This window comes from Cynocephalus volans, chromosome 8 (genome assembly GCF_027409185.1).
Source record: "Cynocephalus volans isolate mCynVol1 chromosome 8, mCynVol1.pri, whole genome shotgun sequence".
Taxonomy (NCBI): domain Eukaryota; kingdom Metazoa; phylum Chordata; class Mammalia; order Dermoptera; family Cynocephalidae; genus Cynocephalus; species Cynocephalus volans.
The window spans coordinates 39,730,487-39,794,345 of NC_084467.1; the positions used below are offsets into that span (position 1 = coordinate 39,730,487).

The window sequence follows — 63,859 nt, forward strand, 5'->3', positions numbered from 1 at the left end:
CCATATGTCATTCAGGAGCATGTTATCTAATTTTCATGTGTTTGTCTAGTTTCCAGAGTTTCACTTGTTTTTGATCTTTTAGTTTTAATCCATTGTGTTCTGAAAAAGGACTTGAAATGCTTTCAATTTTATAAAAATTTTTAAGGCTTGATTTGTGACCTAGCATGTGGTATATCCTGGAGAATGTTCCATGAACTGGTGAGAAGAATGTATATTGTGTAGTTGTTGAATGAAATGTTCTGTAGATATTTGCCAAGTCTAATTAGTTTAAAATGTGGTTTAAATCCTTTGTTTCTCTGTTAATTTTTACCTAGTTTATCTGTCCAAGGCTAAAAGAGGGGTTATTGGGTCTCCTACTATTATTGTATTGGGATCTATCACTTTCCTTAAGTCTAATAGTATTTATTTTATGTATATGGGTGTTCTGATGTTGGGTTTGTATATATTTATGATTGTTATGTCTTCTCGTGTATAGATCCGTTTATCATTACATAGTGGCCTTCTTTGTCTCTTTGCATAGTTTTTCGTTTAAAGACTATTTAGTCCAATATATGAATTCCTAGTCCTGCTCATTTTTGATTTCCATATGCATGGTATATCTTTTTTCCATCCTTTCACTGTTAGTCTCTGTGTGTCTTTACATGTATGTCTCTTGTAAACAGTGTATAGTAGGGTCTAGCTTTTTAATCCAATTCAGCAGTCTGTGACTTTTGAGTGGGGAATTGAATCCATTTACATTTTGGGTTGTTAATGAAATATATTGTCCTACCTCTGGCATTTTGTCAATTTTCTTTTGGATGTTTTAAATATCTTTTGTTTCTTTTTCCCCCCATTTTTGTTTGTCTTCTGTTTTTTGGGATTTTTGAGTTGTCAAGATAGTTTTTTTTTCTTTTTATTTGCATTTTTGTTCTGCAAGTGGATTGTGTTCTTTGTTGTATATTCATGGAAGTGATTATCTTTTTTTGTATTCCAGGTACAAGACTCCTTTGAGGATTCCTTGTAGGGCTGTTCAAGTGATGGTGAACTCTTGTAGTTTTTGTTTGTTTAGGAAACACACTATTCTTCTTCATATCTGTGTGATACCGTTGCTGGATATAGAATTTTTGGCTGACAGTTTTTTCTTTTAGTATTTTGAATATATCATCCCATTCACTTCTGGCTTGTAGAGTTTCTGTTAAGAAGTCTGCTGTTAATCTGATGGGGACTCCTTTATAGGTGACTTAGTGCTTTTCTTTTGCTCTTTTCAGGATTCTCTCTTTGTCTTTGACTTTGGACAATTTGACTACAGTGTGTCTCAGAGAGGAACTTTTTAGATTGAATCTGTTTGGGGATCTTTGAACTTCTTGAACATGAAGGCCATTTCTATCCATATACTTGTGAAATTTTCTTCTATTATTTCACTGGATATGTTCTTAATGACTTTTCCTTTCTCCTCCCCTACAGGAATACTTGTGATTTGGATGTTTGTGTGCTTAAGGTTATCTGCTACCTCCCTTAGATTTTCTTCATTAAAAAAATTGTTTTTCTTTCTTAGTTGTCTGCCTAAATTATTTCAAAGAGATTGTCTACAAGATCAGAAATTCTTTCTTCTGCTTGTTCTGGCTAGCTGCTTATGCTCTTGGTGGTTTTTTTTTTTTTTTTAATTTCATTGATTGACTCCTTCAGTTCCATGGGTTCCACTGCACTGTTTTTTAAAGTATTAATCTCTTTGTAGATTTTTTTTCCCTTCATATCCTGGATAGTTTTGCTCAATTCACTTTGTCATCTAACTGTGTCTTCTTTTATCTCATTGAGTTTCCTTAAGAGTTTTACTTAGAATTCTTTTTCAGTCACTTCAAGTATTTCCTGCTCTATGGAGTCTAGCTCTTGAGAGTTATTGTATTCTTTTGGTGAATTCATATTTTCTTGTTTTTTCCCATATTTTAAATATCTTTACATTGATGTCTAGTCATCTGGAAGAGCAGTTACTTCTTCTGTTACTTTCTTTTACTGGACTTTGCTGGTGGCCTTCTTTGTGTCAATTCAGATGAGTGGTTGGCAGTCTGCCTTCACAACTACAGTGGCTGCTGTGGCTGCTGCTGTGGTAGCAGACCACCATCATGGTGGAAGTTTCTTTGGTGGATTGCCTGCATGGCAGAGGTGGTGGGCTGCTTGCACAACGATGGTGGATGTCTGGCAGTGCTGGTGGTGGCAGCAACTGCAGCAGTAGTGGTTTCAACAGCAACTTTCTTGGCTGTAGTGTCCACTGCAGCATCCTGTATATCTATGATGACTGCAGTGGCAGCTGGGTTAACTCACAGAGGCAGCAGACTCACTGGTGGCTGTAATTGCCTCTCCTGTGTCTACAGCATCCACGGTGGTAGTGGGATTACTTGTAAGGGCAGTTGAAGCTCTGCCAGCTGCAACTGCCTCCCTTGAGTTTGCTGTGTCTACAAAGACAGCAGGATTACCTTGTTGGGGCAGCAGTGGTGCCAGAGGCTGCACCTGCCTCCCTCCTATCTCTGCTGTCCACAGCAGAAGCAGGGTTAGCTGGGGGTGGCAGCAGGATCAGAAGCTGCAACTGCCTCCCTCATGTCTGCAGTGTCCACTGTGGTAGTGTGGTTACCTTATGGGGTGGCAATCATGCTGGTAGCTGCAATAGCCTCTGATGCTTCTGCAGTGTCTACTAGTTACCTTGTAACCTTGTAACAGGGGGCAGAAGTGGCACTGTTGCAGGAACTGCCTCACTGTAATTTGTGGTATCTTTTGTGGTGTCCTAGGTGGCAGCAGAGTTACCTCATAGTGACAGTAGTGGTAGTGATGGCTGCAAATGCCTCGCTCCCATCTGTAGTGGCCTTAGCAGCTGCAGGGTTAATTCACAGCAGCAGCAGTGTTACGAGTGGCTGCAGCTGCCTAGCTCACGTCTGCAGCATCTCTGGCAGCTGTGGTGTTAATTTGAATGTTAATTTGTGGTTGCAGCAGTGGAATGGGCAGCTGCATTTGCCTAGCTCACCTCCACTATGTCCTTGGCAGCTGCAGGGTTAATTCATGGCAGTGGCAATGGCAATGGTAGTTGTAGCAACTTCTCTTGCATCTGTGGAGTCTGTTGCAGAGATGGATCACCTGAAGGATTGCTGCTCTGTGAGGAGCTGCTCTGCAATGGATGATGGTTCTGGGACCAGACAATGGCTCTGGAGATTGCAACAGCAGTGGCAGTGGGCCTGTGTTAATCTTCTTATGTGGGAGAAACATGTCCTGGGTATCTCTAAGCCACTGTCTTCACAGAACTCTTATTGCTCGTGTTTTTGAAGTCTTATTTAAAAATTCCCTGCCCAGTCCCATGTCATGGATCATTCTCCCTATGCTTTCTTCTAGTAGTTTCATAGTTTTGGGTTTTACATTTAAATCCTTAATCCATTTTGAGTTTATTTCTGTATGTGGTGAGAGGTAGGGGTCTAGTCTTATTCTTCTGCATGTAGAAATCCAGCTTTCCCAGTACCACTTACTATCTTTTCCTTAATATGTATTCTTGGCAACTTTGTCAAAGTCAGTTGGCTGTAGGTGTGTGAATTTACTTCTGGGCTCTTTATTCCATTCCATTGGTCTATGTGTCTCTTTTAATGACAGTATTATGCAGTTTGGGTTATTATAGCTTTGTAATCCAACTTGAAGCCTGCTAGTGTGATCCCTCCAGGTTTGTTCATTTTTCTTAGGATTTTGTTGACTATTCAGGATCTTTTTTAGAACCATATGAATTTTAAAATTGTTTTTCCTATTTCTGTGAAGAATGTCATTGGTATTTTTATTGAATTACATTAAATTTGTAGATTGCTTTGGATAGAATGGCCATTTTAACAATATGAATTCCTCAATCCATGAACACGGATGTGTGCTCTTCAATTTCTATCTTCAAAGTATTATAGTTTTCTAGTTTTCATTATAGAGGTCTTTCACCTCCTTGTTAAGTTTATTCCAAAGCTTTTTTTGTTTGTTTGTTTTTGGTTAATATAAAAGGAATTGTTTTCTTGATTTCTTTTTCAGATAGTCTGCTATTAGTATATAGTAATTCTACTTACTTTTGTATGTTGATTTTTATACTGAAACATTACTGAATTCACTAATTAGTTCTAACTTTTTTTTGGTGGAGCCTTTAGGGGTTTCTGTATATAAGATCATGTCATCTGCAAACAGGGACAATTTGGCTTCTTATTTTCCAATTTGGATGCCCTTTATTTCTTTCTCTTGCTTAACTGCTCTGGCTACAACTTCCACTAATACATTAAATAGGAATGGTGAAAGTGGGCATCCTTGTCTTGTTCCTGTTCTTAGAGGAAAAGCTTCCAGCTTTCTCCCATTCAGGATGATGTTACCTGTGGGTTGTCACATATGGCTTTTATTGTGTTGAGGTCATTTCTATTTATAACTAATTGGTTGAGAGGCTTTATCATGAAGGTATGTTGAATTTTGTCAAATATTATTACTGAATCAATAGAAATGATCATATGGTTTTTGTCATTCTGTTAATGTGATGTATCACACTTATTGATTTGTGTATGTTGAGCTATCCTTGCATCTCTGGGATAAATCCCACTCGATCATTATGAATGGTCTTATTAATGCTATTAGAATTAGTTTGCTTGTATCTTGTTGAAAATTTTCACATCTGTGTTTATCAGAGATATTGGCCTATAATTCTCTCCTTTGTCCAGTTTTGGAATCAGAGTAATGCTGGCCTCATAAAGTGAGTTGGTAAGTATTCCCTTCTCTTCAATTTTCTGGAATAATCTGAAGAGAATTGGTATCAGTTCTTCTTTAAATGTTTGGTAGAATTCAGCAGTAAAACTGTCAGTTCTTGAGCTTTTCTTTAATAGAAAACTTTGTATTACTAATTCACTTTCCCCACTTGTTATTGGGCTGTTCAGATTTTCTACTTATTTATATTTTAATCTTGGTAGATTTTATTTGTCCAGGAAATTATCCATTTCTTTTGTGTTATCAAATTTGTTGTCTATAGTTGTTCATAATACTCTCTTATGATCCTTTGTATTCCTGTAACATCAGTTGTAATGCTTACTTTTTTCATTTCTGATTTTGTTTGAGTCTTCTCTCTTATATTGGTTAGTCTGGCTAAAGTTTTATCAATTTTGTTTATATTTTTTTAAAAAACAACTTTTTTTTCATCAACCTTTTCAATTGTTTGGTTTTTTTTGTTTGTTTCTATTTCATTTATTTCTGCTCTGGGCTTTATTATTTCCTTCCTTCTGCCTATTTTGGGTTTGGTTTGTTACTGTTTTTCTAGTTCCTTTAGGTGCAACTGTAGATTTTTTATTAGAAATCTTTCTTCTTTTTTGATATAGGTATTTATTGTTATAAACTTTTCTCTTAGAACTGTTTTTGCCACGTCTCATAGGTTTTGGTATAATGTATCTCCATTCTCATTTGTCTCAGGAATTTTTAAATTTTTCTTTTAATTTCTTTACTAACCCATTGTTTGTTTAGGAACATGTTGTTTAAAATCTAATTATTTGTAAGGTTTCTGAGAGTTTTTCTCTTGTTGTTGACTTCTAATTGTATACCATTGTGGTCAGAAAAGATACTTGATATGATCTCTACCTTTTAAAATTTGTGTAGACTTTTTTGGTTACCTAATATATGATCTATCCTGGAGAATGTTCCATATGTAGCTGTGAAAAATGTGTATTCTGTACCTGTTGGATGGAATGTTCTGTAAATATCTGTAAGATGCATTTGGTCCATGGTACAGTTTATGTCAGATGTTTCTGTGTTTACTTTCTGTCTAGATCATCTGTCTATTGCTGAAAGTGGGGTATTAAAGCCTCCTATTATTATTGAATTGCACTCTATCCCTCCCCTTAGGTTTAATAATGTTTGCTTTATAAATCTAGGTGTTCTGGTGTTCAACGCATATATTTTAAAAATTGTTATATCCTCTGTTGAATTGATCCCTTTATCATTATGTAATGACCTTCTTTGTCACTTTTTACAGTTTTTGACTTAAAATCTGTTTTATCTGATATAATTATGGCTATTCCTCCTCACTTTTGTTTTTTATTTCTATGAATTATCTTTTTACAGCTCTTCACTTTCTGTCTATTTTTATCTTTAACAGTTAAGTGAGCAGCATATTGCTGGCTCTTCTCTTTTTAATCCCTTCAGCCACTCTATGTCTTTTAGTTGGAGAATTTAATCCATTTATATTCAAGGTTGATACTGATATGTGGGAATATGTTCCTTCCATTTTCTTAATTGCTTTCCACTTGTTTTATAGATCCTTAGTTTCTTTCATTTTCTCTTATTACCTACTTGTGCAGATTGGTGGCTTTGTTTGGTGCTAGTTTTGTCTTCTTTCTCTTTCTCATTTGTGTATCTGTCGTAACTTTTTTTTTTTTTTTTGGTTACCTTGAGGATAACATAAACAGTGTTGTAGTTATAAGTGTTTTAAGCTGATAGCAACTTAACTTTGGTCACATGAAAATTTTTGTTGCCTTAATTTACATCTTTATCTCTTGTGTGTTCCTTAGCCGCTAGTTGTAGCTGCTGCTGTTTTTTGACCATTTTTACTTTGAACCTTCATATTAGTAGATTGAAGAATTTACATAGCACTTTTACCTCATGGGGGTATTCTGAATTTAAATTATGAATTTATGGCTGAGATTGAATTTGCCGTATTTGGTGAGTTTTTTTTACTTTTTTGTTTTAATGATATCAATTATTGACTTTTCTTTTCCAGTTGTAGCACTACTTCCAGAATTTCATTTCTTGTAAGGCTGGTCTAGTAGTAAAGAATTCCCTAAGCTTCCACTTATCTAGGAAGATCATTATTTCTCCCTAATTTCTGATGGAAAGCTCTGCTGGATAAAGAATTCTTGGCTGATGGCTTTTTTTCTTTCAACATTTTTAATGTATCATTCTGTTCTCCCCTGCCTGCAAGGTTTCTGTTGCAAAATCTGATGATAGTCTAATAGGGATTACCTCATATGTGACTTGACACTTTTCTTTTGCAGCTTTCAGAATTTTCTCTTTGTTTTGTCTTTTGACAGTTTGATTATGAAATGCCTTGGAGGAGATCGTTTTGGGTTGAGTCTAACTGAGGACCTTTGAACTTCCAAAATCTGAATGAACATGGGTGTGCGGTGGGAGGGTAAAATGTCTCTGTAAAGGCTTGTCAATGGAGTGGATGCCAGTGCCTGATCAGAGACTGGCTTGTGTGAGTGCAGCAGGACCTGGCAGCTCTATGAAGGACTGCTGGAGGAGGTGAAGCCACCACCTAATCTGCTGTAAAGGGGGAGTAGGCAGGCACCAGTGTAGTAAGACATGACAGCTCTGTGGAGGGCTGCTGTATTAGCGTTTGATCCCATAGTAGGTCTATAAGTGTGCACCCAGGCCCTGTAGTTCTTTGTAGGACTGCTAAGTGGCAGCAGAGCACTGTCTAGAACATTCCACTGTCCAGCAGGGAGCAGGTATGTACCATTGCAGCAGGGTCTGCTAGCTTTGTGGAAGGGTGATGGATCAGCTGCTGAACCTGAAGCAAGACTGCAAGAGTGCACCAGAGTGTAAGACTCCATCAAGCCCCACTGTGGGGAAGCTAAGCCACTGACCAGTTTGCTTTTGGGCAAGGAGTAGGTGTACACCAGTGCATTTTGACCTGGCAGCTCTGTGGAGGGCCACTGGCTCAGCTCTTGAGCCTGGAACAAGCCTACAAGATTTCAACAGGGCCAAGCATGTGGGAAGGTAAGCTGCTGCTTATTCCACTGTTGGTCAGGGAGCAGGTGTCCACTAGTTGATAATGGCCCAGAGATCTGCAGAAGGCCACTGGATCATCTGTTGAGTCCGAAACAGACCTGAAAGGGGGCAACCAGGCATGGCAGCTCTGTAGAGGCCTGGTGAGGGAAGGCAAATCTGCTGCCCAATCCACTGTTGGTCATGGAGCAGGAGTACACTGGTGCAGCAGGACCTGGCAGCTCTGTAGAGGTCTGTCAAGGGAAGGCAAGCAGCTGCCTGCTCCACTGTCTGTCAGGGAGCAGGTTTACACCGGTGCACCAGGCCTGGAAGCTCTGTAGAGGGTCATTGGGGGAGAGAGTTCTACCTGAAGGAGTGGCTGTCAGGCTGATGTGGGCATCTGTGGGCTGAGGGGCCCATGGGTTGGGCAGGAAAGGTGCTAGTAAGTGTTGTGGACCACCACTTTTTGGTGGCTTCCCTCCTAAGCAGATCTGCCTGCTCATCTGAGAGGGGTATAGGGAGCGGCAGGGGTTCAGATCCCTGGGTCTTGGTCTTTCTGTCTGGCCTAGGTGCCAGGCAGCTGGGACTGTGGACCTGCCAGCACTCATGTGAATGTGTTAGAAAGAAGGTGGGACCTCGAGATTGAGTGAGCCAGTTTTCACCAGCCCTCCAGGCAGGATACACTAGAGTTCTGGGATTGGTTTCAAGATGGCACCACACCACAGCAACTTAGGTTGGGAGGGTGGGGGTTTCTCTGTCTGGGCTTCTAGTATGAAGCCATGTAGATGCACAAACTCCCAGCTACTCTCCAAAGTGAGTTTGGCCCTGTGAGGACAGGGGAACTGTCCTTTGGCAGGGATTTCTGGCATTTGTGCCATCAGTGGAAACATCTGGGGTTTTTCCAGCTTACTTTATCTCTGCATGACTCTGAACCAGTTCAATCCCTATGGAGAGACAGTGAGGCAGAGGCAAGATGCCTTGCTCTGCTCTCTATGGTGCTATCCCAGTCTTCTGTGCTCCACAAGAATTTTGTCACTCCCTTGGTATTCTTCAGTGTATTTCTTCAGTCTTTCCAGTAAAAATATAGTTATTTGTTGTTTGGTCTGTATCTTGTGGGAGGGACAAGTGCCGGAAAACTCTAGTTGGTTACCTTGCCCTTCTGTCTTTGTTATGTATCTCTAATCATTCTATTTTTACTTTTATAATTTTAATCATTCGTCTGTTTTCAGTCTAAATTTGGTTAATACCTTAAACACTCTCAAAAGATATAAAGACTGTGAAATAGTTGTAAAACATTTGTATCCTGCAACATTACTGAAATAGCTAATCAGTTCTAATAGTTTTTTGGGAGAGTCTTTAGGTCTTCCTATATATAAGATCTTGTCATCTGCAAACAGGGACAATTTGACTTCATCTTTTCTAATCTGGATGGCCTTTATTTCTTTCTGATGCCTGATTGCTCTGGTGAGTACTTCCAATACTGTGTTAAATAGGAGTGGTGAGAGTGGGCATCCTTGTCTTGTTCCTGTTCTTAAGGCAAAACCCTTCAGTTTTTCCCCATTCAGGATGATATTGGGGATGGGCTTGTCATAGATGGCTTTTATTGTGTTAAGATACTTTCCTTCCTGGGCCGAGCCCGTGGCGCACTCGGTAGAGTGCTGCGCTGGGAGTGTGGCGACGCTCCCGCCATGGGTTCGGATCCTATATAGGAATGACCGGTGCACTCACTGGCTGAGTGCCGGTCACAAAAAAACGACAAAAAAAAAAAAAAAAAGATACTTTCCTTCTATACCTAATTTCCTGAGAGCCTTTATCATGAATGGATATTGAAATTTGTTAAATATATTTTCTGTGTCTATTGAGATAATCATATGGTTTTTGTCCTTGGTTTTGTTGATGTGATGTATCATGTTTATTGACTTATGTATGTTGAACCTTCCTTGCATCTCTTGGATGAATTTCACTTGATAATGGTGTGTTGTTTTTTTATGTGTTGATGTATTCTGATTGCTAGTATTTTGTTGATGATTTTTGAGTCTATTCTCACCAAAGATATTGATAGTAGTTTTCTTTCTGTTGTTGTATCTTTGTCTGGTTTAGGTTTAGGTGATGCTGGCTTTGTAGAATGATTTTGGGAGAGTGGCCTGCATTTCAACCTTTTGGAATAGTTTGAAGAGAATTGGTATTAATTTCTCTTTAAAGGTTTGGTAGAATTCAGCAGTAAATCCATCCTATGCAGGGCTTTTCTTTGTTGGGAGACTGCTGATTACTCATTCAATCTTGCACCTTGTTCTTGGTCTGCTCAGGTTTTCTATTTCATCTTAGTTAAGTCTTGGTAGTGTATGAGTGTCCAGAAATTTATCCATTTCCTCCAGGTTTTCAAATTTGTTGGCATACAGTTGTTTAGAATAGTCTCTAATGATTCTGTGTATTTCTGTGTTATCATTTGCAATGTCTCCTTTTTCATTTTTTTGTTAACCTTGCTAATGGTTTGGCTATTTTTTTTAATCTTCTCAAAAAACCATCATTTTCTTTCATTTATCTTTTGTATCATTTTGGGGGTTTCTATATCATTTAGTTCTGCTCTTATCTTAATTATTCTTTCCATTTACTAACATAGGGATTGGATTGTTCTCATTTTTCCAGTTCTTTGATGTGTAGTATTAGGTCATTTATTTGAAATATTTCTGTTTTTTGATGTAAGCATTTATTGCAATAAACTTCCCTCTTAGTACTGCTTTTGCAGTATCCCATAGGTTTTGGTATGACATATCTTCATTTTCATTTATTTCAATACATTTTTTGATTTTTTGTTTAATTTCTTCTTGGACTCATAGGTCATTCAGGAGTTGTTGAATTTCCATGTATTTGTGTAGTATCCCGAGTTTTGTTTTTTATTAATTTCTAGTTAAAATCAATGCCCCCAAATCAGTAGAATTTACATTCTCCAATAACAAGCTAGCACAAAAAGAAATCAAGGAAGTAAGACCTTTGCAAAAGTCATCCAAAAATTAAAATACCTGGGAATCAATTTAACCAAGGAAGAGAAAGATCTCTACAAAAAGAATTACATGTCACTACTTAAAGAAACTAAAGACACAAAAAGGCGGAAAGACATTTCATGCCCTTGGATTGGAAGAATCAACATTGTGAAAATGTTCATACTATCCAATGTGATCTATAGATTCAATGCTGTCCCCATCAAAATACCAATGACGTTATTCACAGAAATGGAAGAAAGCAATCCTAACATTCACATGGAACAACAAAAGACCCCAAGATGCCAAAACATTCCTGAGCAAAAAAATAAATAAAATGAAATGAAAATAAAGCTGGAAGCATAACATTATCTGTCTTCAAACTACAATAAAAAGCTATAGTAACCAAAACAACAAGATACTGGCATAAAAATAGGCACTTGGACCAATGGAACAGAATAGAGATCCCAGAAATAAACCAACAGACTTAAAACCAACTGTTTTTTGACAAAGACATCACAAACATATATTAGGAAAAGGACTGCTTCTTCAATAAATGGTGCTGGAAAAATTGGACAACCATATGCAGAAGAAGAAATTAGACCTGCAACTCTCACCACGATATACCAAAATAAAGTCAAAAGGGATTAAAAACTTAAGTATAAGACCTGAAACTATAAAATTACTAAAAGAAAACATAGTGGTAACACTTCAGGTAGTAGGACTGGGCAAAGACTTTATGAATATGGCCCAAAAGCAAAAGCTACTAAAGAAAAACTTAAGTAAATGAGATTATATCAAACTAAAAAGCTCCTGCATAACAAAGGAAACAACAGAGTGAAAAGACAACCCACAGGGTGGAAAAAAGTATTTGCAAGCTATACATCCAACAGGGATTAATATCCAGAATGTACAAGAAACTCAAACAACTACACAGTTAAAAAAAAAAAAGACCGAATTAAAAATTGGCAAATTAGCTGAATAGACATTTTCAAAGGAAGGCATGCAACTGGCCATCAAATACTTGAAATGCTCAATATCACTAATAATCAGGGAAATGCAACTTAAAACCACATTGAGATATCATCTCACCCCAGCTCAACTGGCTATAATCAAATGGATTGAGAATAACAAATGCTGGTGAGGATGTAGAAAGAGGGAGCTCTCCTACACTGTTGGTGAGACTGTACATTAGTACAGCCACTGTGGAAAACAGTATGGAGACAAACAACTACAGACAGATCTACTATACAACACAGCAATTGTACTTCTGAATATATACCCACAGGAAGGGAAATCATCATGTTGAAGGGATACATGCACTCCCATATTCATTACAGCTCTATCAACAACAGCCAAGATATGGAACCAACTTAAATGTCCACTGATGGATGACTGGATAAGGAAAATGGAATGGAATACTAGTACAACGGAATACTGCTCAGCCATAAAAAAGAATGAAATCCTGTCATTTGCAGCAACATGGATGAGCCTGGAAAAAATTATAAGTGAAAAAAACCAGGCACAGAGGGAAAAACACCGCATGTCCTCACTTGTAAGTGGGAACTAAGAGAGAAAGAAGAAAGGAAAGAACGACCACAGCATGCGTTGGACTTGCAGAGGGAGAGAACAGAACTAAGTTTGCTGAGGGTGGGTAGGGTGAGGGGTGTTGGGGAGAGGTTGGGTGGGGGACAAGGGGAATAATTGCAGTTTGAGATGGGAGACTGCTGGCAGTATTGATCCAGTCATCCCATCTTGTGCACAGGTGCTGATGGTCAGCTCAGTGCTCCATGAATACATATAATAAATTTTTAAAATAGCCCATTAAGATATATACTATGGTTGTTGGAAATTTTAAATCAATGTTTGTTAAACCTCATAGGAGGTTATTGTAATTACTGTTTCATATGGCATTACCTATTTATATTTACCCATATATTTACACCTTTTTTGACCTTTAATCTTTCTTGTGTGTCAGACTTTATAAATATGATCACATTAACTTGTGGCTTTTATTTCACCTTTGTTTTAACGGCCACAGAATTTTAGGTTGTAGATATTTTCCTCCAGTGCATTGAACATATTATTTTACTAATTCGGCTTTCACTGTTTATTTTCTAATGAGAATTCTGCTTTTAGTCTAATTGCCACTTTTGATTGTGAACTGTGTTTTTTTTCTGGCTGCTCAAAAGAGTTCTTATTTGCTGTGTGTGTGTGTGTGTGTGTGTGTGTGTGTGTGTGTGTGTGTGTGTGTGTGTGTGTGTGTTATTCTTTTCATTTGTAATAATAGGGATTTGTGCTCCCTAATTTTGTACATTACTGTCTTTCATTAGACCTTAAAAATTCTCAGCTACCATTGTTTCAAATACTTACTTTTCTCCATTCTTTAAATCCTCTTCTTTTATAACATTAGATAGCCATCAATTAGAACTTTCAACTCCATCCTGTATGCCTCTTACCCTCTCTTCTTTATTTTCCACTTTTTCTCTCCATTCTAATGTCTTCTAATTTATTATCAAGTTTATTAATGAACTCCTAATATATGACTAATTTGTTGTGGAACCTACACTTTGAATTCTTAATTTCAGAAGTTGTGTTTTAGTACTGCCATTTCTATTTACAACTTTGTCAAATGTGCCCTGTTCCATGTTACTTTTTATTATTTTCTGCCCTTCAGGTGTTTCCTAGCTTGTCTTGTTTAATTTTTCAAATATAATATGTATAGGTGTTTTATGGAATCTGTCTTATAATTGAAATATCTAAAATTGTTTTGTATCTGTTTTCTGATTTCTTCTGAATATTGTCTTTGTAGCTCTAAATCATTTTACAGATATATTTAATAAGGGCCTACTGTGTGTCAGGCACATTTCCAAGTACTGAGGACTCAATGCTTTGCATTAATAACATCAAAATTACCATCTATAACTTCACTATTAGTTCTTTTAGAGCGTCAGCACTATGACATCCTTTTAAAGATTTGAGTTCAGGAATCATGGTTTCTTTATCAGTCTTTGTCCATTTGTTATATAAATGGATTGACTTTGAGCTCCTCCAATATTTTGATTATATCTAGTGTACACTGGATATTAAAATTTTCTCTTATATCACTGAGCTGCAATTATAAACAATTTTATTTTACCCTTCTGCTCAGAGGCCCAATGTATACTATCTATGACATTTCCAAAACATTTTCCCTCTACAGCTCCTAAACAAGTGCATAAAAATAAATATGAATGTGTTCTTAGTTATCTGTGGGTAAATGAGTAGAGATGACATTTCACAATTTGCATTCATGGCTCAGCTCAGATTGCATGCACTCTCAGGCTTAACTAAAATACCAAGTCTTATCATGTTATCAAACCTAGGTTTACAGTCCCAAACTAGGTCCAGAAAAACCAAGTAAGGAGGACCAGCCAACAACTCCTCTTCTCTTTGTTAAGTGTACTCCTACACATCTGGTTTCTTAATTAGTGCATCTTTTCCAGTCTTCATTTCATTTCTACTTTTTAAGTACCATTTTTTCTTTTTTTTTCCAGTCTCTATTTCAGATGACCTGTTCCAATTGTATAGTACTTGGATGAGTGATGTATACGTGATCGCATGTGTACTAATGTTATTTTTCACCACACTGATTCTTTTTCTATTTTATACCTTGAAAGGTAAGTGAGGTAGCAAGGGTGGCAACTCCCAGGATGTATCTCCTGTACCTCTACCTGAACCCCTTGAATGGTTAGCCCTTACTCTATGAAACTTCTGTTATGGGGTCAAATAAGCTATAGAAAAAAATGGTGGCTTGGGTTATCCACATGTTTTCCTCTACTTCAGCAAGCAGACCAGGGGCATTTTAGGATTTACCTGTGTCTTACTAAGTGCTCATTTCACTCAATTGCAAAGTACTCTTTTACTTATGAAAGAACATGTTAAGTGTGAAAATAGGGGTTTTACCACTTTCATCTAAGACTCAGTGGCACCAGAGAAAGACCCCAGCCCAGCCACACTTGAACATTTGCTGCAAATCCACAGGGAAGGCTCTCTCTGTTATCTCCATTGAACTCTTCCTTCAACTAAAATTTATGACATGGTAAATTAGGCATATGTACAGGGAGGGATAGCATATCATTCAAATCATAAGCAATTCCCAGCTTAGAGTCACACATCAGCAACAAGAAAGAGCAGGTGTAATAGCATAAGAGCCAGAGCAAGTTTGCACTCAAACCGGTGCAGGTTTATTTTATACCTTCTTGCTGTGGCTCCAAATGGTAACTAATTCTGGGACTTATAAATAAATGTAGTCTCTTTAAAAATCTGGGGGTTTTATAATGAGAAAGAACGTAGAACACCTCTGAACTTCGTGGTATCTGCCCTTCAGAGTTTGTGGGGAAAAAAAAAGTCAAAAGGAATATTCCAAATTACTGGAACTTTTCTTGTTTTGCTTGAAGTTTGACATTTACTTTTGGAGTCCTTTCCCCCTACATTAGGGTGTTAGATACCTAAATTTTGGTCTCTTTTATAAGCATTTCTTCCAATTCTAGATATTGAAAGTAGAAAGAGATGGAGATATTGGGCAGATTTATGGGATCTGAATCCTTGAATCTTGTTTACCATTCACTTATTACAAAAACCGTATTTGCACAGGAAATAATGAATACAGACAAGGCTAGGAAAATTGCCATTCCCTAATATAAGAACTTTCTTCAAAACTGAACTAAACTTTAGTAAGTCAAGATTGGGCCTACTGGTATTTAAATTTGAGTTAGGCCTATGACCATGAACTAAAAACGGCATCATACTACTTAGATCCATAAGCCCAAAAACGACTTAGCCCTTTGACTTTACCATTCCCATTGCGAAGAAAGTCTAGTCCAAAGCAGGCACAGTGGTTAAGAATAAAATAAGGAAAAGGGAAAGAAAAGCAAGACTAAAGTGTGTTTGTACCAATAGAGGTTTATATGTAGGCGCTGCCTCCTGCCAGAGGTGGTAATGTACAGAGTAGTCACATGTCCAGGGAGGGGTAGCATATCATCCAAATACTGAGCAATTTTCATGTAAGAATTGCATGCCAACAAAATGAAAGAGCATAAGTTACAGCCTAAGAGACAGAGCAAGGCTGTGCTCAACCTAATACAGGTTCATTTCATCCTCTTCTTACCTTGGCTCAGCAGTTTTCCTTTCTTTCTGAAAGAGAATCAGGTAAATTCCAAATCTGTACTAACTTGAGAGTGTCCAAAATACCCACCAACACCTTAATCCTGTGAAACAGGGGTTTCCCTTTCTGAGGAGGGCCAAAGTGTGTCTTGTCCCTGTCATGTTTCTCTATATAAGTCAAGCAATTGCAGAGGTATAGGTTCTTTTACCTGGACTGCAACGGACAAAGGAATGAGTCATAGCTGTGATATTGGGGTTAACATTCTCCTTCCAAAGGATATCATTTAACTTCTCTCTTGACAAATATATTCCAAATATTCCAGTATGCAATTGCAACTACATCTGTCTTGCAAGACACTCCACTCCCTTTGCTAAATGATATACTCCAAGTTTATAGCAGAGCTCCCAAATTTTGTGCCTTGCATGATACCTAGACTAATATCTTTCTTTGTCTATATGTATCTTTCCATCCTTTCAAAGTTTTTTGAATGACACATATAATTTACACAAAAATGATTGTCACTACTGGTTTCTGCTGTACAATTTAACTCTACAAAATGTACAATCGAAGAGGTTCTTTTCTTTCTCCAATTTTGTTCTGTCTAGGAAATATAGACTTTGATCCTGATCTTTGTTGACCTATGGATGCCAGAAAATACCCCAATGGCCTCGATGTGCATTCGTGCCCATATCCTAAATTTAATTGGGTTTAAATCAACATGCCATCCATAATCAATAACACCCACTGCTTCCTTAACAGATTTTCTACAATTCTCTGTGGAATCAGACTTCTCATCTGAACACAGGAGAATGGAAGACAGCACACCAATGACATAAAACTTTTAGGAAAAAGCATTCTGGACCAACAGCCTGCACTTTTGTGAAAATCCAAGAAATTATCAACATGTGAGAGCAAAATAAAAGTTTTTCTAGATATTCAAAGATTCCTAGAATATGTTACCTATGTTTCTTCTTTGCAAATATATGTGAGAAATTACCTAAGTCAAATGTGATTGCATCATAATTAATATCTCAAGCTAGGGGAATATCCAATAGGTTGAAATAGTAAACTAAGAAACAAATAAATGTATCATAAATGTAAATATTTCCCTGAAGTACTCTAAATATATGATAATCAGAAATGCAAATGAACAAAAATCTGTGGTTTTCAAACTGAGACTCAAATTGGATGAAATTACAAAATGGAAGATTGCTTTTCAGGGTATATAATTAAAACTTAATGGTAAAAGCAGTTTAGTCTGAAGAGATAAGAAATAAATACCTGGAAAATAATACTTGTATATCTATATTAATGTTAGCAATTATACAGAAAACAGAAATAAAGAAGATTTCTAAACTCTAATAAAAGGAGACGGTATTTTAAATTTTAGCCATTCTGGTTAGCATGTAGTGCTATCTTAATGTGGTTCTTAATTTGTATTTTTGTAATGAATACATATATAATGCAGTGTAAAGTATAGGGAAAAGCAATACATCTAAGCATGATGCCTTCTGTAAAAAGGTGCAAAATCAATTTAAAGCAATGTGCAAGTGAATTTAATCTAAAACATCAGAGAGGAAAAAGTTTGGTGTGGAGCTAACACCTTAGAGAGGGATTTCTGGAAAAGGTGGGGTTTGAATTGGACTTTTAAGATACTTAATGCTTCATTCAGGTTTACAAAGTAAGAGAAAATAAACCAGGGGAGATATCTGATGATTCTAAGCATAGAGTTTTTGTAATAATGGGTTGTTTTTAAGCAGTCTTGCTTCTCTATGTTCTTGGTGTTTTGAAAAGTTCCTCTGTGAGTTCTGCATGATTGGATCATAAGTAGGGACGTGCTGATATAGCTCTCTGAATGACATTGTTAAATGAGTTGTGTAGCCTGAAGTGCTGAGGTCAGCAGATTTCCTTGGTTTCTGGAAGTCACAGAAATAGGGACTCTTGGGTGTATTGTTTCTGGAAATGCTTGGCTTTCATGTAGGACTAAATTTTTATTGAAATAAGAAAGTTTTACTCAATATAATAAGTTTTCAAAGTTGAAAAGAATGTTTTCATAGGGCTTTAAAGGTACACAATTTATTCCTTTTTTTTCTGTAGGCTTGAAGCAATTAAAGTCTATACAGTAATTTACATATTGATTTAAAAATATATGAGCATAATAACACTAATATATTTCAGTTATTATACATAAATTTCTAGAATAACATATAATATATCAAGATAAATCATATTTAAAAGCACTTGGAAATATAGTTTGCAAATATTTTCTCCTATTCCATAGGTTGCCTTTTCATTTTGTTGATTGCTTCTTTTGCTGTGTGGAAATGTTTTAGTTTGAGGTAGTCTCACTTGTTTGGTTTTGCTTTTGTTACCAGTGCTTTTGGTGTCAAATTCAAGAAATCATTTTCAAAACTAATGTCAAGGAGGTTTTTATCTACTTTCCTTCTAGGACTTTTACAGTTTCAGGTCTTACATTTAAGTCTTTAATCCATTTTAAATTGATTAAGTGTATGGTGTAAGACAAGGGTACAATTTCATTTTCTTGCATGTGAACATCCAGTTTCCCAAGAGCATTTATTAAAGAGTTTATCTTGGGCTGGCCCCGTGGCTCACTCAGGAGAGTGCACTGAGGCCGTGGGTTTGGATCGTATATAGGGATGGCTGGTGTGCTCACTGGAGGGTTGCGATCCCTTTACTGGTCAAAAAAAAAAAAAAAAAAAAGGAGTTTATCTTTTCCCCATTATGTATTATTGGCACCTATGTCAAAAATTAGTTGACCATATATGTGTGGGTATATTTCTGGGCTCTGTATTCTGTTCCATTAGTCTCTTTTCTGCTTTTATGGCAATACCATCCTGTTTTGATTTCTATAGCTTTGCACTACAGTTTGAAATCAGGAAGTGTGATTCCTCCAGCTTTGTTCTTGTTTAACATTGTTTTAGCTATTCAGAGCCTTTTTTTATTCCATACTTATTTGAGGATTGCTTTCCTATCTCTGTGAGAAATGCCATTGAGATTTTGATAGGGATTGTATTGAATCTATAAGTCACTTTGGGCAGTATGGACATTGTAATAATATTAATTCTTCCAATTCATGAACACAGGATATCTTTCCATTCATTTGTGTCTTCACTTTCTTTCACTAGTGTTTATGCTTTTCAGCGTACAGATCTTCCATCTCTTTGGTTACATTTACTCCTATTTTATTCTTTTTAGTGCTATTATGTATGAGATTGTTTTCTTGATATCTTTGTCAGATAGTTTGTTCTTAGTGCATAGAAATACAACTGATTTTTGGTAGTTGATTTTATATCCTGCAATATTCCTGAATTTGTTTATTAGTAAAAACAACCACAGAATGGGAGAAAATAGTTGCAAAGTGTATATTCAATAAGTGTTAATAACAAAAGGGTATAAGAAACTCATACAACTCAATAGCCAAAAAACAACTGATTTAAAAATGGGCAAAGGACCTAAACAGACATTTTTCCACAGAAGCCATACAAATGGCCAACAGACATATGAAAAGATGCTCAGCATTGCTAATCATCAGGAATGTGCAAATCAAAACCCCAATGAGATATCACCTCATATCTGTTAAGATGGCTATTGTCAAAAAGTCAAAAGATAACAAATGTTGGCAAGGACGTGGAGAAAAGCGAACCCTTCTACACTTGATAGGAATGTAAATTGGTACAGCCCTCATAGAAAACAGTATGGAGGTTCTTCAAAAACCAAAAACAGAACTATTACATAATCCAACAATTTCACTCTGGGTATACATCCAAAGGAAATAAATTACTATCTCTAAGAGATATCTGCACTCCCAAGTTCATTTCAGCATTATTCCCAATAACAAAGATATTAAAACAACCTAAATGTTCATTGACAGATGACTGGATAAATAAATTTATATATTTCTTGCCTTCCTGTTCCACATCTGTGGATTCAACAACCATGGATCAATAATATTCAAAATAGAAGCAATAAAAAATAACCATAGAACAATAAAAATAATAAAAATTAAAAAACAATATAGTAGAACAACTATTTACATAGTGTTTACATTGTATTAAGTATTAAAAGTAATTTAGAGATGATTTGAAGTACATTAGACTGTGTGCATAGATTGTATGCAAATAATATGGCATTTTACATAAGGTACTTGAGTATCCATGGATTTTGGTATGAGGTGGGGACGGGGCTTGAACTAATAATCCCCTGCATATACTGAGGGATGACTCTGTGTGTGTGTATACATGTATACGGAATACTATTAATTCTTAAAAAAGAAAAAGAAATCTTGTCATTTGCAACAACATGCATGAAACTTGAGAAGATTATGCTAAGTGAAATAAGCCAGACACAGAAAGACAAATACTGCATGATCTTGCTTATATGTAGACTGATAAAAAACAAAAAACAAAAAACCCTCAAACTCATAGAAGCAAAGATTAAAATGGTGGTTACCAGGAACTAGGGGGTAGGAAAAAAGAGGAGATATTGGTCAAAGGATACATAACTTTAGCCGTAAGATGAATAAATACTGAGACCTAATGTGCAGCTGATAAATATAGCAAATAATAATGTATTCTATACTTGGAATTTGATAAATGGGTAGATTTCAAGTGTTCTCACCACACAAAAAGGCAACTGTGAGGTGATGGATATGTTAATTAACTTAATTGTGGTAATTATTTCACATTGTATACATATTCAAAACATCACGTTGTACACCATGAATATATGCAATTTTTGCCAATTATACCTCCGTAAAGGGGGAAAAAACACTTAGGAAAAATATTTGTGTTTATGTATTTGTGTCCTCTCTTTGGTCAGATCCACAAATATTTACAATTTTTACTTAAACGTCTATGTTTCTTCTTGGAGAAAAAAAACTGCACTTAATTTAGGTGCGCTACTGTTTTTCATGCACAAGATGGGCAACAAGATAGTGAATGGGGGACTTTAAAGTTGCCTTGCTTTGGGCTTTATTTCCTTATTGGTCATATTGAGTTCTGATAAGTTAATTTTTAAAATTTTATTCAATATATTTTAACATTTACTTGTACATATTTGTGGGGTACAGTGTGTTGTTTCAATACATGCATATATTGCACAATGATTAACTTAGGGTAGATAAACTAATTTTTACTGCAGTACCAATAATTTTATTTGTCATCCCTGCAACATGACATCCTACTACAATGTTATAATGCATTCTATCAGTGCTCTCAGGCTGAATAAAGCAGTGATGTAAAAATTCAGGGGATGGGATTTTAAGAATCATGGCCAGTGCACCAATCACAATGCAAAGATTTTTTTTTTTGATCAGTGACTCCTTAGCAGTTATCAATTTGTACCAAAGGTGGAACATAATATTTAGTAGAACTCTTTTATACTTACTACCCTATAATTTTATTTTCTCGTGCAATACCATCTAATTTTTTGCTTTAACATATTGTTTTAAGCACATGATTTCATTATCTCACCTGTCATGACCTAAGATCAGATCCCTATCCAATTGCCTACTGCACATCTAAGGAGATAGACACATCAAAATTAATGTCCATAGGGCCGAGCCCGTGGCGCACTTGGGAGAGTGCGGCGCTGGGAGCGCGGCGACGCTCCCGCTGCGGGTTCGGATCCTATATGGGAATGGCCGCTGCACTCACTGGCTGAGTGCCGGTCACGAAAAAGACAAAAAAACAAACAAACAAAAAAATTAATGTCCAGAAATGAAACAACTTTCCCTATATTTGGTTTAAAAAATCATTCTTTTAGGTTAATACACAAAAGACTTGTTAACCATTTTTTCATGATTACCATGAATTCTCATGCTAATAGTTCCCTGATACATTTCTCTAATTAATGTCTTAGATTTCCTCTGATACTATGTAATTCTTGAGCTCCAAAACTATCAATAAAACTTGGCTGAATTATGTGGGGAACTGTCTTTTGGATGAGGTCTCTGCTCAGAAATTTTTGACTGGTTTTCTTCTCCAAAGTGATTATACACCGTAAGTTGTCTAAAGTTTAATCACATAACCTTTTACATGAATGTAGTAGAGTTTCACGCATCTCGGAAAGAAAATTCTGTCATTCAGAGTTTTCCAACCAGGGAACAGTATGACTAAGGCAATGGTGAGTTCATCATGCTTGGAAGTATTTAAACATATATTTGACAGCCAAATTAAGTGATAAAAGAAATTAAAGGAATATGTGCTCTAAGCTATTTGATTTTAAGTCCTTGCTTTTTTTATTACAAAACTTCAGTGGCTTTCTGTTCCTTTAGTATCCTCAGAAATTCTTAAAGCCACAGCTGGGATTATCCGCACGACTTTCAGTATGTTGGCAGGGAGTGATTCCTAACTACAGTCATATGTGAGGTCTACTCAAAATCATTCAAAACTCCAAGCTATGCCATATTTCTGTGTTTTTCTTCTCCTCCTAACTGATCCTAACTTCTAAATAATGCTGTATAAAACCAAAGGTAAAAAAGAACTTAAAGTCATGGGGGCCAATCCTACCTTCTCAACCTGCTCCCTTTAGGAATCCTGGTTTCCTAGTTGTTAACTCTCCTTTCTTTTTCTTCTACATTCCAGTTCCTAATAAAGATTTGTTAGATGGAAAGTATGCCAGAAAGGCTATTTATGCTCATGTTTAGGATAACCACGTTAATTTTAATACTATATTCTTCTGTACTGATAATTGTGCATGGCAGATAGTGTGGGTGCTTTGAGGTATCCTTTCTCAGCCTCGTTTTATTTATTTATTTATTGGTGGCTGGCTGGAACAGGGATCCAAAACCTTGACCTATTTTATTTTTTAAATTTATTTTTTAAAATAAATTTTATTGTATATATTTGAGGTTTACAACATGATGTTATGGTATATATATACATATATATGTATATATAGATGCATAGATGCATAGTATGATGATTACTACAATGAAGTAGATTAACATCTGTCATCTCACATATTTTTCTTTTTGTGACAAGACGAGCAGAAATCTAGTCATCTAACAAAAATCTCTAATACAATACGATTTTATTATCTTTAGTGCTCATGTTGTACATTAGATCTCTAGACTTGTGCATCTTATATATCTGCTATTTTGTATCCTTTGACCTACCTCTCCCCCGTTTATAACCCACCCCCTTTCGGCCCCGTGGAGATCACTGTTTCATTCTCTATATCTGTGTATTTAAACTCTTTATATATATATTCTACATACGAGTGCAATCATGCAATATTTTTCTCTCTGTGAATTGTGGAGGATATTGACATTAATAAAACATGTATTTCAAAGGGCCATAACCTATAGCGTATACATTTTTTGAAGGAACACATGCAAATGTCCAGCAAGCACTTAAAAAATGCTAAAATCACTAATCATCAGTGATATGTACATTACAGCCACAAGGAGATATCATCTTACCCAAGTTAGACTGGCTGTAATCACAAAGACTGAAAATAACAAATGCTGGTGAGGATATGGAGAGAAGCTACACTGTTGGTGAGACTGTAAATTAGTATGACCAGTGTTTAAAACAGTATGCAGTTTTATACAACAACCTCAGATAGATCTACCATATGATCCAGCAATCCCACTTCAAGGTATATACCCAAAGAAATGGAAATCATCATATCAAAGGGATACGTTCACTCCCATGTTCATTGCAGCTCTATCTACAATACCCAAGATATGGAGCCAACCTAAGTGTTCATCGATGGATAATTGGATAAGGAAAATGTGGTATATATACACCAGGGAATACTACTCTGCCATAAAAAAGAATGAAATTTGCCATTTTCAGCAAGATGGATGAGCTTTGAGAAAATTATGTTGAGTGAAATAAGCCAGGCACAGAGGGAAAAATACCACATGTATTCACTCACAAGTGGGAGCTAAGAGAGAAAGAAGGGAGGAAAGAAAGACCACAGTGGCACCTTGTACTGGAACAGAGAGAGAACATACCTAGGGTTGCTGGATGAGTGGGAGAGGGATGGGGCAGGGAGGTCAGAGATTAACTGGGTGGGAGATGGGGAATAATCACAATCACAATTTGTGGTAAAGGGCATGCTGATAGTACTGATCTGGCCATTACTTCTTGGTCACAGGTAGTGATGGTCAGCTTTGTTCCCCGTGAATATGCATAATCAATTTAAAATGTATATATAAATGCTATTGTTCATTAAAAAAGAAACTCTAATTCAAGAAAACTTTTATGAAATAAAAAAATAAACAGATTTGATCTGCATATTGACCAAGCACCCCATATGCATAAGAATGCAGACCCAAACAACCAGGTGGAAAACACATTCTATTAAAATTTCTGGACATTAAATTAAAAGGAAAAAAACAACCCATCTGGGTATCTAGGCAAAACAATACCTCACATAAAAGGAAAATATGCAGCATATTTAAGGTACCCAAGGAAAATAAATGTGAACCAAAGGTTTATAAATTGAGAAATGACTTTGTACTGTAAAGGTAAGGCCAAAATATATAAATGTGCATTAACACAGGGAATATTCTTTCCAAGAGTCTGTCCTGGGGAATCTACCAAAGAACAAGCTTTGGAAAACCAGAAAGACTAAAAAGAGAGTCATGTAATTACTGGTAATAACCATTAAATTTAGTAGTTATTTTTAGAACTAAAATTAATGAGGCATAAATATGTGATAAATGTCTAATATTATTAGCTCTTATGGAAAGGCAAATTAAAACCACAGTGAGATATCAGTATGTATGCACTACAAAGGCTAAAATTACACAGATTGGCATAACAAGTGTTGACCAGAATGTGAAACAATGAGAACTTTCATGCACTGCTGGTGGGACTTTCAAATGGTATGACCACTTTATAAAAACAATTTAGCAGTTTTATAAACATTTAAGTCACACATACCATGACACAGATATTCTATTTCTATATACTTAACAACAACAAAAGGAGACATATGCTCACACAAGGACTTGTACAAAAATGTTTATAGAAGCTCTAGTTGTAATAGCAAAGAACTGGAAGTGACCCAAAAGTTCATCAACAGATGAATGATTAAACATTCATCACATTGTATGAGATATCCATGCAATGGCAAACTATTCAGCTATACAAATAACAATAAGGATGAATATAAAAATAATTATTCTGGGCAAATGAAGTCAAATAATAACAAGTATGTACTTAATGATTCCATTCATATAAAATTCTAGAAAACACATACTAATCTCTAGTGACAGAAAGTAGATCAGTTGTTGCTTGGGGATAGCTGTGGGGAGTCAGTGAGGGGTAGATTATCAATGGATATAAAAAAATTGGAATAATGGATATTAATTGTAGTTATATTTTAAAGGGTGTAGGGATATGTCAAAATGCATCAAATTGTACACTTTAAGTATGTGCAATATACTGTACATCAATTATACCTCAATACAATTTTTATAAAGAGAATAAAAGGAATAGTATATATATAATATATATTAATGTATAATGGCTCTGTGTTCTGAATTTCTAGATATTAAAGTGGAGAAAAATTAAAGAAGCTTATGCAAATTCTTTGGAATTCTATTAGCACTTTGAATATGTCATCTTATTACCTTTGTCCTCCACTTTTTTTATTTTTTATATTTATATTTGTATTTATTTATTTATTATTTTTATTTACACATATTTTTATTTATACATATTATACATATTAATGGGGTACAGTATTTGTGTCCAGTATGTGATGATCAAATCAATATTGTTAGCATGTTCATCATTACAAACCATAATTCCTTTTTGTTTCCTTTACCCAATTACTCCTTATTCCCCCTCCCACCTCTAGTAACTATAGGTCTGTTCTCTCCTTCTGAAAGTTCAGTGTTTTATTATGGTCTTTCTTTGTTTCTTAGCTCTCACTTATGAGTGAGGACATGTGGTACTTCTTTTTCTGTGCCTGGCTTATTTCACTTAACATAATATTCTCCAAGCTCATCCATGTTGTGGCAAACGGCAGACTTTATGAATGAGACCCCAAAAGCACAAACAGCGAAAGAAAAAATAAACAAATGTGATTATATCAAACTGAAAAGCTTCTGAACAGCAAAGGAAACAACAAAGTGAAAAGACAACCTACTGAAGGGGAGAAAATATTTGCAAACCATATATCTGATAAGGGATGAATTTCCAGAATATACAAAGAACTCAAACAACTGCACAGTAAAAAACAATCTAATTAAAAAATGGGAAAAGAAGCTGAATAGACATTTTTCAAAGTAAGACATACAAAGGGCCAACAGGTATTTGAAAAAATGCTCAACATCTCCACTGTTTTTGATAAGAAGTCAACCATTAACAGTGTGGTGCCCATGTATGTGATGAGTCTTTTTCTATCTGCTTTCAGAATTTTATTTTTATCTTTCAACAGTTTGACTGTAATTTGTGGAGTTTGTTGAGCTTCTTGCATGTGTAGATTAACATTTTCCATCAAATTTCTGTGCTTCGTTTAGTACAATATCTATTGAGGTATCTTCAAATTCAAGCATTATTTGGAGATGAGTCATTGTTATTACAACTTACTTCAATTATTTAAACTTTTTTTCCAGTTCTTTAGATACTTTTATAAGTGCTTTGAAGTCTTTGTCTGCTTAGTCCAACATCTGGGCCACCTCAAAGACAACTTCTATTTCCTGCTTTTTTTTTTTCCTATGTGTAGGTCACACTTTCCTGTTTCTCTGCATGTCTCATAAGTTTGTTGAAACTGGACATTTCACATAATATATTGCCAATTCAGCCAAATATTTAACAAGAATTTTTTCTCCTTATTTACTTCCCCATACACAACTGTCTAAAATTTGATGTGCACATTTTTATAGTATGTGTGTGCAAGTGTGTGTGTGTCTATGTGTGTGTATTTATAGGTATATAGTTCATATCTCATTGTTTTCTATTATTTCAAATTCATATCAGTATTATTAAGCCTAAATTTTGCTTTTTAATATATACTTGTGTATATCGAACATTATCTGTTTAAGATACTTGCATGGCAATACAGGAAAATCTCCTTTATTTATTGATTTTTTTAATCTTTAAAAAGAATTGTTCTGTTTATTTATTTGACAGGGTTTTTAAAAATTGAAACATAATTGATTATACATATTTGTGGGGTACATATTTGAATATCAACACCTATGTACAATATGTGGTGATCAAATCAGGATAATTACTATATTCATGTTTACAAATGTAATCAATCTTTGTGACCCTTAATCAATTTCTTGCTAATCCCCCCACCATCCTACCTCTAATAACTACAGTTCTGTTCTCTTTTTTATTAAAAGTTCAACGTATTATTCTGATTGTTCTTTTTCTTTCTTTCTTTCTTTCTTTCTTTCTTTCTTTCTTTCTTTCTTTCTTTCTTTCTTTCTTTCTTTCTTTCTTTCTTTCTTTCTTTCTTTCTTTCTTTCTTTCCTTCCTTCCTTCCTTCCTTCCTTCCTTCCTTCCTTCCTTCCTTTCTTTCTTTCTTTCTGTCTTTCTCTCTCTCTCTCTCTCTCTCTCCCTCCCCCTTCCTTCCTTCCTTCCTTCCTTTCTTTCTTTCTTTCCTTCTTTCTTTTCTTTCTGTTTCTTTGTTTGTTTGCTTTTTTAACTCCCACTTGTGAGTGAGGATATGCAGTATTTCTCTTTCTGTGCCTGGCTTATTTCACTTAACATAATTTTCTCTAAGTTCCTCCATATTGCTATAAATGACAGAATTTCATTTTTTTTTTATGGCTGAGTTGTATCCTATTGAGTATATATAACACGTATTCCTTATCCAATTGTCTTTTGATGGGCATTTAGATTGGCTCCCACTCTTAGCTACTGTAAATAGAGCTGCAATAAAACAATAAAACACGGGAGTGCAGGTATCCCTTTGACATGATTTCCATTCCTTTGGGCATATACTCAGCAGAGGGATTGCTGGATTGTATGGTAGTTCTATCTGAAGTTGTCTGAGAAAACTTCATACTGGTTTCCATAGCGGTTGTACTAATTTAAAGCCCACACCAATAGTGGAAGAGTGTTCCCCTTTCTCCACATCATTGCCAACATTTGTTATTCTCTTCCTGTTTGATAATAGCCATTCTAACTGGAGTGAGATGGTATCTCAATGTGGTTTTGATTTACATTTCTCTGATGCTGAGTGATGTTGAGCATTTTTTCATGTATCTGTTGGCCTTTTGTATATCTTCCTTTGAGAAATGCCTATTCAGCTCCTTTACCCACTTTTTAATAGGGTTACTCCTTTACTAAGTTGTTTGAATTCTTTGCATATTCTGGATATTAAAACCTTGTCACATGCATCGTTTGCAAATATTTTCTTCCATTCTGTAGGATGTCTTTTCACACTGTTAATTGTTTCTTTTGCTGTGCAGAAACTTTATAGTTTGATATAATCCCATTTGTTTATGTTTTCTTTTGTTGTCTACATGATTGGGGTCATAGTCATAAAGTTTTTGCCCAGTCCTGCATCCTGAAGTGTTTCCCCTATGTTTTCTTCTAGGAGTGTTATAGTTTCAGGTCTTATATTTAAGTCTTTAATCTATTTTGAGTTGATTTTGGTATACAGCAAGACGTACAGATCTAGTACAGCACCATTTATTGAAGAAGCAGTCATTTCCCCAATGTATTTCTTGTTGCCTTTGTCAAAGATCATTTGGCTGTAAGTCTGTGGGTTGATTCCTGGACTCCCAATTCTGTGCCTTAGTCCGAGTGTCTGTTTTTATGTCAGTACAATGCTATTTTGGTTACTATAGCTTTGTAGTATAGTTGGAAGTCAGGGAGTGTTATTTCTCTGGCTTTATTTAATTGTTTATTTTTCTCGGGATTGCTTTGGGTATTTGGGGTCTCTTGTTTCATATGAATGTTAGGATTGCTTTTTCTATTTCTGTGAAGAATGACTCTCTCTGTCTTTCTCTTTCTCTCTCTCTTACAGTTTCATTCAGAACTGCAACAAATACCTCATCTAATAAATAAAAAATAAAATTTAAATTTGTTCTTATGCTATGATAGTTATATAGTTATTGACAATTATCTCTCCAATTTGTCTGTACTGATTTATTTTTAAATCAGGAATGTATGTGGCCCATTTTTCCAAATAATCATCAAATCTTGAAACTTTTAAATGTTTGCTAGTTTGGTAGTGGTAAATGAAGTGCTATTGCTTTGAGTTTAATTTACCCTGAATTGTGATTTTTAAGAATATTTTCACACATTTTATTTTACTTTTATTTTATAAATAAAATTGCTTTGGTACCAGGCCTTGTGATTAGTATTAAATCAGGTCATCATCATTAAGAACCTACGAGGTAGAAACTATTATTTAGTCTGCCAATTCCCAAAGGAGGCATATTAAAATCTTATCAACATTTATAGAATTGTATACCTTTATTTGAATTTCTTTAATTTTTTTTTCTAGATTTGAATGTTTTGTTAGTATATAGGTACTATGCAGTAATTTTTAGGGTTTTGATATATGGTTTTTATCTTTATTTTCTGGGTGACCTTTTTGTCCCCAATAATTTCTTTTTAATTATCATTTTTTCCCTTAATACTAATGTATTTTCCACATATATTTTGGTAGAATTTGCATGGTTTTTGTTTTTGTGACATGTATTTTCTTATTTTATTTTATTTTATTATTATTATTGTTTTACATTCTATTATGTTGTAGAGCATTTGGGAGGGAGAGGGAGAGGGAGAGGGGAAAAGGGAAGGAAATGTGATGGAAGAAGAAGGAGGGAGGAGGGGTGGGATTGAGGCCTGTGGCACACCCCCTCATTCCCACAGGGGAGACCCATGGGCTTCCAGCAATAGCTTGGCTACTGCCAGGCTAGTTGCAGATGTCAAGTTGGTGTGGCAATATCCCTTGCTCCCCACAAACCCAGCTCAGGAACCGAGGGCCCTTCTTGCTGAGGCTTGCTGGTCATCACTGGACTGGTTGAGCATGGGGGAGCCATGGTCAAAACTCTCAGCCCCCCACCACCCTGGCTCGGGAGAGCCTGGGGCACCTCCTGCAGCAGCTCAGTGGTCATTGCTGGGTTGGTTGCACTTGTTGGGGGGTGTGTAACCAAGGCTTCTGGCCCCCATCCTTGGGACTGGTTGCAGGTGTCAGGGGGCATGGCTGAGGCCCCAAACCTTCCCCCTTCCTGGCTTCAAGCCCAGGGGACTTCCGGTTCTACTAGGTGTTATACGTATTCTTTGGTGAAATGAGACCTTTACTAGTTATTGAACTTTGTCTCTGGTTGTGGGTACTTTATTTTTTCTTTCAGTTCTGTATTGGATTATTTGCTGTTCCCACTGCTTAAACTCTGCACTGGAACTAATTTGTTGTCCTTTGTTTACTTCTAAAATGGGGCAACTTACTGCGGGGACCAGTACTTGAACTCTGTGGTTGAGCTAAACTGCTGCTTTGCTGCTGATTTCCTAGGGAAGGCTTTTTGTGCAGCTCAGGTTTTAATGGTTGGCTTTATAGGTACTTCTGGATCTGGTGAAATCTGGTGCACCTGGGTTGTATAGAAACTCTGGTCTGGGCCTGAGTCTTCATCAGACTGCACCCCTTGCTATTCTATATTCCTGATCAGTCTCCTCTGAGTGGTCCTGCACTGATTGGGTGGCAGATCAGCTGTCCTTGCTGAGCCCCAGTGTTCCCCCAGTGGGACTGTCTCTCCCACTGCCCATGCTCCAAACACTTCCCATGGGATGGACCATGCTCCAGTCCCTTGCATTGACTCACCAGCCTCTCAGTGGCTCCTTTTTTTCAGTTGTTGTGGATCCTCAGTCCTATGTGGGTCCACAGGAACCCTGTTGGTAGTACTGCTGGCCTGGGGTCCACCAAGGCCCTCTTCTCCCCTGCTGTCTCCAAGAAACTTGATCTGAATGGCACAGCTGTGGCTTTTTGCCAGCTCTTGCTCCCTGCACTCAACAGCTCCAGCCTTAAAGTGGCCATAGCATGAAATGGTTGGAGCAGTGTTTTCTTTCTCTCATCGTGGCTTCTCCCACCTTCATGCACTCCATTCGTCTCTCCTCCTCTTCCCCTGAGCTCTACAAGCCCAAGCTTGGCTGTCATTGCTTTTTAATAGCTGTAAATTTGTTGATTTGTGAGAGAGAGTGACTCTGGGAAATGTCTATTCCGCCATCTTGACCAGAAGCTGCCCTGTATTTTCTAATTTTCCCTGTCATTATCCTTTAGTTAAGTCTGTTGCAAACATAATAGATTGGAGAGTTTTATTTTAATGTATATGTTTAATTACCCATAAGTACAACTTTTAATTACTGATATAGATTTATTTCTACCTTCAGAGAATTACTTCCATTTTACCATATAGATTATTGATTTTATTCTAGTTATCCTCCTAACTTATCTTATGATTACATTTCTGCTATGCATTGAGTTAATTGTGACCCCCAAAGTTCATATATTAGAATCTGAATTCCCACTGTAACTGTTGAGGGTGGGAAATCCTATTGTGATAATTGACAGGTAGGGCCTTGAAGAGGTGATTAAGTTGATGGTCTAATGGTGGTTGTGAGCATAGATCTGAGGGCTTTAAAAAGAGGGTACATGAGGAACTATCTCTCTTTGCTCCACTATCTTCTACCATGTGAGACCCTGCATTGCTACCAAAGCCACCACCAAAGAAGACCCTCACCGGACATGTTCCCTGGACTTTGGATTTCCCAGCCTCTGAAATTATAGCAATAAATTTCATTTGCTTACCAATTACCTGGTACTGTGTATTTTGTTTTATAAGCAACAGCAACAGACTAATACAATTTCCATCATTTAAAAAATTTTATTTAACATATTTTATACAAGAGCTGTCAATGTGATACAAATTTGAATATCCAAACATATTTTCTTTACTTGCTACATGACGACCATTTGGCTATGTATAAAATTATAGGGCTACAATTATTTTCTTCTGAGATCTTAGCATATTGCACCACTGTAGTCTCTATCCAGAGTTCCAGATGAGAAGTTTGATGCTTGTTCAATCCCTTAATTTTGTAGGAAATCTGTCAAGGAAATAAAATTAACTCAAGGAATTGTAAATTCACATTTTACTAAAGTCAAGTAGTTAAGTTGAGAACATGTTTGAGAAAATATTTATTTTCCTTGAGATGCCAACGATATTTTTGGAAAGGCCATGAGGAACAACTTTTATTTACAGATTGATTAACCTGAATTCTCTAGCTTAAATCAATAAGAGAAAAATACTTGCTGAGAGGAATCCTGCAAGGAATAAAGCCATCCTAGAAAAGAGCCCAGTTTAAATTGCACATTATCTCTTTGCAACAGAAGTAAATGAATACACCGGCAAAACTGCAATCCAAACATAGTCTCTGTCTGTCTCTGTCTCTGACTGTCTTTCTTTCTCCCTGTACCTTCATAACTCAGAAAACAGTAAACCACTATATGTTTTGTTTATTTGCTTGAGAAAGGCTATTGCAAAATAAAGTTAGTGCTTGTACTATGAGACACATCTGAAAATGCAGTGGGTCTATGGATTTGCTTTTAAACTTTTTGTAAATTTTTCTAAATATTCTTAAGGGTTCTCTTGACATTCTGGAACTTGCAAAATTGTGAAACATGTGAGACATGGAATTGGAATAACAAACTTCTAACATACGAAAAAAACTAAACTCATTTGGTGAAAGGGTACAGAGAATATAGCTACTAAAAAAGCAATGGGACTTATTCCAGTACCCCAGTAAAAACTTGATAAAACTGAAGAAAACATTAAAAAGTTTGTAGGAAATTTATATATATTTGGGGAAATTATTTTGTCTTTGTAAAATAAAATTAATCTGATTTTGGCAATTGGTTGGTATTTTTTATTTAAAAAATTAGCAGCTAATTTAGGACATTTCGATTTGTAGTCAATTTTGACCATTTTCAATTGTGGCTACACTATCATGAAGTTATTGCTATAAAACTCTGTATTATTAGCAATGTGAGACATGATGGTAGCCTAAATGATGATAAATAGAATTATTTGGTCTTTTCAGTCCATTACATTGTGTAGTATCTAGTTCAAATCAATGAATGTGTTGTCTTGACGTTTTTTTCATAGAATGCTGGGAAAAACAAAAAAGACAAATTGATAAAATATTTGAGTAGATAATGCAACTCCTTCATTGGTCTCAATGGGATACAGAAGAGCAGCATCTAGAAATGGCCTTGCAGCCCCATGCACGTGGAACAGGATGTGTTTTCTAGCTCCTCTGGACTTCTCTACTGTGACAGACAGTAATACTTCTCTTGAAAGCAATCCTGCTTTTAATACCACTGGGTCAATAGGTGAATGTAACGTGAGCTGAGGAATATTGGCTATAGACTCTTTACTACTTCCATCCCTATGAACGCCAGGAGAATGATTGGGATGTTTTTGTTGGTGGCAGAAACTAGGCATGAGGAGTATGCATCTGTATTGTAGCAGGCACACGCTTGTATCTTACACTTACTTCATCTCAATGGGTAGGAAGTCTCTCAACATCGGCCAGATCATGAGTCTGACTCTAAGCCAATAACCTGTGTGTGATCCTTTAGGTCCAAGCATAGGAAGTTACAAAGGCTCTGCCTTGCAGACCTCACAGGAGAAACCTGTTCTCCATGAAAGTCAGTGCCTTGCAGTTTCTTGAGGGAGTTGCAGTCCAGGACTCAGTCCCACTCCCAGGCAGCCATGCTCATATGCATGTCTGTACTCTTAGCTCAGGAACCTTCCTTGGAGACCTCCTCATTGGGGGCCTCAGCTGAGAGACTTTTCAGTCACCTCTGTTAAGGCCTTCTTTTGTGGAGGAGTCTTGACTAAAACACTCTTTTCCTCTGTGACTCAGTTCTTTTCCATTCCCAGTCCTTCCCTGTATCTAACTTCCCTCCCACTAACCCATAAAATGGCAAGAGCTCTTTGTAGTAAGATTTCCCCTACCTGTGTTGCATGTCACCTGACCCTTGCCCAGTGCTGTTCTATTGGAAAAAAATAGGACATTGGGGAGCCGGCACTACTTTCCTTTTTGGCCTCTTTCTTATACAACTGCAGTAGGTGAATGAAGGCTTGGCTGTTACTTTCACTTTGCCTTGTCCAAACTGACCAATAACAACACCTGGCAGCTCTCAACAGGTAGTATAGAGAAAGCCGAGAGTCAATGGATGCAAAGATTAAAAAAAAAAAAAAAGTGGAACATTCTTTTTCTAGGTTATGGGCTTTTTTTGTTTAAACAAAAATAATGTCTCTGTATTGTTCATAGTAACTCATGGATTTGAGAGGAAAAGCCTGCTAGTAAATAAGAGCATACATTTGCTTAACTGTGCATACATTTTTTAGTGGAATTTTTTAGGATTGTAGAAAACTGATAGAGTACAAGAATCAAGTATTAAAATTTTCCTTCCTGTGTTACTAGCTCAATATTTCCTTTCATTTTCACACAGAAATTATATTTTCACAATAAAGCCAGGGCTTTTATCTTTGGGCATGAATTAAGGGGTGTTTCAAAGATATATGCCTTCCTATAAACAGGTTCTGAAATGTTCCTGATCCAGCCCCCATGGACACTTACATATTTCTGAAAGAGAAAAGTATGATATTAAATTTTCAATTCTGTCTTTGAGATCAAAATACAAGAAACCATGTGAGCCTTGCAAAGAACGCAGTATACAGAAAGCTTTAATGAATGCTTCTGCATGAAACTTGCCTTACAAGTTTAAGTGGGAAAGTTGTCACAGTTGTTCCATCAGAGCTGAGACTGACATTGGCATTTGAGGCACTAACACTGGCACTGGTAGAACACCCAGGAGCCTCAAGAAGGCCACAATCAGAAAGACCTTATATGGGATTAAATCTTTGCTTCTTCCGCCAGTTATTAAGGCACAAGGACCAGAACGGTCACCCCTCTGGTTATCTGGAGATCTGTCAGAGGAATGATGCCCTCTGAGTTACCACCCTTCCCATCCCACTTACCTCTCAATCTGAAGTAAATAAAGGAAAGGAACATGGTGATGAAGACTGTCAGCACACAGAGGGCCACGGTGATATCTTCCAACCATATAGTATCCAACTGGAATTGTGGATCTGAAACAGGGACTGGGGAGAGATGAAAGAATTAAGAGTCACAGCAGAGAAAAGAGGGCTGGATTGCGGATTTATGATAGATTTACTTTTCAGGTTCCTACTGCTCTGGGTTTATATGAGGGTGAGAGGGAAGTAGGTTGGGTGATGTGAATATTCCTGAGGATGAGTATGTTTGGGCTAAGCCTGGAAGAGGGCTGTGAGGAGGCAGACACCCAATCTCCCAGTCCAGCAGCGTGGCCCTTGCTACAGCTGTCCAGAGTCTGAAGGACGGATAGATATATTATGTCTTTATCTATTTTATCTGGTCATGAGGACCCTCAAGAATTCTGGACCTTGTGAGGAGTATGGTGAAATAGAATAGTCTTGGATGAGCCCAATGTTTGAGATGTAAGAGATCTTACAATTCATCAAAGTCACACTCTCATTTGGAGCAGAAGTCTCCTTTGAAGTATCTTTCCTGAGTGTTTCTAAAGTGGAAAACATTCCTATTCATAATACTGATTAATATGTCTTATGAGGGCAGCACCATTGCCAACTATTAGGGTACCTGTTTCATTACTGAATAGCTATGTCTATCAGAAATTACTTTCCTGCAGCCATTTTTCATCTTTATTTCACAGGAGAAAATTATTGCCCTACTTTACAATTTCTGCATTGTGATTTTTGGCTTTAGCTCCAGCTTATAATAAAGAATTACTTTATCTTGCTGATCATTGCCTAGTATATATAATTTCCATGGGGACCTCAAAGATAAAGCTGAGGGCACAGTTCAAATATGTTGGGTTCAGGTATCCCAAAACTTTCACAATATTCATTTCAATTTCACCCTCAAAGAAAGCCAAAGAGGAGAGGGATCAGTTTCATGTGTCCATGCACACCATGAAATTGAGCACATTTGTGTGGACATGTCAATAATTTTGAGAAGAGGATCTTTTACTTTTTATCAATCTCTGAAAGAAGTTTGAGATCCCAAAAGTTGAAGATAAGCAGAATTATTACCTATTCTATGCTATAAGTATGAGAAGAATCAGCGTGATTTATTAGGTAAAGTGATAGCTGGATTTTGGACCAAAATAAAGCTATTAAAGTGAAGGAAATATTTTCTGTTTTCTAGGAACAGAAGTATCAGTAGTTCGTATCATTAAGCCCATAAAATTTATAAGCTAGAATTTACAACTTACACTTCAAGTGTTTACTGTTCCTGCAGTTCAAACAAGTATCATTTCTCTTTGGCTAAATGTCTTACCAGAGACTGGGCTTTGGGAAAGGAGCTGTTTCCAGCAAGTTCCCATCCTTTGGATTCCACTTACCTCGTGTTCTCCAGTGCATGTAAACGATGAGTCCAGCGACTGTACACGTTGAAGAACAGACTATCCCCGCACCCACGGCACAAGGAGAGGTATAGCTGCAAGAGCTACCTTGAGAAAAAGAGGTATCTCAATCATCATTTATTGCTGTGGAGGCACTTTGGGTTGGGGAAAAATGGGCCTAGAAAGCAAGAACTATATTCTGATGCTATCCATTGTATTCATTTAGAATAGGGCTAAGGCTTATGTCCGAGGGATCAGAGAGCTGTTGATGAAAGCAACAGTAAGCAGAGCTGTTCCTAGGATGGGACAGGGTTTGGACTGAGACCTGCAGGAAAGCAACTCATCTTTCTTTTTTTTCATCTAGCCCATCAGTCAGTGGGCCTCATTGGAGAGCATGAGGTGGAGTTATACACTCAGCATTATCATTTTATCGGAGTTTGAAAGAGTCTGGGTGGAGAATAGCTCTGGAGATGTCTGAACTGCCTAAGAGATTATGAGAGTTTTGGATACAAGAATCTCATGAATGGAAGTGTCTTCAGATAACATATTGTTTAAAATGTTATTTATTGTCATTAAGCTATCTAGTCTCTCAATGAAAATATTCTGTGATTGGGGTCTTACTACCACAGGTGGTGTCTGTTTCTCTGCTGGAGAATTATAGGCACAGTTTAACTTAGTGGTTAAAACATGGGATACTAGTGTACATATGGCTTATATTCAATCCTATTTCTAACCATTACCCGATGTGTGATTTTAGGAGGACTACTTAACTGTGATGTACTTATTTTCTTCATATGGAAAACAGGGTAGTAATAATACTCAAAGTGTATTATGGAAGTTTAATACATTAATAATGCTAATGTTCTTGGTATAGGTTTGCCAATAGTAAAAATTCAACAAATGTTAGCCTCTTATGATGTTGTAATAATTCCTATTATAAAATTAACTATGGCTCCTTAAAAATGATACATTCTAAATTATTAAAAAACACCTTCTAGATAAAGATGAATAGTATGTCAGGGGCTCAAATTATGCCAGTGAGGAACAGTTGAATAACAGGGGACAATCAGCTTGGCAAAGGTCAATTTAGGAAAGTCTCTGACTATAAATTTCTGAAGAACTATCTGGGAAAAGGCAGCAATTGTTACACAAGTGGCCTTAGAAGGCTCAGTAAAGTGTAAGATACCCTGAAGCAGATTTGCAATAAAAAGGGAAATGCATTAAAAGATGTAATGAAGCAAATTATAAAAAACAAACCTTTAAAAACTTAGTTTCAATAAGCAGACAGAAGGTAAAAGAATGCTTACTTTTGCAAAACAACACCTACTAAGGGTGAAAGTCATGAACATGTGGCTTTCTGGTGTAGGGGTCCGCCCCAAACCCCACAGCTACAGCGGTGGAAAATGGCAGCCCTCATGGTAAGATAACACAGTTCAGGCCAGAAGAGCATCTGGAAATGTCAAGGGGAAATACAGGAAGTTGGGAGAAGTGGATAAAGACTGAGATACAAATCCTTAGCTGACAGCTAAACTACCCATGTCAGGAGAAGATCCTAGAGGGCCTAATGAAAAAGCAGAAAGAGACCACAGAAGACTATACTCGTGAAAGACAGAGCTGTACCAGAAGGGATCTGTGAGCGTGAAGCTTTTTAAATGGACCACAGTCTCACATTGTGAACAGCAATTTTTTTGTCTTAAGTTTTCTTGCAAAATTTCTGTCTTCCCAGCCGCCCCCTCCCCACCCCTCCCACCGCCCTAATGTAGCATAGTTGAGAATGGATAAAAAACTTTTACTCCCAGGAAAAGTAAACCACCTGGCATTACAAATTACTGTTAAGTCTCCTGGTATAGTCTCTTTTCTTGATGCTGTGATGAGTGACGTCTTCTCAGCCACTTTTGCCATGTGCAGTTAGGACTTTATTTCCTGTTCCTGATGGGGTCATTGGACCCTTTAAGAAGTGCAGTTAGAAATATGTATAAGTTGTGTTAGGGGTTAAGCGTCAAAAAAGCTTTCCCAGTTTGTCTGGAAATCTATCACTGTAGGAAAAAGGGCTTTCAACTTGACTGAGGCACAAGAAGCCCAGGCTTCCAGATACACAGCATTGTCAGCAGCTCCAGCAGCAGAAGAAGATCTAGGACCAAGGAATGGGTGGAGGGCATATGTCTCACATAGCACCCAAGAGTTTAGAACTCCCTGAGGCACACAGCCTTGAGAATCAAGAGTTAGGCAGCGTTCCCACCCCCTCTCCCATGTTGCATCTCCCACCTACTTACGTTGCTGTCTGAAATGTAGTTCAGCACTGGGAATCATGATAAAGAATAGCAGCACAGCCAGAATTACAACCAGAATCAGTTTCCAAATACTGTTCCATGGAAATAGTTTATCTGAAATACAGAGTTTCAAATCTTACCCCTTAGGAAATTTGGAGTGTTTGGACCTACTGAACAAGGAATGATGATTTCTCCAAAGCATATTTCCATTCAAGACCCCATCACCCCTGGGACATTAGATTTAAGCCAGTTTGGGAAGCAGTGATAATTGGGCTGGTGAAAAGTAGGATAGGGTCTGGAGTGGGGCTGAGCTGGACGTGATTTAGTTTGAAGCTTGAGCAAAGGTGAGTGAAGGCCACTCTCCCTGTTCCTCTCATCTACTTTGTCTCATGTTCTTCCTGACTAAAAGGGAAGAGGCTGGGCTAAGTTCTTCCCCTCAAGCCTCAGACACAAGTTTCCAGGGGCTACCATAAAGTCAGTCCCAACTCAGTCCTTCAGTCCTTTCACATATCTACTCTAAGAAAGTGTTAACTCAGAAAATATGCCTCTTGTTATTTACTGAAGTTGTAAATAAATTAACAAGGATTTTTCCCTCTTTCTTTTATTTGTTTCATACATATGTATATGCAAAGAACTTGGGGGGCAGAGAATAGGTAGTTTAGTCTTTCTTCATCCACTGTAACTGTTTTGCTGTTTCTGACACAACCATAATATAAAGCTTTGCTTTTTTCTGGAAGATCAAATAAGAAAATACATGCAAAACTGTTTTGAAGGTAGTAAATTGCTAAAACTTTCAGAGGAGTTATTCAAATAAAATATTTCTGAATTACAATATCCCTCTCAGCTTCTGGCTCTAACATTAATTTCATGCATATACACAAACATTAATACATGTATATTTAATTGGCAATTTACAAGGCACTCATTTTTTTTTTAACCATTTAGATATCAATTATCTATTGCTTACCTACTATGTGCCATGAAATATATGAAGCAGTAGGGGTGTATCAGTGTATAAAACCAACAAAGATCTCTACCCTCATGTTTTAGAGGGTAGATAGATAAGGGACAATAAGTAAATTATACAGTGGTTAAAAGATGATAATCCTATGTAAAAAGGAAAATTAAAGCAGGGTAAGGAAATAGAAAATCCCAGGTGATGGTGGTGGGGATAGGTTGCATTTTTTCAAGTTGGTTTGTCAAGGTATTGCTTATTAAAAAGGTGAGAGTTGAACATAGACTTGAAGGAGATATGGGAACTTGGTGGACTTTACACTATTCTAGGAAGAGGGAACGACTAGAGCAAGGACCCCAAGGCAACAGCATGTCTGTCATGGATGGAAAACAGCAAGGGCTGCACTAGAGTGGACAAAGGAGAACAAAGGACAAAGATGAGGACAGATAGGAAATTCAGTACAGACAGTGCAGGATATTGTGGGTGCATTTTACTGTGGATAAAGTTGAACAGCTGTAAGGTCTTGAACAGAGGGTGATGTTTTATGTCTCATGTTTTAAATGGGTCCTCCTATCCATATGTTGAGAATATGCTATAGTTCTTTGAGGTACAGCATTAGGTTGTTTATTCGAAATCTTTCTATTCTTTTAATGTGTTTATTGCAATAAACTTCCCTCTTAGTGCTGCTTTTGCTGTATCCCACAGGTTTTGGTATGATGTGTCTTTATTTTCATTAGTTTCAAGAATTTTTTTGATTTCCTGTTTAATTTATTCTTGGACCTATATGTCACTCAGGAGCATGTTGTTTAGTTTGTATAGTTGTACACATGTGTTTGTATAGTTTCCACAGTTTCACTGTTTATTGACTTCTAGTTTTAATCCATTGTGGTCTGACAAGATACTTGAAATAATTTCAATTTGTAAAAATTTGTTGAGACTTGATTTGTGATCTAACATGTGGTCTATCCTGGAGAATGTTCTGTGTGCTGATGAGAAGAATGTGTAATCAGTCGTTGTTGGATGAAATGTTCTGCCAAGTCCAACTGGTCTACAGTGTAGTTTAAATCCTATGTTTCTCTGTTGATATTTTGCCCAGATGATCTGTCCAATATATACAATAAACTATATTCCAATAAAAAGAAGAGAATATACTTTATCAGACAAGTAGAAATAGTAGAACTTTTAGGGTATTACTGCCAAAATTCAGACCATGGGTGATGGTGCCTCAGACTTGGGTGGCAGTAGTAAGGTGGTGCGAAGTGATGAGGCTCTGGATATATTTTAAAGATAGAGCTAGAATTATTTCTTGACAGATGAGACATAGAACATGAGAGAAAAATGAGAGTCAAAGATGACTTCCAGGATTTTGTTCCAAGAAACTAAAGCTATGAAGTATGATTGGGAAGGCAGTTAATTAAGATGGTTGTGAGATAATCAGTTTAGTTTTTGACATGTTTGGTTTGGGATATTTATTAGACTTATGGTACTTAAAGCCATGAGACAGAATGAAGTCACAAGGGAGAAAAGGCTAAAAAACTATGCTTGGAAATTCCAATATCATGAAGGCAAAGTGAAAAAAAAAATGAATATAGAAAAGAAAATAAGAAAGAAAACAAGCAAGATGTTGAATAAAGCCAAGAGAACAAAATGTCTTGGAAACCAAGTGAAGAGAGTGTAAGAATTTTTCTCTTACTTTATATGACAATGGCCATCCTTTAAAGGACAAATACACAGATCTCACCTGATAGGGCAATGCTTGTACTTTCCTCTTGACCAGTTACAGGGTTTCGGAGATAGCAAGAGACATTTCCATGGGAGTGACTGCTAAGGAGAATGGTCATCTTCATGTTGAACAATTTGTGACTGTCCTGTGAGTGGGATTTTGATGCATATGGAATGACCTCTCCTCTGCTGTTTCTCCATTCCATTTGAGGCTGTGGGAACCATCCTCTTGAATTACACTCCACTAAAAGACCTTTGATATTAGAAGGATGCAGAAGAATCTGTATTTCTAAGTTTGTAGCTGATTGAAAAAATGGGGAAAGAGTATTTTTTAGATGAAGGGAAGGGGAAACAGAGAACAGAGATGGAAAAGTCCACCTCTCTCACTTTAATTCCTGTCATGTTAGACATGTTGATAGCCAAGCTCTGGGAAACTGATTGCCATGATGAGCTCATCAAAAGGGAAAAGGGACCAGCCAGTATGAGGGTTTATAATATAAAAATTGACAGCCTCATACTGAATAAGTCAGGGGAGGAAATGACTGTTTGTTTCATTCACTTATTCATTCATTCAAAAATATTTATTGTTGATTATTTACTAAATCTAGGAGACTGGGCTAGGTCCTTGATTATAACAGTGAACATTAATGAATAATTAAAAAAACAACTAAGATCTCAATTCTCATAGAAGTTATGGCTTACTGTTTTTTCTTCAATCTTCACCATTAGTCACTTTGAGCTGACATACCAAATTATAAATAAACAATGGCTTTATAAATATGTTTGCAGCTTTAATAAAAACTTTAATTTGTATACTCTTTGCATACAATAGGTATTTGCAAACAATATGTTTTGCATAAATAGATAATACACTATTATTATTAAAACATAGCATGTGGCTTAGAGAAAATAAACAAGTCTCTGAAAAATTTCAGGACATTGGCTGGGATACAAGACTTGCCTACTGTGTGGGCAAAGGAAGAATGAATAAATATTTAAAAAGTGTTACTCGAGAGCAGCTCTGTCCAATAAAACTTGCTGCAGTGATGGAAGTGTTCTATATCTGTGCTGTCTAGTATGGTAGCTACTTGCCACATAAGATTGTTGTGGAGCTACCGCTAAGGCAAATGTCTGGAATCCTATTGACATTGCTAATTGTCTAGCTCTTAATCCTGTCCATGATGCCAGTTGGAAAGCTGGGTGACCATGCTAGTTGTCGGGCTCTTTTACCAGCTGGTAATCCTGCACCAACTGGGCTGATCGTCGAGCTAAGGCTGAGTCTGGAGTCCACAGACCACTCAAGCCCATTCACAGACTGGGTCACAAACCCTTCACATGCCAGGCTGGATCCCCAGACCCCTCAAACACAGGTCTATGAGCTAGGTAACTGGCCAAAAGGTCCTTGGGAAGCATGGCTGCACTGGGTGGATGCCCGAGGAAGGTGCCCATCTGCCTGCTTCACTAAAACTCTTCTCTTTCTCTCTCTGTCTCTCTGAAGAACACAAGAATAGCAACAAAACTAAAAAGATACATTGGCATGCATGTGCACTAACCACACACATACACACACACACACACACAATTTGATTACAAAGGATGTGCTAAAACCACACCCAACTGGACCTGAGGTGAGGGCCCTGACCAAACTATTCTGTTTTCCCAACAATCCATCCCTTCAGGGTCATTGCCCTACAATCTATGCATTCAGAATCTTCCACAATGTTCACTTAGTGAGGATAAATGACCCTTACATTCACATATTACACATTCCATCTCAGTCCCAAAAGTCTTTAGCTTGTTGCAGCACCAACTCAAAAGTCCAAAGTCCAAAGACCAAAGTCTCATCTGAGACTAAAGGCAAAACTCCTTTCAGCCGTGAACCTGTAAAGAGTCAAAAACAAGTTTATCTACTTCCAAGATACAGCGGGACAGACATTGGGTACACATTCCCATTCCAGAAGGGAGGAATAGAAAGAAAAAACAGGCCCCAAACAAATCCAAAACCGAAACAGGGCAAATATTAAGTATACTGGGGCACCTGGACCCCTAAAGCATTGGGCAACCTCACTCCTATAGCTCTACCAGGTGCAGACCACTGAGCTGCCCTGGTGTCTTCAGCTTTTCCAAGCTGGCACAGCACATTGCCAGCAGCCCCACAGTTCTGCGTTCCTGGTAGCGGTCCCGCCATCCTGGCTCCACTAGACATTTCCTCAGTGGGGGTTCTTTGTGGGGTCTCTGACTCCACTTTTCTACTCCACATTGCTCCGTAGATGACCTCCACAGTGGCTCCACCCCTGCAGCAGGTCTCCACCTGAGTCCCCCGACTTTCTCATACATCTTCTGAAATCTAGGTGGAAGCTGTCACGCCTCCACTGCTCTCACATACTGCTGGCCTGCAAACTTAACACAACGTGAATGCCACCAAGGTTTTCGGCTTTTGCTCTTCAGAGGTGCTGAGGCAGGATTGCTCCAGCCAGAGCGGCTGGGATGCAGGGAACAGTTTGCTGAGGGCCATGACACCTCAGGTAGGCCCCCTGGAGAAACTCAGTCCTTCTAGGATGGGAGGGGTGCTCTCCCCGAACTTCTCAAACGCCCTCAGGGCATTTCCCCATTGTCTTGGCTCTTAGCACCTGGCTGCCTCATCTCCAAGATAATGTCTTTAGCAAACAGTTTATCTGCTTCACCCTTGCGTTTTTCTCCTGCTCTCCACTTTTCTACCACATGGCCAGGCTGCAAACTTTCCAAATCTTTGTGCTCTGCTTCCCTTTTAAATTCTGGCTTTTGAATTACTTCAATCAGCTTGGCTTACACTGGCTACTCCCTCAGTCTCAGGAAGTTTTGGCAGCCTTCACCCACACAGTTCAAACAGCTGCATTCACCCAGTCTATCAAGGAGTGGCTGCCTTGCCCCTGTGCACATACATAGCCATTCTGCAGCCACTGCCTCAGAGACAGAAACATAGTAATGGAGACCAACTTTTCCACTTTTTCACCAGGTGAAAACATGCTTGAAATTCTGCAAGGGCACCCATTCTCAGGTCATCTACCCATCTGCATGTGGCACTCTTTTCTCAGGTTTTACAGCACCTGGCCAGCCATCAGGTTTAAGTGGCACCTTCCGAGCCTTTTGCCTTCAGAGAAATGCAAAACGCATATACTACATAGTCTCTAGAGCACGTTACACCACCCACCCCTAGGTTGCATAGTTGCAGCCAGGGGCTCTCCCTGTTTCTGCTGCTTTAATGTCTCTTTTCTCATACACAACAGGTCATGCCTGGAGATGCATGGTTTCCCCAACTCACGACTGGGTTGGTCGTCTTCCCTGTTGTGAGAGGCAGGAGTGGCCAGTCACTGCACATCATCCTCAAGGACATTTATCCATGCTTCCAACAACTCTGCTTTCTGCTGCAAATCTCAATCAGTTTGCAGCATAGTTATCAGCAGCCAGGCTCCAGTCAGCAGAAAAGTGGCCACCAAGCCCCACATGCTCAAGGATAGCCACATTTCTTCCTTCTTCCAAGGGCTTTCAGTTCCTATACCTGCTCAGAATCCTGTCATAGACTACACCAATTGTGGTGCTACTGCTAATGTTGGAATCCTGCTCACAGCACCAATTGTCTAGCTCTTAATCCTGACAACTATGCTAATTGTGGGGCTAGGCTAATGTTGGCATCCTGCTGACTATGCCAATTGTGGAGCTACTGCTAAGGCAAATGTCTGGAATCCTGTCAACATCGCCAATTGTAGCACTCTTAATCCTGTTCATGGTGCCAATTGTAAAGCTAGGTGACCACACCAGTTGTTGGGCTCTTTTACCTGGTTGTAATCCTGTACCAACTGGGCCAATTGTCGAGCTGAGCGAAAGCTAGGTCTGGAGCCCACAGACCACTCAAGCCCATTCACAGACTGGGTCACAAACCCTTCACATGCCAGGCTGTGTCCCCAGACCCCTCACACACAGGTCTATGGGCTAGGTAACCAGCCAAAAAGTACTTGGAAACTGTAGGTTGGAAAGCATGGCTGCACTGGGTGGATGCCCAAGGCAGAGGCCGGCCTGCCTGCTTCACTAAAACTCTTCTCTCTCTCTGTCTGTCTCTCTCTCTGTCTCTCTGAAGAACACAAGAATAGCAATAAAACTAAAAAGATACATTGGCACGCATGTGCACTAACTCCACACACACACACACACACACACACACACACACACACACACACACACACACACACACACACAATTTGCTTACAAAGGATGTGCTAAAACCGCACCCAACTGGACCCAAGGTGAGGGCCCTGACCAAACTATTTTGTTTTCCCAACAACTGTTAAGCACGTGAAATGTGGCCTATGAGACTTAAGAACTGAAAGTTTAATTTTATTTAATTTGAATTAATTTTAATGTAAGTTTAAATGGACGTGTGGCTAGTAGATATCATATTGGATAGTTCAGCTCTAGTCTATAGAGTTGGGTGTTGTATTATATCCAAATAGATGTTAAGTATGAGTGGGCCTGAAACCCTACACTTGTGTCCTCACATTTGTGAAGACCTTCTGTTTTTTAGTTTACTTACCAGTTTTCTTATTATCATTAAGGAAACTATTGTAAAGATTTACGGATTTTTTAAAATCTTAAGTTTTACTAAAGTGTTGTCAGAAATAACTGAAAGGATAGTAGCAAATCCTAAAAGGATTCTGTTAGTCCTTTAGAAATCTAACAACGTTTGTAGACATAAGAAAACAGACAATATTTACTAACAGAGTTGAAGTCTGCACAGACATAATTTTCATTTTTGATCCTTCACTCCTCCCAGTTCTAAAACTAAATGCATGAACTTGAATTTGCTATCCAAACCAAGTAATATGAAAATAGTTAGAAACACTGAGAATTTTCCTGTTACTCAGCCTCAGATGGGTTGAGGTTCATGGATGCATAAAAACCTCAGAGGGATCCATCCTTACCTGTGACCGTCACTTCTGTGATGGCTTCTTCATAGAAATCACCATCTCTGAACAAGCAGTGGTACTGTCCGTCATCATCAACACTGACATTAAGGATCCTGAGGGTCACTTTCCCTTCTCCAATGGCTTCTTTCAGTAGCTCTGTCCGCTCCACATACTTGGAGATAGTTTCTCCATACAGGTCTTTACCATCCTTGTACAGATGAACAGGTTGTGTGTAGCGGTTCCGGAACCAGCGAATCTCCATGTGTTGTGCACTCTGTGGTGGGGACAGCTGGCAACTGAGCTCAACTTCTCCACCCAGTGAAGCCACGATTGGCCTCTCTAAGCCCTTCACTGTGAATTGTTCTGGGAAAGGAGACGGTAACCAAAGGTGAGAGTATGAGTCAGGACACAACTTTTATTTGAATCATTGTATCTCATGCACACTCTCATACATGTACACACACTCACACTTTGTTGTGGATAAATTCTTTTGTTTTCCCTGAAAACAACTTAACTTTGCACTTGATTTGAATAGTAGTTCATCAAATTGTTTCCCTTAAGAAATATAAAAATATGGTTTCCATTGCTGCTAAATAGTTTCCATTCTGTTTTTAAAAAGCTGCTACCAGTCTAATAGTTACTCTTTCATTCATTCTATTCTTTTACTCATTTTAAGTATTCTTTCTCTCAGACTGCTTTTAAGGTACTGCATTTTAACTATAATAAATCTGTGTATGAATTTATGCTTCTTTTTCTGACCTTTGTAGTGCTTCTTGAATCAAATGAATCCTGTCTTTCTTCAGTTCTGGAAAATTATCACACATCCTGTGTTTACTCTTACCTCGTTTTTTCTCTATACTGTTGTCTTATTACAGAAGTCCTATGTTCAACACATAGGCTGTCAACTCTCTTGGGTATTACCAGCAAAATATCTTAAAGCTCTGTAACCTGCTCCTGTAAGTGTCCCCAGGTTAAGATGTTTCACTTTTTGGTTTGCCTTTTTGATACAACTTGGCTACAACAGGTGTGCTGTCAGGTTAGAGACTCAGAAACTCTCTTGGCCCCTGACTGGAAAGAGATGTAGAACTAGTGGGCATTTCAGACTCTCTCATTTTTGTCCCCTGCTCCACTCACTGAGGAGAGATGAAAAAATAGTTATGCTACTCTCCACTTTCCCCACATAATGGCCATCTTGTCTCTCCCAATTCCTTCTGTTATAGTGCTGGTGGAGGCAGCAGGACTGAAGCCATGTTGGGACCTAAAGCTGTTTGGGCTGCGGAGGGGGGGGAGGATTTTAAAAAGGACGGTTTTTTTTTCTCTCCACTCTTTCTTCCCATCCCCTGACTTTCTTAACTCGCTCAATAAGCAGGAAAACAAGGCAAGAAGCTAATTAGTACTTTGCAAAGCTAACAGTTCTTTCTTCGAGACTTGTAGAGTTTTGAGAAATGATCGAGGCCAAATGACTGAAGCTGACCTTGGACACCAGCTAATACACTGGTGCAAATCAAAATCTTGCGGGGTCCTGAGATAACAGCCAAGATGAGAACAGAAACCAGAGGAGGCCTTGGCGAGACCTTGTACCTGACCCACAGAAATGGATCCCTCATAACTCACGTCTCCTTCTCTCCTGCTTTTCACCTCCCACATTCCATCCCTCAACCCTTCCTTTAAAAACTCCTCAGTAAATCTAAATCTTTGAGATGGGAGAGCCTACCATCTCCTTCAGCTGAATACATCTGCTTTTCTAACACCAACCATTTGACTTCTGAGTTTTTTTTCTTTCCTTATCAAAGGGGCAGGCAGCTGGACCTGAGTCTGGTAAGAGTGCCACTTGGTAAAGACTATCAGGTCAGTTTAGACTTCTCTCACCATTGGTGGCTAGAGTCTCAAGTACCAATGTGAGAGTAATCAATTAATATTTAAAATGTTGAAAATTATTTTTTATATAGAAAGAAATACTATTTTAGGTATAAATTATTGAATCCCATTTTATTATATGCTTACATTACAAATCTTTGAAGATAACTTAAATATTTGAGCAGTGCTAATGAAGTTAATATTATTCCCTTAAGCAATTAGATTCCAATTACATGTCTAAAATACTGATTATTTTGAATGTGTTTTAAATGCATATGTAACAGACAAAATGATCACAAATGGAGGGATTCCAAACTAATTATGCCATTTACCTTTGTATATATTTAAAAATAATAATTATGTGGACTTAAGTCACTTCGCCATTATTCTCTATTAGTTTTCCTGTTTAACTAGATATATAATTTGGTGTGTTCTTGAGGTTGCATAATACTTATCTAACAAATTTTCAAGTTTACAACAATCTTATAGAGAACAAAGAAAAAGGAAGAAAAAATTTTCTCAAAGGTGTAATAGAAAACATTAGAATCTTTTCTATTAAAACCAACAATATGGCAAGCATAACTCAATGTAGCAATCTGAGGTCACCAAAATAAAAATACCTCTTAAATATTTCAAAAAAGAAAACATGTCTTTTAACTTTTCATAGAAAAATTGTGTTAAAAATGCTACTGAGCATGAAATATCTCTATAGAATATTGAAATTTGTTGTATAAATACAATCTTTTTTTCTTAACATCTGAAATTGGCCCATAAGAGAGCTCAATGGAACAGAGTTTGAAAATTCAAATGCATTATGGAAATTGGTTTATGACAAAGATAACACTTGAGATTAATGAATAAAGATGAATTATTTAATAAATGGAAAGAACAACTGGGGTTTTTTTTTTTGAAAAAAAGTCAAATTTCCTTCTTAACATTTATATAAAAAATAATTTTTGATGGATTAATTTGAAAATATAAAATAAGTAAAAAGAGTGGTTGTTATAATCTTGGAGTGCATCTGGAGAACTTTTCTAAGTAAACAACATCTGGACACCATGAAAATAAACTGTTAAATTACACAACATAAAAATAAGTCAAAAATGAATTTTAAACTGGTCACGAATACATGGAAAAGGTGTAACAGTTTAAGTACTCATTTACTAAATTAAAATTTTAAATTCATTGAAATTAAAAATGTCTGCTCTGCAAAAGCTTTTGTGAAGAGATGGAGAAGACAAGCCACAGACTGAGAATTTTACTTATTTTTTCTTAATTGACACTTGATAACTATATATTTGTGGGGTATAGTGTGATATTTGGGTACATGTATACAGTGTGCAATGGGCATACCAGGGTAATTAGCATATCCATCACTTCATGTTGGGAACATTCAAAATTCTGTGTTCTGGCTATTTGAGATTATAAAATAAAATGTTGTTAACTTAGTCTCCCTACAGTGAAATAGAATACTAGGTCTTATTCTTCCTATCTAGCTGCAATTTTGTATCCATTAATATTCAACAATAAGAAAACAAAGAACAATTAACAAACAGACAGAGGATCTGAACAGACCAAAGAAAACCAAAGATATGTTGATGGCAAATAAACACATGAAAATTAACTCAACTCATATATCATTAGGGAATTGCAAATTGAAACAATGAGATACCATCACAAACTTATTAGAATGGCTGAAATCCAAAACACTGAGAACACCCAATGCTGTCAAGGGTGTGAAGCAACAAGAACTCTCCTTCATTGCTGGTGGGAATGCAGAATGGTACAGACACTTTGGAAGACAGTTTGGTAATTTCTTACAAAGCTAAACACAGGTTTGCCATGTGGTCTAGCAATTGTGCTCCTAGGTATAACCCCAATGAGTTGAAAACTATATTCATAGAAGAACCTGCACACAAGTGTTTACAGCACATTTATTCATATTTGCCCCAAATTAATAAACTAAGATGTCCGTCAGTAGATGACTGGATAAACAAACTCTAGTAGAGCAGTTCCCCTTATCTGCAGTTTTACTTTCCATGAGTTCAGTTAACTAAGGTCAGCTTCAGTCTGAAAATATTAAATGGAAAATTCCAGTTTTAATAAGTTTTAACTTGTTTAAGACTTCTGAGTAGTGTGATGAATTCTCACACTGTCCAGCTCCATTCCACCCTGGACGTGAATCATCCCTTTGTTCAGCGTCTCCAGGCTGTATATGCTACCCACCCATTGGTCACTTAGTGGCCATCTCAGTTATCAGATCAATTGTTGTGATACTGTAGTGCTTCTGTTCAAGTAACCCTTATTTTACTTAATAATGGCCCTAAAGGGAAAGAGTACTAATGCTGGCATGTTGTTATAAATTGTTCTATTTTGTTATTAATTATTATTGTTAATCTTACTGTGCTTAATTTATAAATTAAGCTTTATTATAGGTACATATGTATAAGAAAAAACATAGCGTATATAGGGCTCAGTACTATCCGTGGTTTCAGACATCCACTAGGGGGTCTTGGAACATCTCCTCCTCCAATAAGGTGAGATTACTGCACATACATACAATGGGATATCATTCAACAATAAAATAAAATGAGTGATCAAGTCATGAAAAGGTATAGAGGAAGCTTAAATGCATATTACTAAGTGAAAGAAGCCAGTTTGAAAAGGGTACATACTGTATAATTCCAACTATATTACATTCTGGAAAAGGCAAAGCTATAGAGATAGTAAAAAGAGCAGTAGTTGCCAGGGTTTCAGGGGGAGAGAGGGATGAATAGATGGAGGATAGGGTATTTTTAGGACGGTGAAATTATTCTGTACAGCATGTAATGGTGGATAAGTGACATATGCATTTATATAGTTTGGGGCTGATCGGGGAAAAGATAAGACCGCAAGGTGGCGGTAGCACACAAGGAGCTTTTATTTGTGCAACATTGACAAGGTTGCAAAAGGAGGCAGTTCTTACAACTTGAGACAGTGCAGAAGTACAGGAGATCACCATCCAGTAGAGGAGGAGGGCAGAGGAACTCCCAGGGTTGGAGAGGGTGCTTATGTGTCTAGGTGACATCACTCCAAACACAGCAGAGACCCTCTGGGTCAAAGAGCTTTGAATAGCACTTGGGGTCTTTACAGAGTTTTTCTTATCTATAGCTAACAGATGTTGGGTGCAGTTTCACAAGATATACAAAGCAGGCAGCCATTAAATACTAAAAATTTGTCTATTTAGGATATATTTTAAATAACTGTATGCATAAAAATTTGAGTTTGGCATTGGTGGGTTTCTGAGCTAATGGATCTGAGTGTTGAAGAAACTTTGCAACGCAAGACCAAAATACAGAAGCCATTTCTGACTGACTTTTGTAACAATTTGTTAAAACCCAGAGAAATGTACAACACAAAGAATGAAACTTTAAACTTGGACTTCAGTTAATAATAATCTATCAATATAGGTTCATCAATTGTAATAAATGTACTACACTAATGTAACATGTTAGTAATAAAGGAAACTGTATGTGTGTAGGGGTGGGGGAGGTGGTGGAGAGGGAGTGGGTTATATTGAAACTCTATATACTTTCTGCACTTTTTTTTTATAAACCTAAAACTGCTCTAGAAAGTAATGTCTATTATAATTTAAAAAGTCAGTTTGGAGAACAATGTGGACAAAATAAACAGGGCTAGGAGGGAAATTTTGTAATCTTCAAAATAAGAAATCAAAGCAAAAAAAAAATGCTGCACATTCAAAATACAATTAACAAGTCCATTGAATTACAAACTGATCATAAATACATGGAAAAGGTATAACAGATCAAAAATGAATTCTGAATATTTAAGAATTCTTAAAAAGCAACAAAGAAAAGACCAACAATACAAAGGAAATATGAAGTAAAGACATAAGCAGGCAGTTCAGAGGAAAAGAAATACAAAATTTTTTGGAAAGATACTCAACCTCACTCATTAATAAAAATGTAAAATATAATCACTGTGAGATTCTATTTTTCATCTATAATTATGGAAAAGATAAAAAGCTCCGATGCCTGCAACACCTCCCTGACAAACTCACATGTGCTTGGTGGAAATGTACATTTATAACTATTTAAGAATAACATTTTAATATCATAATACAATAGCACATTACCTTTTATCAGCAATTCTATTCATAGGAATCTTTTCTATATTTGTACTCATAGGGACGCTTAAAACATATATGCAAGGATGTTTGTGGCAGCATTCTTTTTGTTAGCCAAAGACCGGATACCACCTAAATGTGCATCAGAAAGGTTTCTACCATTTAACATGAAGGTTTTGCTAGAAACTTGTAAATCTTTTATGGCAATTGTTGTCTTAGGCTTTTCTTTATGTGTCTCTAAATAAGCTGTAGTTATTTCTGTTTTACATAGATCCATTATAATGCAAATTCTCATCACCTGTCGAAGTCCAGCCCATTCCATCTTTCCTCATCTGATGCCCTGGTGTACTGAAAACTTACATGGATTCCAATATAGACCCACATCTTGGACCACTTCCTGACTGTATAAGTGATAAATAAATCATGTCTCCTCAATATGAACACTGGGTTTTTAAAGACAAGTAGTGGATCTTTATTTTATTTTCTCCCTGGAACGTAACATAAATCTGGGTACGTGATAAAGACTTGCTGATTAAAAATAATTAACTTTTCCTAACCATAAACTGGGGTCTATAGTACACATCTCATTACATAACTATGTATTAAACATTAAGAACAATGGTCAAAAGAGTTTGTCCCTATTTTTTGGTCCTTGCTTTTTCTGGCCTACTTGACATTGACATGACTCATAAGGGAAGGAGAGAGATTCATACCTGAACTTGGTGTTACCATCTGAAGGAAGTGTATGACAGCAAAGTACCTGGAGAAAGGCAGTCCTGCAGTTTCCATGACACCTGTGATAAGAAATGAGGCGGGTTCAGAAACAGTGATAACAGGAGTGAGAGTTGCAGAAATCAGATATATCCACATCTTTCTGCAGCAATTAACTCTCAGGTAGAGTTGCCAGGTAAAATGTAGGACTCCTAGTTAAATTTTAACTTCAGATAAGCAACGATTTTTTTTTTTTTTTTTTTTTTTAGTATAAGTATTCCCCCATGTAATATTTGGTAGCCTATAATTTTTATTTGCTAAATCTAGTAAACTGTCTCTTAAAAATTCAATGTAATAACCAAGTCCAGCCAGAGGCTTCTTCCTATTAAAAGATTGCTTCCTCCCAGGCTATGCTGCATGTCTTCTGGTTTTGTAAACTTCATCAGGTGACCTGCTTCTTCAGAGAAAGTGGCACCAGATCTACGTTCTAGATCTCCAAAGCAGCAGTAACTATAGCTTATTTAGAGACACATAAAGAAAAACATCTGGCTAATTTGTTACATTTAGTTACACAGAAATTTTTAAAGATGGAGATTTGGCCTTATTAGTCTGGTGGCATAAAACAAGTGGCCATTTTAGAAGAGAATATGAATCTGGCCCTCACATCATGGGCAGGGGGGATGACAATTAGCTTTGTATCTCATGAATATTCTTAATAAAAAATAAAAATAAAAAAAAGAAGAGAATGTGACTTTCTTCCTTTCAGTTGTAGCAATCCCTCTGAATTTTCTGCTCCTGGAGAATTCATAATTAGAGATAGATGTATGGACCCCTACAGTCAGTAAAGGACGAAGGGAAAAAGTAAATTGCCTTTCTCAGTCAAATGTGAAGGCTCCTCATCAATTCTACAGTAGTCTGGTTTTTGACTCAGCAGACAAATATTGTAGTCATCTTTCTCCCTTAAAAAAAAAAAAAAGATTTTCTAGGTTTTAGAGAAGTGGATGGTAACAATAATGTGAAGATGCCATCTTATGTATGGGGGCAGCTCCTGTAACCCCGGAGAGCAAGTCACTTTGCAGCATCATGGCAAGGAGAAGGCCCACGAAGCCCTTCCTAGTGAGGCAGTGTCTATGTTTTGAAGAAAGAGCTGGCTTCCTCATCAAGCATAAAGGCAATGAGGATGTACATCACATGCAACACATGAAAATTTTACTGAGCAAGGGGAATTGAGGAAAATTTAGTAAGACTAAAGAGTGAGGCAGAGAGCAAATTGTGTAGGGCTTCACATGCCAGGTTAATGAATTTAAGCTTTATTCTCTAGGCTAGGGAACTACAAAGAGGCTAAGAGGTAATATGCATAGTGGTTAAAAGCAAGGTCCTGGAATGGTACAGCTACATTTAAATCTTGTCATTACTATTTAGTTGTATGAGCTTAGGCAAGTTACTAAAACTCTGTGGCTCTATTTTTTTTCAGCTCTAAATAGGGGATAACAATTTCTTTCTCATTAGACTTATTATTGGAATTAATGGAGTTATTATATTTAAAGTAGTCAGATTAGTGCCCGATAAATACTATGCTATGAAGTACTATTAAAAACTTGAGAACTCAGGCCGGCCCCGTGGCGCACTTGGGAGAGTGCAGCGCTTGGGAGCGCAGCGGTGCTCCCGCCGCGGTTTTGGATCCTATATAGGGATGGCCGGTGCACTCACTGACTGAGCGCGGTGCGGGTGACACCAAGCCAAGGGTTGCGAACTATAAACTATTTGTTTTCTTATCATTTTTTAGTATTATGTCAGTTTAGTATTTAAAAGTAATGAAAAGTGGGAGCTTTGGAACCAGACTCAAATCCTGACTCTGATATTTGTAAATAATCTCTTTATTTAATGTTTCTCAAATCTGAGCATGCCATCTGTTTCTTATTAGAACCCCAACTGATATAAGAATTGGTACTGAAAGAGGCTCCCAGGAAGAGATCTTCAAACTGTGCTTCTGAAATCAAGTTGCTTATGTATTTGAAGAGGGCACGGCTAACCTCCTTGCTGGAGGGAAATGGGCAGGGGCAATGTGTAGCATGCCATGGCACCAGGCTCACCGAAGGTGCTGATATTGATGGTACAGGATTAAGTGCAGGTGGAGAGCAAGGCGGAGGGAAGGAAAGAAAACGGCTTGGTAGCTATGGCAAAAATAGTCATTCTTCTGACTGCACTAGAAGATGGACATAAGGAAAGGGGGAAATGAAAAGCCATAAATATACAAATTGAGAATATGTTTGGAGAATTAGGAGGTCTCCACTGCAGCTCCGAAGGAGTCCCTCATCTACTTCCTTGTCATAAGAGATGTGGACAAGGACTGAGTTCAGGGTCTATGTTCCACCTCACAAAGTCTCTTACTGAGTTAAGGGGACTGGAGGGCAGCCTGGAACCCCAAGACACAGGGCAAGGACATTTGGGCCACGTGGAGAAGGCACATGTGGACAAGGCCACACATGGGATCCACAACATGGATTTCCTCAGTCTGAATGAATTGGCTTTGCCTTTGCTGATCATTCTTTTTATTTCCAGGAGACTGGCAGATTAGCTAGCTGCAACCATCATAAAGGGGACATTAATTTGTCCTCAATTGATAGATACTTACTCTATCATTGGATCTGGCTTCCCTGCCAGTAGGACTTCTTCAAGCACAATCTCATTCATACACATGTGAAGTGGCTTTTTCATCCCCATGGTACTGCATGCAACATTGTCACTGACCAGCAGATACAATTTACAGCAAAGGAAGTCTACCAGTGGGCTCAATACCATGACATTCACTAGTCTTACCACATACCTCTGACCCAGTTATAGCTGACTTGATAGAACCTGAGTTGGGTTAAGATAGGACACTAGGCCTAAACGAGTGGTTAACTGTGCCTTCTCTCCAGTGGCACAACACACAGGCCTGGAAAATAGGCATAGATATGGGAGTGATCATCTCACTAAGTGGCTTTGTAGTTTACTTGAAAGATTTTGCTTCCCATCTTATAATATACTCATCAGTGCACTTGGAGGTGGAGGACCTCATTGGCGAATGTTTCCACCATAGGACACAGTTATGAATTTGATGAATTGGAAGCTGAGACTACCCTAGTAACTTTGGGCTTCTTGCTCCACTGAAACAAGAGTCAGAAAATTGCATCACTGGAAGGCTGGAGAGACTGAACCACGGGCCAGAGATGTGTCTTGACCAATAGTCCTGGTCAGTAGAAAACTGAGGCAGCCCAATAAGGGAAGGACAAGCAATGGCTGAGATCCGAAGAAATAACCCAGTGGGTTATGAACCTCATTTTGCTGAGTTGCTGATTGCAGGCATGGAGTACATAGAATGAGCAGTAGAAGAAAGCAGTTACAATTACTCTGTTTAGATTTTTGTGACCAGCTGAATCTATAACAGCTATGTTTTATGTTTATTAATTCTGACTTGCTCATTTTGCTCCAGCTACTTTACATGAATAACACTGGTGGTGATGGTCTAGGTTATAGGCAGGAAATATGGTCAAATTACAATTATCCATCAAGATGATAGGATTAGGGCTCCACTTTGGTAAAAATGAGAACTTTCTACCCAGCTGACTAGGCTAGACTGTGGACAAGACTCTTACTAAGAGGCAATGGCGGTAGACTGTACTCAGTATCTTTCTTTGTCTATTCACATCCACTGTCCACATCTCTCCAAAGGTAATTGGTAACAAAACTGAAATAAAAGCCAAATTTGGACATTGGAAATAGTGGATAACAGCAACAGGGTTGTTATAGGAAATGTCATCCTTTGTAACGTTGCTATAGAGAACCCACAAATTTTAATCTCACTCAAATGAGAATCCTGGTCAGGTACATCTTTCTCACGGTACATATGAGTTCTAAAAGATGTTCAAAGGAGGGTATACGAATGGCCAAAAGGTATGTGAAAAAAATGCTCAACATCACTAACCATCAGGGAAATGCAAATCAAAACCACTTTGAGATACCATCTCTCTCCAGTTAGACCGGCTATTATCAAACTGAGAGAGAATACATATGCTGGCAAGGATGCAGAGAAAGGCGAAACCTCCGCCTGTTGGTGGGAATGGAAATTAGTGCAGCCATTATGGAGAACAGCATAGAGGTTCCTTAAACAACTACATATAGAACTACCATATGATCCAGCAATCCCTCTACTGGGTATATATACATAGGTATAGAAATCATCATGTCGAAGGGATACCTGTACTCCCATGCTTATTGCAGCTCTATTTACAATAGCCAGGCCATGGAACTAACCTAAATGTCTATCAGTGGATGTCTGAATAAGGAAAATGTGGTATATATGCACAGTGGAATACTACTCGGCTAGAGAAAGAACGAAATTCTGCCATTTGCAGCAACATGGATGAAACAACCCATGTGCAGAAAGAGAAATACCACATGTCCTCGCTTATAAGTGGGAGCTGAAATCAAACTAAGGCAGTCTCAGCTATGAGAGAGAGAGAGAGAGAGAGAGAGATTGGGAGAGAGAGAGAGAGATTGGGAGAGAGAGAGAGAGAGATTGGAAGAGAGAGAGAGATTGGGAGAGAGGGAGAGATTGGGAGAGAGGGAGAATTTGGGAGAGAGAGAGAGAGATTGGGAGAGAGAGAGATTGAGAGAGAGAGAGAGATTGGGAGAGAGGGAGAGACTGGGAGAGAGAGAGAGATTGGGAGAGAGAGAGAGAGATTGGGAGAGAGAGAGAGATTGGGAGAGAGAGAGAGATTGGGAGAGAGAGAGAGATTGGGAGAGAGAGAGAGATTGCAAGAGATAGAGAGAGATTGGGAGAGAGAGAGAGATTGGGAGAGAGAGAGATTGGGAGAGAGAGAGAGATTGCAAGAGATAGAGAGAGATTGGGAGAGAGAGAGAGATTGAGAGAGAGAGAGATTGTGAGAGAGAGACTGGGAGAGAAACAACAATCCAAATAATATGTTGAACTCTTCAGAGAGAACAGAAATGTGGTTACTAGAAGTGGAAAGGGGGAGGGGAAAGGGAAGGTGCTTAATGAAAAATAGGTCAACAGACACAAGAATGATTACAAATTGTAATGACGGATAAGCTAACTATACTGACTGACCATCACACATTGTACACAACTACTGATAGCCAAAATACCCCACAAATATGTATAATAAAAAAGTACCCCACAAATCTGTATAATAAAAAAATAAAATAAGAGTAAAACAATAAATAAAAGATGTTCAGACAATGGGGAATTAGTGTTTAATAGGTACAGAGTTTCAGTTTGGGCAGATGAAAAAGTTCTGGGGAAGGATGCGGGTGGTGATTGCACAGCAATGTTAATACACTTAACGCCACAGTACAATACATTTAAAATGTTAAAAATTGTAAATCACACGTTATGTGTATTTAACCAAAATTTCTCTTAAATGCTCAAACAAAAAACAAATATGCCATCAAGGGATTATAAAAGTTAGTACAAATTACATTTGACCTGCCAGAAAAGTAAATCAGATCAAAGAAGAAGAGATTTAACCCAATATGGTCAGAGCAATTTTCCCAATATTATAGAAACAGTGTCTAATCCATCCTTTTTTCTGTTATGTTTTTAGTTTAAGCAAAATGAAAGTGTTTCTTATATACCCTCCTTGCCTGTTGAGGTTAACTGAGTTAAAATATTTTTTATATCTCATCCTATTTTGACAACCAATAATCTTGCAGATATAATATACTTAAACTCATCACAAATATCCCACAATTACGTATTTCTCTTTCTCTTTCTAAATTTGCTTATCCCAACTAGCTACACTAGAGAAAAGGTTTCAGGATGAGTCTTACAACTTTGTGACTGAGGAATAACATGCACAGGAATAATACTTTCCTTACTCATTATCGAACCACACCCCAGAAACTGAGTTTAACATTTGCTGGAACAAATGCTACAGAGTAAGCTTCAACTGACCCATAAAGAAAAATTGAGTTTTTTCCCTAAAAGTGATTAAGACTCCTCAGTTCATCCCATCCTGCTGAACTCCCAAATCTCACTCATCTTCAAATATAGGTCTGTTGAGTCCCTAAGAAATGTAAAATGGGATTCCTCCCAGAAGGCACAAAGAAGAGTGGGAGGTGGAAGAAGCGAAGACCACTCACGAGGAGACAGCTGTGTCACTAGACCTTACCACATCCCCCTACATACCTGACTGAACTTGGTGATCCCAAGTCAGCTCTCTGTTGTCCCCATAAAATGAGTCCTAGTTGAGTTACCCAAATTTCTCACAGCACTGCAGAATTTTCCTGTAGCCGGGGCAAGATGTGACAAATGGGAACCAGGCAAACTACCTACCAAAGCCCCTACTTCTGCCATCAAACTCTGGGCATCTGTTTCTGCCAGTTGATGCCTATGTTCCTTTCTCAGGGAAATTCCCACGGGACTGACTGCTTCAACCTGTGGGTAGGAGTCTTTGTTCAGCTTCAGCGATTGCACCTGGCATTACACAAGTACTAACATGACATGCCTCACTCTCAAAAGACATCAAAACATAATCTGATTTATACATTTCACGTAATTGGTGCTGAATAACAGGGCTATGATAAATTTATTTTGAATGCTGTATCCGTACTTAGAGAAGAAAAAAAGAAAGGGAGCTGTGGATGCCCAAATAAAAGGCACTAAATTTAGATTAGGCATTCAAGGAAGGCTTCAGAGAGCTGGTGATGGCTGAGAGGAGTCTTGCAACAAAACTAACAGTAAGCCCAGCTAAGAGAAGAGTAAGATTTCCAGGCATAGCTTGAAAGACACATGAGAGAAGATGGTGAATTCAGAAAAAATGCTTCAAGTAGTTTACCATGGCTGAAATGGCAGATAAGATGGGAGGGAATGACAAGAGGTGAGCTGTAGAGAGAAACAAAGGTAAAATTATGTAGTGTAATTTTTAGAAATACATATTTTATATGCTTAAGTTTATATATGTATATGCTTGTCTCATATAATATATGAAAGTATGTGTATATAATTTAGAAAATATGCATATATAAGTATGTATAATATATAGCTATATATACAAGTATATATAAATATATACATACACACATATATGTATGTATTTATAAAATAATTACACATGTTTATGCATGCATGCTTAAATACATACAGGTATATGTACATATACGTGTGTTTATATGCACATGCATACATATTATATAACTGTATATATGTATAATACATATATATGTAAATGATAAAATATGATATATGTACAATTGTCACTCATTTTCACTGCAAATTGATTCCAGGACCCCTCCCCTGCTCCCTGTAGACACTAAAATCTGTGCATGCTCAAATCCCTTATTTATATAATATGACATGGTATTTGCATATGACCTATGCACATCCTCCAATACACTTAAATCACATCTATATTACCTATATTACCTAATGCAAAGTAAATACTGTGTAGTTTTTATACTGTATTTTTTGTTTGTATTAGTTTTGTTGTTATATTGTTATTTACTATTGGTTTTTATTTTCTTTTGACTATTTTCCATCCATGCTTTGTTCAATCTGCAGAGGCAGAACCCACAAATATGGAGAACAAACAATACACATATTGTTGAATTTTTATTTTTAAAATTTTAAAAATTTTTAATTGACACATAATAATTGTACATATTTATGGGATACAATGTGATGTTTCAATACATATATAAATTGTGTAATGATCAAATCAGGATAATTAGCATATCCATCACCTCAGACATTCATCATTTCTTTGTGGTGGGAACATTCAAAATCTTCTCTTGTAGCTATTTTCAGATATACAGTACATTACTGTTAACTATAGTCACCCTACTGTGCAATGGAACCCCAGAATTTATTCTTACTTTCTAATTGTAACTTTGTACCTATTGGCCAAACTCTTCCCATTAATCCCTCCCTCCTAACCTTCCCAGCCTCTGGTAACAACTATTCTATTCACTACTTTTAAGAAATCATTGTTTTTTACATTCCACATATTAATGAGATTATGCAGTATTTGTCTCTCTGTGCCTGCTTATTTCACTGACCATAATGTCCTCTAAGTTCATGCATGTTGTTGCAAATGACAGAATTTCATTTTTTAAAGTGGCTGCATATTATTCCATTATGTTCCATACATCACATTTGTATGTCTTCCTTTGAGAAATGTCTTTCCAGTTCTTTTGCCCACTTTTAAATTGAATTATTTATGCTTTTGCTATTGAGTTGTTTGAGTTCCTTATATATTCTGGATACTAACCCCTTAGATGTATAGTTTGCAAATATTTTGTATTCTCTCATTCTCTGGGTTGTCTCTTCACTATGTTGATTGCTTCCTTTGCTAAGAAGAAGCTTTTTAGTTCAACATAGTCTCACCTGTTTGTTTTTGCTTTTGTTGCCTGTGCTTTTTGGTGTCACATCCAAAAAATCCTTGCCCAGTGTCATAAAACATTTTCCTTATTTTTTTTCCTGTAGTTTTATAGCTTTGGGTCTTACATGTAAGTGATTAATCAATTTTGAGTTGACTTTTGTAAGGGCTGAAAGAATGATAGTTGTCTGATTTCATTTTTCTGCATGTGGATATCCAATTTTCCAAGCAGTATTTATTGAAGAGACTGTTCTTTCCCCAGTGTGTGTTCTTGATGCATTTGTTGAAAGTCACTTGGCTGTAGATGGGTGGATTTACTTCTGGGCTTGCTATTCTGTTCTATTTGTCTGTGTGTTTGTTTTTATGCCAATATCACACTGTTTTGGCTTAGCATTGTAGTATATTTTAAAGCTGTGTTCTTTTTTCTCAAGATTGTTATGGCTATTTGGGGTCTTTTGTGGTTCCATATGAATTTTAAGATTTTGTTTCTATCTGTAAAGAATGGCATGTGTATTTTGATAGGAATTGCATTGAATCTGTAGATTTCTGTAGGTAACATGGACATTAAAACAATATTAGTTTTTCAGTTCATGAACATGAATATCTTTCCATTTATTTGTGTTTTCCTTAATATCTTTCATCAATGTTTTATAGTTTTGAGTGTATAAATCTTTTGCCTCCCTGGTTAAATTTAATCCTATGTATCTTATTTTTTGTAGCTCTTGTAAATGGAATTGTTTCTTAATTTTTTTCATATAGTTTACTATCAGCTTGTGGAAATGCTACTGGTCTTTTTATGTTGATTTTGTACTCTGTAACTTTTGAATTTGTTTATCAGTTCTAAGAGCTTTTTAATGGGATCCTTAGGGTTTTCTACATACAAGATTATGCAGTCTGCAAACAGGAATGGTTTCACTTCTTCCTTTCCAATTTGGATGACTTTGATTTCTTTCTCTTGCCTAATTACTCTGGCTAGGACTTCTAGTACTATGTTGAATAGAAAGTGTGGTGAAAGTTGGCATCCTTATCTGGTGCCAGAGCCTTAGAAAAAAAGCTTTCAACATTTTCCAGTTTAGTATGATGTTAGCTCTGGTTTTGTCATATATGTCTATACCTAATTTGTTGAGAGTTTTTATAATGAAAGGATGTTGAATTTTTTCAAATCCATTTTTTTTGTATCTTTTGAAATGATCATGTGGTTTTTGTTCTTTTTTCTGTTATTGTGATGTCTCACATAATTGATTTGCATATGTTGAACTATCCTGGGATCTTTGGGATGAATCCCACTTGATCATGATGACTAACATTTTTAATGTTCGGTTGAATTCAGTGTTTTGTTAAAAATTTTTGCTTCTATGTTTATCATGCACATAGTCCTGCAGTTATCTTTGTTTGTCCTGTCCTTGTCTGGTTTTGGTATCAGGGCAATGCTGGCCTTGTTGAATCAGTTTAGAAGTGTTCCCTTCTCTTCAATTTTCTGGAATAATTTGAGAAGGATTGGTATTAATTCTTCTTTAAATGTTGATAGAATTCCATAGAGAAGGCATCAGTTCTTGGGCTTTTCTTTGTTGGGAGGCTTTCAATTAATGATTTGATCTTCTTACTTGTTACTTATCTGTTCAGATATTGTTTCTTCATAATTTAATCTTGACAGGTTGTATGTGTCTAGGAATTTACCTATTTCTTTTAAGTTATAAATTTGTTAGCATATTGTTGCTCATAATAGTGTTACTTGATCCTTTGTATTTCTGTGATATAAGTTGTAATATCTTATTTTTTCATTTCTTATTTATCTAAATATTCTCTTTTTCTTAATATAACTAAAGGTCTATCAACTTGTCTGTCTTTACAAAAATCAACTCTTTGTTTCATTGATTTTTTCTGCTGCTATTCAAGTTTCTATTTTGTTCATATATGCTATAATATTTATTTCCTTCTAGTAATTTTGAGATTAGTGTGTTTTTGTTTTTCTACTTCCTTGAGGTGCAGTTTTAGATTGTTTATTTCAGACTTTGTTCTTTATTTATGTAGGTGTTTATTGCCTTAAATTTCACTTTTGAACTGCTTTTGCTGTATCCCATAGGTTGTTTCTCTCTTTTTCGGTTTCTAAAAATTATTTTAATTCTTTAATGTATAATTTTAAACTCTGGAGATTTAGAAACAGTCACAAATATGTCTGTTAGGACTCCTTCTATTACGGGTTTACAGAAAACCCACTACAAACTTGTGTAAAGAGGAAAAGGGGAGGGGCAGTGAGAAGAGAGACTTTACTGGGTCTTTTACCTAAACAGCCCCAGTGTAGAACATACTCCAAACATGGCTGGATACTGGACTTAAAAAAAATAGGTTTTATTGTCAGGGTCCATGTGGCCAGATGTCTGTAGAATTAATTAAAAAAGAGTCTGGTTTTCTAGTGGCTGTAATAAAGTCATGTGTCCATCATGGAACCAGTCATTTTTTGTTGTTCTTTTTATGTTTATTTATTAATATTATTTTTTTATACTCTACAATTTTGTTGCAGAGCAGTTGGGAGTAGGGGCAAAGAAGAAGGGGAAAAATAGTGTGGAGAAGGAAGAAGGAGGAGGGGCAGGGTTGAGACCCGTGGCACTCCCCTCATTCCTGCAGGAGAGACCAGAGGG

The 63,859-nt window shown here is 37.2% G+C and overlaps 1 protein-coding gene across 2 annotated transcripts; it reads right to left on the reverse strand.

Moving 5' to 3' along the window:
• Positions 1 to 31,702: 31,702 nt before the first annotated feature.
• LOC134384673 (putative selection and upkeep of intraepithelial T-cells protein 1 homolog) lies at positions 31,703 to 59,262 on the reverse strand. Of its 2 annotated transcripts, none has more exons than XM_063106360.1 (8): positions 59,180 to 59,262; positions 52,842 to 52,922; positions 46,161 to 46,508; positions 41,225 to 41,506; positions 38,532 to 38,642; positions 36,259 to 36,366; positions 34,838 to 34,960; positions 31,703 to 31,895 (listed from the first exon to the last, which is right to left on the reverse strand). In XM_063106360.1, the coding sequence occupies exons 2-8, from the start codon at positions 52,915 to 52,917 to the stop codon at positions 31,879 to 31,881; spliced, it is 1,065 nt and encodes a 354-aa protein (XP_062962430.1). In that variant the 5' UTR covers positions 52,918 to 52,922; positions 59,180 to 59,262; the 3' UTR covers positions 31,703 to 31,878. The 2 variants fall into 2 exon arrangements, with proteins under 2 accessions (XP_062962430.1, XP_062962429.1); XM_063106359.1 differs by having other exon boundaries at positions 59,033 to 59,245.
• Between the last annotated feature and the right edge of the window lie 4,597 nt (positions 59,263 to 63,859).

Coding starts and splice junctions, on each gene's coding strand:
- LOC134384673 (XM_063106360.1), bottom strand. CDS start 52,917: ATGGAAACTGCAGGACTGCCTTTCTCCAGGTACTTTGCTGTCATACAC. Junction 38,643..41,224: donor TACAAGCATTGCCCTATCAG/GTGAGATCTGTG, acceptor TCTGTATTTCAG/ATAAACTATTTCCATGGAAC. Junction 36,367..38,531: donor ACTACATTTCAGACAGCAAC/GTAAGTAGGTGG, acceptor CTTTTTCTCAAG/GTAGCTCTTGCAGCTATACC.